The 71300-nt window shown below is 42.2% G+C and overlaps 5 protein-coding genes across 8 annotated transcripts; 1 reads left to right on the top strand and 4 right to left on the bottom strand.

Moving 5' to 3' along the window:
- Positions 1 to 1711: 1711 nt before the first annotated feature.
- LOC128600985 (uncharacterized) lies at positions 1712 to 10627 on the bottom strand. The gene is made up of 8 exons (XM_053613815.1): positions 10607 to 10627; positions 9240 to 9286; positions 7032 to 7090; positions 6877 to 6926; positions 6384 to 6775; positions 5537 to 5674; positions 2192 to 2503; positions 1712 to 2063 (listed from the first exon to the last, which is right to left on the bottom strand). The coding sequence occupies exons 3-8, from the start codon at positions 7034 to 7036 to the stop codon at positions 1956 to 1958; spliced, it is 1005 nt and encodes a 334-aa protein (XP_053469790.1). The 5' UTR covers positions 7037 to 7090; positions 9240 to 9286; positions 10607 to 10627; the 3' UTR covers positions 1712 to 1955.
- A 5152-nt stretch (positions 10628 to 15779) lies between these two features.
- LOC128600984 (GTPase IMAP family member 7-like) lies at positions 15780 to 23583 on the bottom strand. Of its 2 annotated transcripts, XM_053613812.1 has the most exons (8): positions 23381 to 23583; positions 21553 to 22098; positions 20149 to 20195; positions 17946 to 18004; positions 17791 to 17840; positions 17298 to 17689; positions 16451 to 16588; positions 15780 to 15859 (listed from the first exon to the last, which is right to left on the bottom strand). In XM_053613812.1, the coding sequence occupies exons 1-8, from the start codon at positions 23388 to 23390 to the stop codon at positions 15818 to 15820; spliced, it is 1284 nt and encodes a 427-aa protein (XP_053469787.1). In that variant the 5' UTR covers positions 23391 to 23583; the 3' UTR covers positions 15780 to 15817. The 2 variants fall into 2 exon arrangements, with proteins under 2 accessions (XP_053469787.1, XP_053469789.1); XM_053613814.1 differs by lacking the exons at positions 21553 to 22098; positions 23381 to 23583 and adding an exon at positions 20411 to 21353.
- A 10142-nt stretch (positions 23584 to 33725) lies between these two features.
- LOC128600983 (GTPase IMAP family member 7-like) lies at positions 33726 to 41740 on the bottom strand. The gene is made up of 8 exons (XM_053613811.1): positions 41527 to 41740; positions 39540 to 40142; positions 38092 to 38138; positions 35889 to 35947; positions 35734 to 35783; positions 35241 to 35632; positions 34394 to 34531; positions 33726 to 33805 (listed from the first exon to the last, which is right to left on the bottom strand). Exons 1-8 carry the CDS (start codon positions 41534 to 41536, stop codon positions 33764 to 33766), a joined length of 1341 nt encoding a protein of 446 aa, XP_053469786.1. The 5' UTR covers positions 41537 to 41740; the 3' UTR covers positions 33726 to 33763.
- A 2363-nt stretch (positions 41741 to 44103) lies between these two features.
- Positions 44104 to 45040, top strand: LOC128601569 (uncharacterized). The gene is made up of 2 exons (XM_053614867.1): positions 44104 to 44222; positions 44285 to 45040. The coding sequence occupies exons 1-2, from the start codon at positions 44104 to 44106 to the stop codon at positions 44874 to 44876; spliced, it is 711 nt and encodes a 236-aa protein (XP_053470842.1). The 3' UTR covers positions 44877 to 45040.
- A 6680-nt stretch (positions 45041 to 51720) lies between these two features.
- On the bottom strand, positions 51721 to 60570 carry LOC128601310 (GTPase IMAP family member 7-like). 3 transcript variants are annotated; one of them, XM_053614401.1, is made up of 8 exons: positions 60475 to 60570; positions 57597 to 58142; positions 56205 to 56251; positions 54008 to 54066; positions 53853 to 53902; positions 53360 to 53751; positions 52513 to 52650; positions 51721 to 51814 (listed from the first exon to the last, which is right to left on the bottom strand). In XM_053614401.1, exons 1-8 carry the CDS (start codon positions 60488 to 60490, stop codon positions 51773 to 51775), a joined length of 1290 nt encoding a protein of 429 aa, XP_053470376.1. In that variant the 5' UTR covers positions 60491 to 60570; the 3' UTR covers positions 51721 to 51772. The 3 variants fall into 3 exon arrangements, with proteins under 3 accessions (XP_053470376.1, XP_053470375.1, XP_053470377.1); XM_053614400.1 differs by having other exon boundaries at positions 51731 to 51927; XM_053614402.1 differs by lacking the exon at positions 60475 to 60570 and adding an exon at positions 59889 to 60089 and having other exon boundaries at positions 51731 to 51927.
- Between the last annotated feature and the right edge of the window lie 10730 nt (positions 60571 to 71300).

Genomic DNA, 71300 nt, shown 5'->3' with positions numbered 1-71300 from the left:
GCACTGCGGGCACTGTTGGCAAAAGGCCCGGACCTCCGCATCCATCCCGGGCCACACGAAGCGGTCCCGCAGCTTCTCCAGGGTATTTCGGGCCCCCAGGTGGCCGCCGAGTGGATGGGTGTGGGCTAGGTGCAATAAGACGGCCGTCTTGGGTCGGGGCACCACCAGTAGGTCCACCTGCTCCCCGCGGCGGCAGGCCCGTTGGTAGAGGAGCCCCCCTCGGACGAGGAAGTACGATGTGGGGAGCCTCAGGTCTGGACTCTGGTCGATCCCCTCTATCACCCGTACCTGAGCCCAGCAGTGCTTCAGCCGGTCGTCCTCCTTCTGCTCCCGGCCGAACTTCCCCTCTCGGTTCACCTGGGGAAAGACAGACGACAGAGGGTTAGTAGCTTGGGGGGTCTTACCTTCCGTGGTGGCCTCTCCGTCGTCCTGGGCCAGGTAGGCCGGCCGGGCCGGGGTCCCCTTCGTACGTCGCCGCAATCTCCGGGGCTCGGCTCTCGGTACCACCAGGAGTCCTGGCCAGTCTCGTCCCAGGAGGAGGGGCACGGGGAGTTCGGGGACGATTCCGACCTGGAGGGGCCAGGTGCCGGCTTCGCCCCGGATCTGGACCTCGGCTGAGGGGACTTCCCGGGTGTCCCCATGGACGCAGGTCACGGTGAGCGTCCCCCTTGTGCGGCGCTCCTCAGGCAGGATGGAGGGCCGGGCGAGGGTCACCGTGCTCCCGGTGTCCAGCAGGGCGGTTACCGGTCTCCCTTCGACCCACACCGTCAAGGAGGGCGCCTCCGGCGGTTGCTGCTGATGGAGGGCGCAGCCTGCCAGCCATGGTTTTGTAAGCAGCCGGGCGGCTTCCCTCTCCGGCTCTGTAGGCATGGGCTCGTCTCGGGGGTGTTCACAAGTGGGCGCCCTCTGGGGGTTCCTCCAGGTGCGGGGCCGGGTCTGGCGGTCGGACCGGGGGCCCGGGGCACCGGGGGGCCGATCGAGGTGCTGCTGCTCCCCGGGGTCGAGCTCCAGGGTGGCCAAGGTTCGCTCCAGGACAGTTAGGAGTTCCTGGGGCGTAGTTGGGGCGTGTGCCCCCACGGCCTGTCTCTCTGCCCGGGGTAGCGCCCTCAGGAAACGGTCGACCGCCACTTTCTCCGCCACCTCCGAGGCGGTATGCCGATCCGGCCGGAGCCATCGTTTGGTGGTCCGGATGAGGGCGTTCATCTGGCAACGTGGTTGGGCCCCTGGTCGATAAACCCAGCGATGGAATTCAGTAGCAGCCTGGCCAGGGGTTCGGCCACACCATGCCAGGACTCCCTCCTTCATCGCCGGGTAGTCCGTGGCCTCCTCCGGCTCGAGGGCATAGTAGGCTGTTCGGGCCTCTCCCGTGAGCAGTGGACCAAGGGCGCGTGGCCAGTCGTCACGGTCCCACCCCTCCCGGCGGGCGATACTCTCGAAGGCTTCGAAGTACGCCTCGAGGTCCTCTTCGGGGCCGAGGGGGGGTAGTAGGCGGCGGGTCTCGCTACTTGCGTCGGGGAGAGGCACGGAGGCGGCGGGGGTCTCAGTCCTCATGGCGATCAGTGTCTGTGTGGCGACCTGAAGGCTCTCGGCGAGCTGCTGCGTCACAGCGTGCTGCTGGAGGCTTGTCTCCAGCAGGTGTCGCAGGGCGTGGTCCATTTTGGGGGGGGGGGGGTTTTGTTTTTTTTTTTTTTTTTTTTTCCTCTCTCTCTCGTTTTTTTTTATTATTTATTTATTTATTTTTTTCTCTCGTTTTTTTTTTACGTTTATGGTAGGCGAGTCTGTACTATGCCTGCATCCTCCACCAGTGTGAGGAATTAGCCCGGGGAAGGGTGGCGTACAGACCCACAGGTGGCAGAAGAACGTTCACAAACGGTGGTTTATTGGTGCAAGGGTGAAGTGAGTGGGTTGTGAGGGGATGAGTGCGGGGCTTGTGGAAGTGTGACTGCCGGTGTAGCCTACTCGTGGCGGAGGCGGGATTCCCCAGACGGGGGCGAGGGTTTTCCCGGGCCGGCGTCCTCCGTAGGCGGGACTCTCACCACCCGGCGATCTCGTCGCGCTTGCACCTTTTGTGGGGAGAGAGAGAGAGAGAGAGAGAGAGAGAGAGAGAGAGAGAGAGAGAGATTAGCGTGGGGCGTGAGGTTACCGTCGTGCTCGGTGATTGCGAGTTGCTATGTCGCTGGAAACCACGCACGGAGTCTGTCTTGTCGCTACGGTCTTCTCTTCTCCCGTACAGCCGGAAGCGCGCCCTTTTATCCTCCTCCGCCGTCGCCTGAGTGGTGGAATTTCTCCATTGGGTCCGCCAATCGCTGGCCGGCGTCGCGTCAGTCCCGCCCCACCACAGCGGTCCTTCCGGCTGGCGGAATGTTCGGCACGAAGCTGCCCATGTCGTGCCGGTGCGGCAGTTGGAGAAGGAGTGATTTCCTTCTTGTGTGCGCCGGCTCTCTGCCCGTCGCGACAATGGCGAGTTCATCAAACAGTGCATGTTGCAGGCTGCAAGTATAGTTTGTCCGGAAAAGAAAGGTCAGTTTAGCAACATCAGCCTTTCAGCCAACACAGTGGCAGAGCACATTTCTGACCTGTCGGGTAACATTTACGATCAACTGTGTGAGAAAGCTAAACATTTCCATTCATACTCAGTCGCTCTTGATGAGAGCACAGACGTCACTGACACATTCACTGACTGAATGTACTGAACAAGAAGTTACAAGGCCAGGGCCAGCTTGTCAGTGCTGCATATGACAATGTCAGAGCATTCTCCACAAAACTTGTGTTATGGAAAGCCCAGCTTTCTCAGACAAACCTCTGCCATTTCCCAGCATGCAAGGCGCTCATGGATTCAAGCACACCATTCAGTGGTGAGAAGTATGCTGATACCACTGTAAAGCTACAGGAAGAATTTGATCACAGGTTTGCAGACTTCAAGACGCATAGAACCACGTTTCAAATTTTTGCTGACCCCTTCTCCTTCGATGTGGAAGATGCCCCCCCAGTGCTTCAGATGGAGCTAATTGACCTGCGGTGCAGTTCTGAACTCAAAGCCAAGTTCAGGGAGGTGAGTGGAAAAACAGACAAGCTTGGACAATTTATGAGAGAATTGCCCCCCACGTTCCCTGAGCTTTCCAAGATGTTCAAGCGAATCATGTGCCTTTTTGGGAGCACCTATCTGTGTGAAAAGCTCTTCTCCACTATGAACTTTAATAAATCAAAGTTCACGTCCAGGCTTACAGATGAGCATCGAGCCATACTGAGGGTTTCAGTTGCTTCCTCCCTCAAGCAAATGTGGCTCAGCTGTGTAAGAGGAAGCGCTGCCAAGTCTCTGGCAGCAAGGAGTTGGAGGAAGTAAGAGAAGCATGTTCTGAAGAACCATTCATGTTCTGCATGTTCTGAATTGTTATTACTAAAGATTAAGAAGATTGGATCGATTGTACTGTTTTTGGAATACTTGATGCGGCCCAGCCTCACCCAGACTCTACCTCCAGCGGCCCCCAGGTAAGTTGAGTTTGAGATCCCTGGACTAGAGAGTCCTCTTTTTCGATGATAGACTAAGACTACAGTTTATTACTTTCATTATTTTATTTGGACCAAAGAGTAAGTCTGAGGCGTAAGGCTGCTCCTGTCCCGGAGGCTCGGACCTCGACCGAGTAAGTCACAAAGCTTCTCATTATGATGTAGACTTGAACAGGGTTTATATTGTATAGCAGGGAGCTAGTATGTTCTTTTCCAGATAGAAAGCTCACATTGAGGAAGTATTTTTGGGGAATTTGTGTGTGTGCTTCATTAATGACAGAATCTTAGGGCACCCGATACTCATTTCACTCCACCTTACACACATTAACCCCTTGCCTTATCTTGCACTGTGTGGCCTCACCCTAGACTGGGTCATAACACCTTGTACACCAAGAAATGTACAAATTAAACTAGTAACTTGGTGTAAATCTTTCATGACTGATAAATTATTATTTTACTGGATTTAGTTGTGTATTGTGTTATAATTAATTTATACATTTCTTTAAAAATCATGGGTCATGACTTATTACATACTTGCAGTGATTCTAATGTATATATATATATATATATATATATATATATATATATATATATATATATATATATATATATATATATATATATACACACACACACACACATACATATACACACACAGTGAGGGAAAAAAGTATTTGATCCCCTGCTGATTTTGTACATTTGCCCACTGACAAAAATCCAGAAAAACGCATGTCAAAAATGTTATAAATTGATTTGCATTTTAATGAGGGAAATAAGTATTTGACCCCCTCTCAATCAGAAAGATTTCTGGCTCCCAGGTGTCTTTTATATAGGTAATGAGCTGAGATTAGGAGCATACTCTGGAATGGGCTACAAGACCATTGCCAACAGCTTGGTGAGAAGGTGACAACAGTTGGTGCGAACGTACAAAATCAGCAGGGGATCAAATACTTTTTTCCTTAACTAATATATATACATATATATATATATATATATATATATATATATATATATATATATATATATATATATATGGATTGCAATGTGTGTGTGTGTGTGTGTATTTTATGGTCTTTGCATCAATAAATCTGTTCTGATGCCTAAACTCTTTATAATGCACTCAGTGAAGTATTAATATGAGCAATTATGTCCAATTAGGACTTCAAATAGATGTCATAATGGACCCCATCACCGTATTTAACTTAACACACACACACACACACACACACACCTGCTTTTAAACTGCAACTGAAACACATCAAATAACAAACACAAGATTCTCTGATTAATTTCCTTGAACCATGTGGGACATCAGTGAGATTTTACAGTGAGGTTCAGGGCTTAGCTAAACTCTACAGAGACACAGGAAATAAATCACACACATGTGATCCAAACCCATCTTACTGCATGTTTCAAACAGAAACCAATGGCTTTCCCTCAGGAACAGGGATTGGCTGTAGAGAAACACAGACAAATATAAGTAATTACAGTGCTCATCATCATCATCATCATCATTACAGACAGTTAAACTGCATCAATAAAAGTAATTGTCCATTTTTTCTTCCGATTTGTTTCTTGTATTTATGGTAAATGTATATAATTTATAGGTCATGTGAAGCATTACTTTGTTATCTTAAATATAAAAAGGCTCACACACCTTATATGTGCATCAGTGACGATTGATTTAGTTTTTACATTTTTATTTATTTACTTTTCTGCCTATTAGTCACTTTTAAAAGTTTAAAGTGGTCCTGACACTTTAAAAGACAAAAACATTTATATTGTACAACTTAGAGTGCTCACCGATGTACAGCAATAAAATAAGAAATAAAATATTTATAAAAATGTATACATTTGCAAGAAATAATTGAAATGGTTATTTCCATGGTCGGTCGTTAAGCACTTTGTGTTGTGAAATATACATGAAACACGCTGAATAAAGATTTATTAGGCGTACTCTGGCCTATAATTATTTATATCTCCGATAGCGATAGCGACAGCTCAGTAAACACCACTCTGTATTTCTCACCACGACTCGCTTTCTCCCCATGATGATGTTCAGGTTGTTGAGAAAGGAGTCCTTCATACTCTCCAGCAGTTCCTGGTGTTCCTTCCTCTTCTCCTTCAATCCGTCTGATTCCCTCACCCTGTCCCAATCTTCTTCGGTCTACAGACAGACACGAAAAAGCAGCATTTATCAGCAAAGTTTCACACGCTTAAACCTTGTACATTTACATTAAACATAACGGTAATCTTCCACTAATCCCAATATTTAACCCCCATTTCAGAATGTACAGAATAACCTGCTCCTGAGAAGTTACATTAACCTTTTCATGCACTTTATTTGACTTGTTTTAATTGCAGAAATGATATTTTCCTGTAAAGTTAGTCTAAGAAAAAACATGAAGTGATATTGTTGATGTTAAAAATATATATGTCCTGAGACTGTTGCATGACGCATCTGATTAAGGAGGTAAAAACAAACTAAACTCTTATCTTTAATAAAACAAAGATAAAATGCATTAATTAAAGAGTCTGCACCGAGATGTTTTTTAAATAAATAATATTTAATTATATCATTTTTATATTAGGTTATTATTTACAATTCACTGTAATTGCTAAACATAAAACTGTTAAATTAAATAAAATAGTAAACAAAGATGCTCACTGGAGAATTTGATCTGTGATATTGTGTAAAAGGTTTGTAAAGATCTATCAGAGGTGTTCAGAAAGACAAACAGCCTCTGGTTTATGTTAAATTACACTTGGCATCTTTTCTTAAAAACAGCCTCGAATTGATTCTCCATAAGTGTAGACACTTTACATGAAAGAGTTCATTTAGTGTGAATTTAAATGAGAAACAGTGATGAACTCACCATGTCCTCAAAGGTTTGCCCACGGTAATACTGCTCGGTTCCTGGAAACTGGAGGCCGTTCTTAAACAGCTCTTCGAGGTTGTTTGAGACGAGATGCAGCGTCTCATCTTCAAAAGCAAACACCTTCTCGTCCTCACACACCATCAGCACCAGATCACCATTGGGGGAGCAACAGGGGAACTCCTCAAAAACACCAATCACCTCCATGAACATGTGTTCTGGGAGGTAGAACTGCTCCCACTCATCGACCATGTCGGGCTCATCTTTGTACGATGTTTCTTCCAAAGTTCCGACCTTGAAACTGTACTCTTCTACCTTTTTCAGTTTAATCTCTGACCCCCTGTTATCTGAAGCAACTTTTCTGATCTTCTGGAGATAAAGCTTCACCCCATCTAAACAAGCATAGAATTAATCACAACCACACATCACACCGACGCTTATTTATATTATTTAACATCAGAGTTTAGTCGTAGACATGTTTATAAACATTTACCTTTTTTGAGATCCGGAAGAAGGAAGTCCTTCTGAATTTTATCTTGTTTACTAAATAGTCAGAGAGAAGATTCCACACAGTCATTGAATTTTATTATTATTACTATTATTATTATTGTTAAAGAGTCACAGATAGGAGTAAGAAAACCTACTCGCCTCATTGTTGATGATGATCTGGTTTCCACATGAAGATACTGAGAGAAGAGCCGGACTCCCTAAGTGTGTGACATCAGATTGAGAAATACGCAGTCAACAGAGAATAACAACAACGCGCATGCGCACATCAGCCAGAGGGCGGACTTTCAGCTTCGGTCATTTAAAAAGAGCAAATCACCAGAAAAGCCTTCAGTCTGTCCGTAAATATTATTTATGTTATTTGATTAGTCATTATATCTAACAATGTGTGTGTGTGTGTGTGGGTGTAACAGTGTAAACTTGTGTAACAGTGTAAATTTGCTGTCCCCTCAAAATAACTCCACACACAGCCATTAATGCAGGGGTCGGGAACCTATGGCTCGCGAGCCAGATGTGGCTCTTTTAATGGCTGCATCTGGCTCGCAGACAAATATTTAATAATAAAAAAATAATAACGTTAAAAATATAAAACATTCTCATGTATTTCAATCCATTCATTTCCTACCGCTCATGTTCATGGTTGCGGGTGGCTGGAGCCAATCACAGCTGTCCTCCGGGACAACACCAAATTTTTATTGGATAATGCATAACGTACACGGGTCGTTGTGAGGTCAGGAAGTAAACTTTGATTAAAACCCTCCTTTTAATCAAGTAGTCAGCTAGCTAATTGCAGAAACCCTTTTATCGAAGAAGATGGCTAAAAGAAAAAAAGATGAGTATCGTACTTTTCAGCAGGAATGGACAGAGGAATTCGCCTTTGTGGAGAGAGCAGGTTCTGCAGTGTGTCTAATATGCAATGATAAAATTGCATCGATGAAACGGTCAAATATAAAGTGGCACTTCGACACACGCCGTACTACATCGCGGGCTTCACATCTAATCTCCTGCAGTCATTCAAAGCGCGCTTTGGAGAATTTCGTGAGCACACTCGTCTTTTTAAGTTCATCACCCATCCACACGAGTGTGCAGTGGACAGCGCCGACCTGAGTTACATCTCCGGTGTCTCCGTCAGAGATTTTGAGCTGCAAGCTGCTGACCTGAAGCCCTCAGACACGTGGGTGAATAAGTTCAAGTCACTGAATGAAGATTTGGAAAGACCTGCACGACAGCAAGTAGAGTTGGCGAGCAAACACAAGTGGGGAGAAATGAAAAAACTTCAACCCGAGGACCAGCTGATTGTCAAAACTTGGAACGCGCTTCCCGTCACATAGCACACACTGCAGCGTGTGAGTATTGCTGTACTGACAATGTTTGGCTCTATGTATGCATGTGGGCAGCCTTTCTCACATCTAAAGAACATTAAGACCAACCCACGATCACGTTTAACGGATGGAAGTCTCAACGCCTGCATGAAGCTTAACCTCACCACGTATCAACCAGACTACAAAGCCAACAGCAAAACCATGCAGCACCAGAAGTCGCATTAATGGTAAGAAGTACTTTATTCATCATTGGTTAGCAACAGCATAACAACGTTATTAAAAATAATTCAGAGACTTATTGTACTTTAAAAGTGTTGGTCTTATATAAAATGCACACATTTACTTGTATTTAGTTTTAAACATATTGTATGGCTCTCACGGAATTAAATTTTAAAATATGTGGCGTTCATGGCTCTCTCAGTCAAAAAGGTTCCCGACCCCTGCATTAATGTCTAAACATCTGGAAACTAAAGTGAGTACACCCCTAAGTGAAAATGTCCAAATTGGGCCCAAAGTGTCAATATTTTGTGTGGCCACCATTATTTTCCAGCACTGCCTTAACCCTCTTGGGCATGGGGTTCACCAGAGCTTCACAGGTTGCTACTGGAGTCCTCTTCCACTCCTCCATGATGACATCACGGAGCTGGTGGATGTTCGAGACCTTGTGCTCCTCCATTTTCCATTTGAGAATGCCCCACAGATGCTCAATAGGGTTTAGTCCATCACCTTCACCCTCAGCTTCTTTAGCAAGGCAGTGGTCGTCTTGGAGGTGTGTTTGGGGTCATTATCATGCTGGAATACTGCATACTAATCATGCTCTGCTTCAGAATGTTACAGTGTGTGTGTTGTACATAAGTATACCAACTGCTTGTTAATAGAATCTGAAATTTCCATGAGGGCAAAAGCCTAAGTCCTAGTTTTTTTTCTGGAACATGCCATGTCAGTCAGTACACGGGTATGGAAATTTTAGTACAGCTCAACCCTAGAAAGTTGATATCTGACCAGGACTGAATAAGAATCTGCTTACCTGTCCTTGTACTGCTTGCTCATCTTGTTTCTGGTGAGCGGTCAAGTCTGTGAATAAAATGTAAAAACAGCAGTTAGGAGACAATACATGTTATGATTTTTTTTTAGACAGAGGTTCACAGAAATTCCACTGAAGTACTGAATGTAACCTTTTGGAGGGTCTGTTACTGACTAGTAGCTTATTTATAATATCTAAAATTCTGCTAAGTGTACGTGCAGGTCTTTTGCAATCACTCGATGGTTTCTCACACCCTGCCTTCTCAGAAATCTAGTTGCAGCCATTGACAGCTTCCTTTTTCTGTCCTGTTCCAGGTATTTCATACATTTTCTACCCCTAGCCAGTTCAGGTATTTCACGTGTTCCAGCTCAAGCACACCTGGTGCAGTTAATGAAGCCCTTGATCAAGTGTGCTTGGGACAACACCTGCTCTGCATACTTGTGCTGTTGTGAGGGATTCTATTCAGCTGGTGAATAATTTTGAGACTGGAGAAGTCATTATAAGTTCCATTTCAGTTGAATTTGGCAAAAAAACACTTGAAGCATTCATTGTGTTGAACTGTTACAATTACATTTGTTTATCGCAAACAGCTGAAAGTCTGTACATTCTGTCAATAAACTTGATTTGCAATGGGGGGTGAATAATTTTGATTTAAGTGTATATAAAGTGCTCACAGTAGAAGATTTTAATATATATTTTTAAAGATTATTAATTAAGATCTGTGTGTTAAGATTTGCGTCAAATTAAGATTTGTCGTTTGTTGTGTCAGAAGCATGGTTAAACGCTAGTTTGTGAATGGAGGGCGGAGTCAGGGAGAATGAGAGCATGTTTTCTTGTTTTTGACTGATGTCCGAATTGATCTGAAAGTACAGAGATACAAGCCAAACAAATACAGCACTGCTCCTCCTCACTCCTACCTCCTGTCTAATCAATTCCTCATAAAACCAGGGTGTCACACCATAATTCTATGATTATAAAATAATAAAGTCATTATGTACTGTGGATCAATGGAAATTCATCCTAATTAAAGTATGGAAATTAGTGGCTGTATATTTTCTGTTTCAATGCTGCCACCATTCACTGCTCGGAGAGCCTTTGAAGCAGGATTCCGTATAATTTCAGGTGTGCCACAGGTCACACGCATGCTTTTTCATTATCTAGATAAAAGAAGTTTAACAGAATTTGTGTAGGTGATATGAAAATACATTGGAGTAAATGGTTAATATTCAGGTGCAGTGCATTAAGGGTAATGTAGGTTGGTGTGAGATTTGGAGATTTGAGTGTGTGCGCATCGCAGAGTGTCTTGCTATTCCTTTGAACACTTCCTGTTACATTTAACTGGTTTGTCTTGATTGTGTCTTGAGGAAAACCTGTAGTTCTGCAGCAGGCTCACCATCAGGTTTAAACGACTTCTCTAACTTCTCAAACAGCTGACAAACTGAGCTCCTGCTCGATTCGTGTAACTGTGAAAAACTGTGATGCCTCCCATGACATTCCTCTGTTAACTCCTGAATGGCAGTGAATCTTAATTCATCTTCTGATGTATTAAACCCACTGTCTGTGTTTATCACAATGGAGTAGTTTATGGCTTGATCGCCGAAGGAGTTCAGGATGTATCTCAGTAGGTTTCTGTCTTTCTGTGTAAAGTCATGAGGCTGTACCACAAGTAAAAATGCATGAGGTCCAGGTCTAGAACATGAAACACACTCTTTTATTTTCCGATTCAGCTCCTCATTAGAGAGTTTAGGGTCGTACAGATGAGGTGTGTTGATGATGGTGATGTCTTCCCTCCACATGTCCTCCGACACTCTCACAGTGACGCTCTACTGAATGTGGACGATCTTCAGTCTCAAACGCTGATCTGCCCAGGATGAAGTTTCCCACAGTGGAGGTCTGTGGAAAACTTTTCCCCAAAATAATAATCCTCAGCTCTGACACTGTGAAAATAGAATAGGAAATAGAATAATTAATCTACCAGCAAATAGCTGATCACAGTCATATCATCATAGGGAATTTTCCTTAATGAGCAGGATGTATAACACTGATCACAGGTATTACTGTAAACAACGGTAACTAACAGTAAACATGAACCACCAGTGGGCATTAACTAACAGTAAACATTAACTACCAGTGGGCATTAACTAACAGTAAACATGAACCACCAGTGGGCATTAACTACCAGTGGGCATTAACTAACAGTAAACATTAACCACCAGTGGGCATTAACTACCAGTGGGCATTAACTAACAGTAAACATTAACTACCAGTGGGCATTAACCCAATTTTTGCTCAAAAATGCAAAAGACTTCAAATATACCTCATTTATACTTTCTTCTTGTCTTATTCTTTGAGTTGGAGATATTAGCTATGTATGGCATACTTGCATAATGTTTGCAAATGTTGGCTTAGGGACCGTCTGGTAATTCCACCCACTGAGTTAAAACGTCGATGTTGTCCATAGACTAATTAAAATGACATAACTATTAACATACAAAAGTCATTTAAAAACACATTCCGGTTGGGCGGAGTCATGACATGAGAGCAATGACAGTGGTTTTACTAGAGGGGCGAACACTCTGGATCATGTTTACTCCAACATTAAGCATGCATATAGAGCCATACCTTTCCCCCACCTCGGCCAATCAGGCCATCCTCCTCTCCCTCCTGCTCTCCCCTGCCCACACCCCCCTCAGACGCAGTGTCACGACCACTATAAAGACCGTTACCACCTGGCCTGACGATGCATTCTCCAATCTACAGGACTGCTTCGAACAGACAGACTGGGATTATTTGAACATCAAGAGCTAGAAACATTAACTGGAACGGTACTGGACTATACCACGTTCTGTATCGGAAATGTGACTGTGGACAAAAACATTCGGGTTTTCCCAAACCAGAAACCTTGGATGACCAAACAGGTCCGAACACTCCTCAGAGCCCACGACGCTGCCTTCAGATCTGGTAATAGAGTTCTGTATAGAGCCGCTCATGCCAACCTGAAAGGAGGTATTAAGGAAGCTAAGGCGGACCATAAGAGGAGCATAGAGTCCCACCTGTCCAGTAAAAATAACGAGAGGTGTGGCAGGGCATACAAGACATCACAAACTACAGAGGCCGTGATGCGACAACAGGAGACCTGAGTGCGATGCTGGCAGAAGAGCTAAATTGCTTCTGTGCTCACTTTGAAACATCACAACAACAGCACTCATCTGCTCCAGCCTTACCTCCACCCTCATCTGGCTCCCGCACCAGTCCAGCCCTGCCTCCATCCACTCCTGGTTCCTGCACCACTCTACTTACTGTGAGGGAACACGATGTTAGACGGATGTTTCTGGCAGTGAACCCCAGGAAGGCTGCTGGCCCAGACGGAGTACCTGGTAAGGTGCTCAGATCGTGCGCCCACCAGCTTGCCCACATCTTTACCAGAATCTTCAATCGCTCCCTGGCACAAGCAGTCATCCCGTCCTGCCTAAAATCAGCCACAATCATTCCAGTGCCAAAGAAGTCTCCCACCACTAGCCTAAATGATTATCCTCCTGTGGCCCTCACTCCAGTTATCATGAAGTGCTTTGAGAGATTGGTTCTTCAGCACATCAAGGACTACCTCCCCCCAGACTTCGATCCTTATCAGTTTGCTTATCGCGCAAACAGATCCACAGAGGATGCTATCGCCGTAGCTGTCCACTCCGTGTTGAGACATCTAGAGCAGCAACAGAGCTACGTCCGGATGCTTTTTGTGGATTACAGTTCGGCTTTTAATACAATCATTCCGGATATGCTCATCACCAAATTGGTCACTCTTGCCCCTCCCCCCCCTCGCATGTGCCTGGATAAAGGACTTTCTCACCAACCGGTCGCAGACAGTGAGACTCGGACCCCACCTCTCCTCCACTCGCACGTTGAGCACAGGTTCTCCACAGGGCTGTGTGCTGAGCCCCCTCCTGTACTGTCTCTACACATACGGCAGTAGTCCGTTCCACAATAATAATCTTATCGTCGAGTTTGCTGACGACACCACAGTGGTCAAACTCATCTCAAAGGGAGATGAGGTAGCCTACAGAGAGGAGGTCCTGAACTTGGCAGCCTGGTGTTCAAAGAACAATCTGGCTCTAAACACCAAGAAAACCAAGGAACTCATTGTAGACTTCAGGAAGCACAACACTGAGCTGGCCCCACTTTACATTAATGTTGAGTGTGTGGAGAGGGTCCACACCTTCCGGTTTCTTGCGTCCTTATCTCTGCAGACATCTCCTGGACGGACATCATCACAGCGGTTATCAAGAAGGCTCAAACGCGGCTACACTTCCTGAGGGTTCTCAGGAAGTACATCTGGACCCCAATCTGCTGCTGACCTTCTACCGCTCGTCCGTCGAGAGCCTGCTGACATACTGTATTACGGTGTGGTACGGTAGCTGCACCGCGGCAGACAGGGAGAGGCTTCAGAGAGTAATAAGAGCAGCACAGAAGATCACTGGCTGCCCTCTCCCCTCCCTGATGGATATTTACACCTCCCGTTGCCTCAGCAGAGGAAAAACTATCATTAAGGACAGCTCTCACCCTGGCTCTGATCTGTTTAATCTGTTGCCCTCAGGGAGACGTTACAGGTGCATCAGAACAAGGACTAATAGATTTAAGAATATTTTTTCCCAAAAGCTATAACCATTCTAAACACAACATGTACTAATTTCACAGTATATGTATATAGTGTCTCAGAACTGTGCATTTCATAGTACCCCACCCCCGCCCCAATATCTTGTTTATTTATCTTGTTTATTTTTTTTTTGTTTATTTTATTTACATGTTGGCACGGAACAAAAAGGAGTGGCTCTTAATTTCATTGTACATGTGTATAGTGACAATAAAAGGCATTCATTCATTCATTCATCATTCTTAGAGCCGACCGTGTAGGGCACCAATACTTTCGAGAGCCGGACAGATTGGCTGACAGTACTGATAGAGCCGGCCATGTAGTGCAGCAATGCGTTTTAGAGCCAGCCGTGTAGGGCGCACATACTTTGGAGAGCCAGCCAGGTGGGGTGCCAATACTTCCGAGAGCTGAACTGATCGGGCACCAATACATTTTAGAGCCGAATGTGTATGGAGGCAATTCTGTTACAGCTTTCTCTTGAAAGGGCCAATACTTTTGAAACTCAATGCAAATCCGAATTTGAGCTTCCGTACCAGGAATCGGCATTCCGACCGCTTCCCTAATACATAGCACACCTCTCCTCAATAAGCTGATCGATTTTACACCTCAACCGTCGATCTCCGACAAACGGTGCAGGACTAGTTACGCGCCGAAAAAAGTGGAAGAATAATAATTATTATAATTATAATAATAATAATAATGAGTATGCTGAATAACAATAGTAGTGCTTTTCAAGCATCACTAACTAGAATGGTACATTTCCTGAAGAAAATGTGAGTGGTGCTTGCATGGCAAAATTCGGATAGGGCAGCAAAACTTTCGAGAGCCGGACATGTAGGACATCAATACTTTCGAGTGCCGGACGCTAAGGGTGCCAATACTTTCGAGGGCCGGACACCTAGGGCGCCAATACTTTTGAGTGTCGGACGCTAAGGGCGCCAATACTTTTGAGAGCCGGACGTTAAGGGCGCCAATACTTTCGAGTGCCAGACGCATAGGGCACCAATATTTTCGAGAGCCGGACGTGTAGGGCACCAATACTTTTGAGAGCCGGATGCATAGGGCACCAATTCTTTTGAGAGCCCAACTCTAAGAACGCCAATACTTTTGAGAGCCTTACTACTTACTACTATTGTTATTCGGCATACTTATTATTATTATTAATTATTATCATTCCACGTTTTTTGGCACATAACTAGACGGGAGAGGTGTCAAATAATCGGCTTATTGAGGAGAGGTGTGCTACGACTTTTGGAAGCGATCAGAATGTCGGCATTCCCGGTACGGAAGCTCAATGTTGGAAAATTTCCCATAGACTTGCATTGAGTTTCAAAAGTATTGGCCCTCTAAAGATAAAGCTATATATATATATATACATATATATACACATATATATATATATATATATATATATACACACATTATTTATATATACATATACATATATATATATATATATATATATATATATATATATACATACATACATATACACACACACACACACACACATATACATACATGGATTGCAATGTGCGTGTGTGTATTTTATGGTCTTTGCATCAATAAATCTGTTCTGATGCCTAATAAACTCTTTATAATGCACTCAGTGAAGTATTAATATGAGCAATTATGTCCAATTAGGACTTCAAATAGATGTCATGGACCCCATCACCGTATTTAACTTAACACACACACACACACACACACACACACACACACACACACCTGCTTTTAAACTGCAACTGAAACACATCAAATAACAAACAAGATTCTCTGATTAATAAAGATTTTATTATTTACTTGAACCGTGTGGGACATCAGTGAGATTTTACAGTGAGGTTCAGGGCTTCAGCTAAACTCTACAGAGACACAGGAAATAAATGACACACATGTGATCCAAACCCAGATGATTTTAATCTTACTGCATGTTTCAAACAGACACTAATGGCTTTTCCTCAGGATCAGGGATTGGCTGTAGAGAAACACAGACAAATATAAAGTAGTTACAGTGCTCATCATAATCATCATCATCATCATCATCATCATTACAGGCAGTTAAACTGCATCAATAAAGGTAATTGTCCATTTTTTCTTCCAATTTGTTTCTTGTATTTATGTTAAATGTATATAATTTATAGGTCATGTGAAGCATTACTTTGTTATCTTAAATATAAAAAGGCTCACACACCTTATATGTGCATCAGTGACAATTGATTTAGTTTTTACATTTTTATTTATTTACTTATTTTCTGCCTATTAGTCACTTTTAAAAGTTTAAAGTGGTCCTGACACTTTAAAAGACAAAAACATTTATATTGTACAACTTAGAGTGCTCACCGATGTACAGCAATAAAATAAGTAATAAAATATTTATAAAAATGTATAAATTTGCAAGAAATAATTGAAATGGTTATTTCCATGGTCGGTCGTTAAGCACTCTGTGTTGTGAAATATACATGAAACACGCTGAATAAAGATTTATTAGGCGTACTCTGGCCTATAATTATTTATATCTCAGATAGCGATAGCGACAGCTCAGTAAACACCACTCTGTATTTCTCACCACGACTCGCTTTCTCCCCATGATGATGTTCAGGTTGTTGAGAAAGGAGTCCTTCATACTCTCCAGCAGTTCCTGGTGTTCCTTCCTCTTCTCCTTCAATCCGTCTGATTCCCTCACCCTGTCCCAATCTTCTTCGGTCTACAGACAGACACGAAAAAGCAGCATTTATCAGCAAAGTTTCACACGCTTAAACCTTGTTCATTTGCATTAAACATAACGGTAATCTTCAACTAATCCCAATATTTAACCCCCATTTCAGAATGTACAGGATAACCTGCTCCTGAGAAGTTACATTAACCTTTTCATGCACTTTATTTGACTTGTGTTAATTACAGAAATGATATTTTCCTGTAAAGTTAGTCTAAGAAAAAACATGAAGTGATATTGTTGATGTTAAAAATATATATGTCCTGAGACTGTTGCATGACGCAGCTGATTAAGGAGGTAAAAACAAACTAAACTCTTATCTTTAATAAAACAAAGATAAAATGCATTAATTAAAGAGTCTGCACCGAGATGTTTTTTAAATAAATAATATTTAATTATATCATTTTTATATTAGGTTATTATTTACAATTCACTGTAATTGCTAAACATAAAACTGTTAAATTAAATAAAATAGTAAACAAAGATGCTCACTGGAGAATTTGATCTGTGATATTGTGTAAAAGGTTTGTAAAGATCTATCAGAGGTGTTCAGAAAGACAAACAGCCTCTGGTTTATGTTAAATTACACTTGGCATCTTTTCTTAAAAACAGCCTCGAATTGATTCTCCATAAGTGTAGACACTTTACATGAAAGAGTTCATTTAGTGTGAATTTAAATGAGAAACAGTGATGAACTCACCATGTCCTCAAAGGTTTGCCCACGGTAATACTGCTCGGTTCCTGGAAACTGGAGGCCGTTCTTAAACAGCTCTTCGAGGTTGTTTGAGACGAGATGCAGCGTCTCATCTTCAAAAGCAAACACCTTCTCGTCCTCACACACCATCAGCACCAGATCACCATTGGGGGAGCAACAGGGGAACTCCTCAAAAACACCAATCACCTCCATGAACATGTGTTCTGGGAGGTAGAACTGCTCCCACTCATCGACCATGTCGGGCTCATCTTTGTACGATGTTTCTTCCAAAGTTCCGACCTTGAAACTGTACTCTTCTACCTTTTTCAGTTTAATCTCTGACCCCCTGTTATCCGAAGCAACTTTTCTGATCTTCTGGAGATAAAGCTTCACCCCATCTAAACAAGCATAGAATTAATCACAACCACACATCACACCGACGCTTATTTATATTATTTAACATCAGAGTTTAGTCGTAGACATGTTTATAAACATTTACCTTTTTTGAGATCCGGAAGAAGGAAGTCCTTCTGAATTTTATCTTGTTTACTAAATAGTCAGAGAGAAGATTCCACACAGTCATTGAATTTTATTATTATTACTATTATTATTATTGTTAAAGAGTCACAGATAGGAGTAAGAAAACCTACTCGCCTCATTGTTGATGATGATCTGGTTTCCACATGAAGATACTGAGAGAAGAGCCGGACTCCCTAAGTGTGTGACATCAGATTGAGAAATACGCAGTCAACAGAGAATAACAACGACGCGCATGCGCACATCAGCCAGAGGGCGGACTTTCAGCTTCGGTCATTTAAAAAGAGCAAATCACCAGAAAAGCCTTCAGTCTGTCCGTAAATATTATTTATGTTATTTGATTAGTCATTATATCTAACAATGTGTGTGTGTGTGTGGGTGTAACAGTGTAAACTTGTGTAACAGTGTAAATTTGCTGTCCCCTCAAAATAACTCCACACACAGCCATTAATGCAGGGGTCGGGAACCTATGGCTCGCGAGCCAGATGTGGCTCTTTTAATGGCTGCATCTGGCTCGCAGACAAATCTTTAATAATAAAAAAATAATAATGTTAAAAATATAAAACATTCTCATGTATTTCAATCCATTCATTTCCTACCGCTCATGTTCATGGTTGCGGGTGGCTGGAGCCAATCACAGCTGTCCTCCGGGACAACACCAAATTTTTATTGGATAATGCGTAACGTACACGGGTCGTTGTGAGGTCAGGAAGTAAACTTCCCTCCTTTTAATCAAGTAGTCAGCTAGCTAATTGCAGAAACCCTTTTATCGAAGAAGATGGCTAAAAGAAAAAAAGATGAGTATCGTACTTTTCAGCAGGAATGGACAGAGGAATTCGCCTTTGTGGAGAGAGCAGGTTCTGCAGTGTGTCTAATATGCAATGATAAAATTGCATCGATGAAACGGTCAAATATAAAGTGGCACTTCGACACACGCCGTACTACATCGCGGGCTTCACATCTAATCTCCTGCAGTCATTCAAAGCGCGCTTTGGAGAATTTCGTGAGCACACTCGTCTTTTTAAGTTCATCACTCATCCACACGAGTGTGCAGTGGACAGCGCCGACCTGAGTTACATCTCCGGTGTCTCCGTCAGAGATTTTGAGCTGCAAGCTGCTGACCTGAAGCCCTCAGACACGTGGGTGAATAAGTTCAAGTCACTGAATGAAGATTTGGAAAGACCTGCACGACAGCAAGTAGAGTTGGCGAGCAAACACAAGTGGGGAGAAATGAAAAAACTTCAACCCGAGGACCAGCTGACTGTCAAAACTTGGAACGCGCTTCCCGTCACATACCACACACTGCAGCGTGTGAGTATTGCTGTACTGACAATGTTTGGCTCTACGTATGCATGTGGGCAGCCTTTCTCACATCTAAAGAACATTAAGACCAACCCACGATCACGTTTAACGGATGGAAGTCTCAACGCCTGCATGAAGCTTAACCTCACCACGTATCAACCAGACTACAAAGCCATCAGCAAAACCATGCAGCACCAGAAGTCGCATTAATGGTAAGAAGTACTTTATTCATCATTGGTTAGCAACAGCATAACAACGTTATTAAAAATAATTCAGAGACTTATTGTACTTTAAAAGTGTTGGTCTTATATAAAATGCACACATTTACTTGTATTTAGTTTTAAACATATTGTATGGCTCTCACGGAATTAAATTTTAAAATATGTGGCGTTCATGGCTCTCTCAGCCAAAAAGGTTCCCGACCCCTGCATTAATGTCTAAACATCTGGAAACTAAAGTGAGTACACCCCTAAGTGAAAATGTCCAAATTGGGCCCAAAGTGTCAATATTTTGTGTGGCCACCATTATTTTCCAGCACTGCCTTAACCCTCTTGGGCATGGGGTTCACCAGAGCTTCACAGGTTGCTACTGGAGTCCTCTTCCACTCCTCCATGATGACATCACGGAGCTGGTGGATGTTCGAGACCTTGTGCTCCTCCATTTTCCATTTGAGGATGCCCCACAGATGCTCAATAGGGTTTAGTCCATCACCTTCACCCTCAGCTTCTTTAGCAAGGCAGTGGTCGTCTTGGAGGTGTGTTTGGGGTCATTATCATGCTGGAATACTGCATACTGATCATGCTCTGCTTCAGAATGTTACAGTGTGTGTGTGTGTGTTGTACATAAGTATACCAACTGCTTGTTAATAGAATCTGAAATTTCCATGAGGGCAAAAGCCTAAGTCCTAGTTTTTTTTCTGGAACATGCCATGTCAGTCAGTACACGGGTATGGAAATTTTAGTACAGCTCAACCCTAGAAAGTTGATATCTGACCAGGACTGAATAAGAATCTGCTTACCTGTCCTTGTACTGCTTGCTCATCTTGTTTCTGGTGAGCGGTCAAGTCTGTGAATAAAATGTAAAAACAGCAGTTAGGAGACAATACATGTTATGATTTTTTTTTAGACAGAGGTTCACAGAAATTCCACTGAAGTACTGAATGTAACCTTTTGGAGGGTCTGTTACTGACTAGTAGCTTATTTATAATATCTAAAATTCTAAAATTAAATTCTAAAAGTGTACGTGCAGGTCTTTTGCAATCACTCGATGGTTTCTCACACCCTGCCTTCTCAGAAATCTAGTTGCAGCCATTGACAGCTTCCTTTTTCTGTCCTGTTCCAGGTATTTCATACATTTTCTACCCCTAGCCAGTTCAGGTATTTCACGTGTTCCAGCTCAAGCACACCTGGTGCAGTTAATGAAGCCCTTGATCAAGTGTGCTTGGGACAACACCTGCTCTGCATACTTGTGCTGTTGTGAGGGATTCTATTCAGCTGGTGAATAATTTTGAGACTGGAGAAGTCATTATAAGTTCCATTTCAGTTGAATTTGGCAAAAAAACACTTGAAGCATTCATTGTGTTGAACTGTTACAATTACATTTGTTTATCGCAAACAGCTGAAAGTCTGTACATTCTGTCAATAAACTTGATTTGCAATGGGGGGTGAATAATTTTGATTTAAGTGTATATAAAGTGCTCACAGTAGAAGATTTTAATATATATTTTTAAAGATTATTAATTAAGATCTGTGTGTTAAGATTTGCGTCAAATTAAGATTTGTCGTTTGTTGTGTCAGAAGCATGGTTAAACGCTAGTTTGTGAATGGAGGGCGGAGTCAGGGAGAATGAGAGCATGTTTTCTTGTTTTTGACTGATGTCCGAATTGATCTGAAAGTACAGAGATACAAGCCAAACAAATACAGCACCGCTCCTCCTCACTCCTACCTCCTGTCTAATCAATTCCTCATAAAACCAGGGTGTCACACCATAATTCTATGATTATAAAATAATAAAGTCATTATGTACTGTGGATCAATGGAAATTCATCCTAATTAAAGTATGGAAATTAGTGGCTGTATATTTTCTGTTTCAATGCTGCCACCATTCACTGCTCGGAGAGCCTTTGAAGCAGGATTCCGTATAATTTCAGGTGTGCCACAGGTCACACGCATGCTTTTTCATTATCTAGATAAAAGAAGTTTAACAGAATTTGTGTAGGTGATATGAAAATACATTGGAGTAAATGGTTAATATTCAGGTGCAGTGCATTAAGGGTAATGTAGGTTGGTGTGAGATTTGGAGATTTGAGTGTGTGTGCATCGCAGAGAGTGTCTTGCTATTCCTTTGAACACTTCCTGTTACATTTAACTGGTTTGTCTTGATTGTGTCTTGAGGAAAACCTGTAGTTCTGCAGCAGGCTCACCATCAGGTTTAAACGACTTCTCTAACTTCTCAAACAGCTGACAAACTGAGCTCCTGCTCGATTCGTGTAACTGTGAAAAACTGTGATGCCTCCCATGACATTCCTCTGTTAACTCCTGAATGGCAGTGAATCTTAATTCATCTTCTGATGTATTAAACCCACTGTCTGTGTTTATCACAATGGAGTAGTTTATGGCTTGATCGCCGAAGGAGTTCAGGATGTATCTCAGTAGGTTTCTGTCTTTCTGTGTAAAGTCATGAGGCTGTACCACAAGTAAAAATGCATGAGGTCCAGGTCTAGAACGTGAAACGCACTCTTTTATTTTCCGATTCAGCTCCTCATTAGAGAGTTTAGGGTCGTACAGATGAGGTGTGTTGATGATGGTGATGTATCTTCCCTCCACATGTCCTCTGACACTCTCACAGTGACGCTCTACTGAATGTGGACGATCTTCAGTCTCAAACGCTGATCTGCCCAGGATGAAGTTTCCCACAGTGGAGGTCTGTGAAAAACTTTTCCCCAAAATAATAATCCTCACCTTTGGCACTGTGAAAATAGAATAGGAAATAGAATAATTAATCTACCAGCAAATAGCTGATCACAGTCATATCATCATAGGGAATTTTCCTTAATGAGCAGGATGTATAACACTGATCACAGGTATTACTGTAAACAACGGTACCTAACAGTAAACATGAACCACCAGTGGGCATTAACTACCAGTGGGCATTAACTAACAGTAACTAACGGTTGGGCGGAGTCATGACATGAGAGCAATGACAGTGGTAAATCTCGTGCACATCGGACCAACTTCATCCCGACCATTGCCTGCATTCGGGGGTGCTATGGACCTCCTTGACCACGCCCTACGTAACTTAAATTTTCCCCGGTTCTGATGCGTCTGCCAAGTTTCCTGACGTTTCAGGTATGTTTATGCTCTTAAAATCACACGAATGCATGAAAAATAAATAAACATGCTGAAAACAATAGGGCCCTGCACCTCGTGTTTGCACCGGAGGCGCGGCACCTTCGGTGCTCGGGCCCTAATATCTGCAGCTCAAAAAATAAGAATGCAAGAAACTATAAAAGAGGCACATTTTAAATCATTTGCATTTTTGAGCAAAAATGGGGTTTTAAACATAGTTGATTAGTAATATAATCTTCAATATTAAAACAATAAATTAATGAACGCGTCTTCATTTGTATTTTGTTTTATAATTTTAAACCAAAAGCGAATGAGCGCAACGTACACGGACTCAGTCGAGTAAATAAGTCAAGCCATTGACTGAAGTCATCATATTAGACTGAACGCGTGTAAAGATATGAAACTATAATATAACCTAGGGATGCACCGAAATGAAAATTCTTGGCCGAAGGCCGAACACGTTTTTCCCATTTATTTTACCATTTTTTCACCATTGCATGAATTAAATAGTCTAAATGTGCTTTTTACTATTTTGTCAAAAACTAAAATTTCAAAATATTTATTTAACAATGAACTTTTTTTTTTCATTCCAGCAGGCATAGGCTACCAACAAGGCACAATATAACTTTAAATAAATAAATGAATAAAATAAAAATATTTTGACGTGGTCATCTTTGAGCCCCTTGAATAGCCTATGTTAGGTCTATAACTGACTGCTGAAAGAATGGAACACTCTGTAGACTACAACTAAAAGTGCATTCAAATGTGCATTGACGAGTGCAGAAAATGGTTCTATACGGCAGATTCTATTGGGGATATATACCGCTCGCGTCCCTGTACACCTCACCGAGTATTATAGTAGATACAGGATTTGTCTGCCTGCCCTTAAATAAATGTCTTTACCTGCTTCCATACTCTACTCCCTTACGTCTCGCGACGTGACGGAATACTACGTGACGGATTACGTGTCCACAGTAAACAATGTAAACAAAGTTATAGCAGAACAGTTGTCAACATCCGAAGAGCATGCGGTCGTTCACGTAGCACGTGCATGCGCGCGCCCCCTCATCGCACCGAGCGCGCTGCCGGAAATGGAGGTCATGAAATTCGCGCGTCTCACTCTGGTTGCTAGGCTATTTGGCGCGTCATCACACACGTCAGTGTTCGGTCAAATTTATTCGGCCGAACACCCAAAGTATTTTTATTTTTTATTTATTTATTTATTTATTGCTATTTTCGGCGAATAATTTCGGTTGCCGAACATTTGGTGTATCCCTAATATAAATAGATGAACAGGAAAACACTTCCTGGATTAAGACGTTTACGCTGTGACTTGTGCCTTCGAGTCGCATTTTTAATATTACACACACATTAACACATTGAAGTGCAAATATCATTGAATTGAACCCGGAATGTTGTTTATGAATATTGTTTAACCCGGGCGTAGTCATTTACATCAGTTTAAACTGAATTATTTTTATTTAATCCCTACCTTTAACCAACGACATTTCGTGTCTCTGCTAAGGGTCTTCTGGTTTTAACGTCGGTTGACAAACCAATTTATGGCGCATTAGCGCCACCTACTGGACTGGAGTGTGGGCAGCAGATTGGCAGGGGTAAAAAATAGTAATAAATAAATGATAAACAAATAACTATATACTAGATATTCCTACTAGAGTACTAAAGTCTCTCACTTATCCCAGTATTTTTCAGATAGTATATTAGGGGGCCATGCATTTTCCCAGATGTTTTCCCCAGCAAGTTCTCTAGTGTCATGTTTTGTTTTCCAATCTGCATCTCTAGCTCAGTCCTTTCCTCCTCATACCTTTTTTTGCAGTCTAACAGAATGTCTTTTACAGTCTCTTGTGTACTGCAGTGTGTGCAGAGTCCAGTGGGGTGTTTTCCTATTCTGTTGAATGGTAGATTTATGACAGCATGACCTATTCTAAGAAGCGTAATTATCATCTCTTCCTTTGGGTTTCTGCCCTGCCTCACACTCATGCCTACTTATTTTTGTATGGTATATATGTGTTGTCCGGTGTCAGCGGTGTCCCAGTGTTCCTGCCATATTTTATGTGTGTGTGTCCCTTTATAATGGTTTTGATCTCTGCTCTACTTAATGGTATTTGTATGTCAACTGTTTCATGCTTTATCGATCTTTTTGCCAGTACATCCACAGTTTCATTTCCTTCTACCCCTACATGTGCAGGAACCCAGAAGAAGGAAACACTCAGCCCCTTAGCATGAAGTATGAGAAGCAGATAAAGTATTTGGTAAACAATGTCTTGTCTGCATGATGTTTTCTCAGACTGTATGCTTGATAGTGCTGATAGACTGTCAGAAGCTATAGCAACATCTTGGCTCTGATGGGTTTTTTCCCAGCCACTGCAGTACCAATAGGACTCCTAATAATTCTACAGTGTACACTGATAGATGATCGGTCGCCCTTTTTTTGACTACTACTTCATACCGGGGAATGAAAAAAGCCGCACCAGTGTGGCCTGTCTCAGGCTGTTTTGACCCATCTGTATATATGAGTCATTTATCCTGATATTGGTCCATATAGTTTTGAGTTATTATCCCTTGTGGTGCTATTTTAGGATTCTCTTTTAATATTTGTTGTAATAGTGTATCTACAGATGGTTTTATGAATCTCCAGTGTGGTACAGTTGGTATTGCCACAATGGGGTTTACTTGTAGCTGACTGAGACCTGCATTTTGTGCCTTTGCATTTCCTAACCATCCAAAGCTATTAAAGTTAGTCCTATAAAACTCTGAGCATTCTTGTAAGATGGCTTTCGTGGGGTGCACCCTGCTATGCCCTTGTAGATTTACCCAATATGCCAGCATGATCTGTTCAAGATCTATCCCATATAATTTAAGTGGTACTGTTTTATGACGTTTAGAGAAACATATACCTTATGATTTTGAAAATTGATAGTTTAAATCCCCATTCATTTGCCCACTGTTCTACTTTCCCTATTGCATGTTGCATTTTCTTTCTTAAATATTCTATATTCCGACCCCTAACCCAGAGTTCCCCATCATCCGCATAAAGCGACTTTCCTATATTTTCTCCAACCTGATCAAATATGTCTTTAATCATAATATTAAACAGTATTGGGCTACATACACTGCCTTGTACACTGCCTCTCCATGGTTTTCCCTAACTGCGACGTTAATGCTGTGGGTCTAATGTTGGTTTGTGTCTAATAGTCTAATGTGGGTCTAATGATGTTATTGCTTGTTGAAAGTAAGTTTGTCATTGAGGATTTGGCAACCGAGGAAGCAGGAAGTGTCGCAGGAAGCAGTGTCCCTCGAGCTGACGCTATTCTTTTAATCTCTATACTTTAAAATTATATATATATATTATATATATATATATATATATATATATATATATATATATATATATATATATATATATTTTACCTTACGTCTGTTGTTTCTCCACTTTTGAGTGCAGATGAGGATTTGCTCGAGCTGCACATGGTGCTGCTGGAACTGGAGGATGTGGAGAAACAGATCCGTGATGTACTCCACAAGCAGGCCCAGCTGCTGGAGCGAAGAACCGCGCTGGAAACATCTTGTGCCTCTGCGTACACAAGGTAAGCACGCAGCTTGGAATTACCACTCCCAGGCCCTCTACGCCATGTGTTTCTCTGTGCAGGGACCATGCACCCAAGACTTTTCCAGCCGAGGTCTCCGTCATCACGGACCTTGGGTGCACCAGCAGCAAAAGGCGAGAGCCTCTGGTGTTCGAGATCCCAACCAGGAACCACTTCGCCCCTCTCCATCAGACCAGAGCAAATGCTGTGATCGTCGGGGACTCCATTGTGCGAAACGTCCGCATCGCTTCAACAAAGGGTAAGGTGCACACACATTGTTTTTCTGGTGCTCGTGTCCTTGATGTCGCTGCGCAGGTGTCCGGGATCCTGAAGAAGGACGAGCGCATTGGAGCGGTCGTGCTGCACGCGGGGGTGAATGACATCAGGCTGCGGCAGACGGAGGTTCTGAAGAGGGACTTCGCCAGCCTGATCGAGACGGTACCAGGCAGATCACCCACCACGAAGATCATTGTCTCTGGACCTCTTCCCACATACAGACGTGGAGCTGAAAAGTTCAGTAGACTTCTTGCTTTAAATGACTGGTTAGTTTCTTGGTGTAATGAACAGAATCTGGTGTTTGTTAATAACTGGAATCTGTTCTGGGAGCGTCCTGGGTTGTTTCGTCCTGATGGCCTGCACCCCAGCAGCCTCTGAGCGGAACTGCTGTCAGACAACATCTCCAAGATGCTACACACCAAGTGACTACCTACCGTAAGTACATCTTCCTACAATAACATTAACGTACAATAACGTTCATTATAATCGATGTTCAATTAATAGTCCAACACCTGTAGTACATACTATAGAGTCTGTGTCTGTTCCCCGAGCTATACAAATACATAGAAAAGTTCGGAAAGGTTGTTTTAGTAACCTACATAATTAACATAAAATTAGATCATACTGAATACACATCCAGCACCTTTAATCTGAAGTTAGGACTATTAAACATTAGATCTCTTGCATCTAAGCCTCTTATGGGTAACGAAATCATTACTGATCAGGAATGTAATTTAATGTGTTTAACGCGTTTTACGGTCTCATCCGTAGTCAAAATCTAGGCGTCACACATAAACCTAGTTATAAATTTAATTCTTTTGAAATTCTTTATACCAGTATAACTTATGTAGCCGCAAAAAAAAGTCAATTCCTCTAATTATTATTTACAGACCCCCAGGGCCATATACTGAATTTCTTAGTGAATTTGCAGACTTTATCTCAAACCTGGTTGTTTCTGTAGATAAAGCATTAATCTTCAGTGATTTTAATATTCATTTTGATAACCCAGAAGCCCCTCTGAGAACAGCGGTTGTGTCCATCTTAGATTCAGTAGGGGTTAATCAGAGCGTAATCGGGCCGACTCATAATGGTGGTCACACTCTTGACCTCATCTAACATACGGATTAAATATAGAACATATTGTAATTCTTCCACAGTCTGAAGTTGTCTCAGACCATTACCTTATCTCGTTCATAATATGGATTGATCATAATATTTCCACCTCGCCTCTCTACTGCGTAAAACGTACTTTCAGATCAGCTACTGCACCGAGCTTCATCAATAACCTTCCAGAGAGATCAATTAGATTTGGATCACCGTCTGATCCAATAGAAATCGATCAGGCGACTGAATGCTTAGAGTCAACTCTCCGCTACATGCTAGATAGAGTGTCTCTACGCAAAAGAAAATGAATTAGAGAGAAAAAATTAGCACCCTGGTATAACGATAAAACGCGTACCTTAAAACAGACCACTCGACAGTTAGAACATAAATGGCGTCAAACCAAATTGGTAATATTTCAAACAGCATGGAAGGAGAGCCTACTGAACTATAGAAAATCTCTTAGCGATGCTAGGAAAGTCTATCTCTCCACCTTAATAGGAGATAACAGAAACAACTAGACTGGTACATTTCCTGAAGAAAATGTGAGTGGTGCTTGACACGGCAAAACCGGGACGGGGCGCCAATACTTTTCGAGAGCCGATGGCGAAGGGCGCCAATACTTTTGAGTGCCGGACACGTAGGGCGCCAATACTTTCGAGAGCCAGACAGATAGGGCGTCAGCACTGTTAGAGCTGGCCGTGTAGTGCTCCAACACTTTTGAGAGCTGGACGCTAAGGGCGCCAATACTTTTGAGAGGCGGACGCGTAGGGCGCCAATACTTTTGAGCGGCGGACGCGTAGGGTGCCAATACTTTCGAGAGCCATACGCATATGCCGCCAATACTTTCGAGAGCCAGAGGCGTTGGGTGCCAATACTTTCGAGAGCTGGACACTAAGGGCACCAATACTTTTGAATGCCGGACGCATAGGGCACCAATACTTTCGAGAGCCGAAGGCGTAGGGCGACAATACTTTTGAGAGGCGGAGGAGAAGGGCGCCAATACTTTTGAGAGCTGATGGCGAAGGGCGCCAATACTTCTGAGAGCAAGACGCATAGGGCGCCAATACTTTTGAGAGCCAGACAGAAAGGGTGCCAATACTTTTGAAAGTCGATGGCGAAGGACGCCAATGCTTTTGAGTGCTGGACACGAAGGGTGCCAATACTTCCGAGAGCCGGCTGCGTAGGGCGCCAATTCTTTCGAGAGCCAGACGCGTAGGGCGCCGATGCTTTCGAGTGCCGGACGTGTAGGACGCCAATACTTTCGAGAGCAGGACGCGTAGGGCGCCAATACTTTTGGGTGCCAGACGCATAGGGTGTCAATACTTCTGAGAGCCGGCCGCGTGGGGCGCCAATACTTTTGAGAGCCGGACTCGTAGGGCGCCAATACTTTTGCCAGCCGGACACTAAGGGCGCCAATACTTTCGAGTGCCGGACGCATAGGGCGCCAATACTGTTTAGAGCCGTCTGAAATGGGCGGAAATAGTTTTAGAGCATGTAGTGTCCGGCGCCAATACGCTCTCCTTTTCAGTGCTCTTTTTTTCTTCATTACTTGTTTGTGTATTATCGGTTCTGCGAACATTCGCTATACAAGCCAGAACCTTATGGATATTGGGGACCAACACCGAATACCTATTTCGAGAGTCTTTCATCACACACACAACATCCCAGACGACATAACGAGATTGCCGGGCTCTCCGTGGATTGTTGTCGGGTTCAGAAGGCGGCGCAGACGGAGGAGGGAGAGGAAGCAAAGCAAAAGCGGGGATGCAGGTCTGGTGTTATGTTAAGGTTAAGAAAACAACCACACAAGCCACCTTTACCGAGCCTGGTTCTCTCCAATGCCAGATCCCTAGTGCATAAAATGGACAATTTGGAATTACAACTAGCTGGAAATCGCTACGTTCGTGTTTGTTGTGTTTTGATTATTACTGAAACCTGGCTTCATCCGAGGATACCCAATGCTAGCATGCAGCTAGCAGGTCGTACTATGCTCCGCTGGGACAGGACTGAGGACGGGGGGGGGGGGGGGTTGCTCTGTATGTATGACCTCGAGTACATGTCTATAAGATGTCGGCCCTTTTTTCTACCGAGAGAGCTAACAGTAGTGATTATCACGGCTGTGTATATTCCACCCGACGCCAATGTGAACACTGTGCTCTCTCTCCTGTTGAACACCATAAACGAAAAGCAGTGGGCTTACCCCAACGGTGTTTACATAATTGCAGGAGATTTTAATAAGGCGAACTTGAAGTCTGTGCTCCCGAAATTTTATCAACATGTTAAGTGTTTTACTAGAGGGGCGAACACTCTGGATCATGTTTACTCCAACATTAAGCATGCATATAGAGCCATACCTTTCCCCCACCTCGGCCAATCAGGCCATCCTCCTCTCCCTCCTGCTCTCCCCTGCCCACACCCCCCTCAGACGCAGTGTCACGACCACTATAAAGACCGTTACCACCTGGCCTGACGATGCATTCTCCAATCTACAGGACTGCTTCGAACAGACAGACTGGGATTTATTTGAACATCAAGAGCTAGAAACATTAACTGGAACGGTACTGGACTATACCACGTTCTGTATCGGAAATGTGACTGTGGACAAAAACATTCGGGTTTTCCCAAACCAGAAACCTTGGATGACCAAACAGGTCCGCACACTCCTCAGAGCCCACGACGCTGCCTTCAGATCTGGTAATAGAGTTCTGTATAGAGCCGCTCATGCCAACCTGAAAGGAGGTATTAAGGAAGCTAAGGCGGACCATAAGAGGAGCATAGAGTCCCACCTGTCCAGTAAAAATAAACGAGAGGTGTGGCAGGGCATACAAGACATCACAAACTACAGAGGCCGTGATGCGACAACAGGAGACCTGAGTGCGATGCTGGCAGAAGAGCTAAATTGCTTCTGTGCTCACTTTGAAACATCACAACAACAGCACTCATCTGCTCCAGCCTTACCTCCACCCTCATCTGGCTCCCGCACCAGTCCAGCCCTGCCTCCATCCACTCCTGGTTCCTGCACCACTCTACTTACTGTGAGGGAACACGATGTTAGACGGATGTTTCTGGCAGTGAACCCCAGGAAGGCTGCTGGCCCAGACGGAGTACCTGGTAAGGTGCTCAGATCGTGCGCCCACCAGCTTGCCCACATCTTTACCAGAATCTTCAATCGCTCCCTGGCACAAGCAGTCATCCCGTCCTGCCTAAAATCAGCCACAATCATTCCAGTGCCAAAGCAGTCTCCCACCACTAGCCTAAATGATTATCCTCCTGTGGCCCTCACTCCAGTTATCATGAAGTGCTTTGAGAGATTGGTTCTTCAGCACATCAAGGACTACCTCCCCCCAGACTTCGATCCTTATCAGTTTGCTTATCGCGCAAACAGATCCACAGAGGATGCTATCGCCGTAGCTGTCCACTCCGTGTTGAGACATCTAGAGCAGCAACAGAGCTACGTCCGGATGCTTTTTGTGGATTACAGTTCGGCTTTTAATACAATCATTCCGGATATGTTCATCACCAAATTGGTCACTCTTGCCCCTCCCCCCCCTCGCATGTGCCTGGATAAAGGACTTTCTCACCAACCGGTCGCAGACAGTGAGACTCGGACCCCACCTCTCCTCCACTCGCACGTTGAGCACAGGTTCTCCACAGGGCTGTGTGCTGAGCCCCCTCCTGTACTGTCTCTACACATACGGCAGTAGTCCGTTCCACAATAATAATCTTATCGTCGAGTTTGCTGACGACACCACAGTGGTCAAACTCATCTCAAAGGGAGATGAGGTAGCCTACAGAGAGGAGGTCCTGAACTTGGCAGCCTGGTGTTCAAAGAACAATCTGGCTCTAAACACCAAGAAAACCAAGGAACTCATTGTAGACTTCAGGAAGCACAACACTGAGCTGGCCCCACTTTACATTAATGTTGAGTGTGTGGAGAGGGTCCACACCTTCCGGTTTCTTGCGTCCTTATCTCTGCAGACATCTCCTGGACGGACATCATCACAGCGGTTATCAAGAAGGCTCAAACGCGGCTACACTTCCTGAGGGTTCTCAGGAAGTACAATCTGGACCCCAATCTGCTGCTGACCTTCTACCGCTCGTCCGTCGAGAGCCTGCTGACATACTGTATCACGGTGTGGTACGGTAGCTGCACCGCGGCAGACAGGGAGAGGCTTCAGAGAGTAATAAGAGCAGCACAGAAGATCACTGGCTGCCCTCTCCCCTCCCTGATGGATATTTACACCTCCCGTTGCCTCAGCAGAGGAAAAACTATCATTAAGGACAGCTCTCACCCTGGCTCTGATCTGTTTAATCTGTTGCCCTCAGGGAGACGTTACAGGTGCATCAGAACAAGGACTAATAGATTTAAGAATATTTTTTTCCCAAAAGCTATAACCATTCTAAACACAAACATGTACTAATTTCACAGTATATGTATATAGTGTCTCAGAACTGTGCATTTCATAGTACCCCACCCCCGCCCCAATATCTTGTTTATTTATCTTGTTTATTTTTTTTTTGTTTATTTTATTTACATGTTGGCACGGAACAAAAAGGAGTGGCTCTTAATTTCATTGTACATGTGTATAGTGACAATAAAAGGCATTCATTCATTCATTCATCATTCTTAGAGCCGACCGTGTAGGGCGCCAATACTTTCGAGAGCCGGACAGATTGGCTGACAGTACTGATAGAGCCGGCCATGTAGTGCAGCAATGCGTTTTAGAGCCAGCCGTGTAGGGCGCACCTACTTTGGAGAGCCAGCCAGGTGGGGTGCCAATACTTCCGAGAGCTGAACTGATCGGGCACCAATACATTTTAGAGCCGAATGTGTATGGAGGCAATTCTGTTACAGCTTTCTCTTGAAAGGGCCAATACTTTTGAAACTCAATGCAAATCCGAATTTGAGCTTCCGTACCAGGAATCGGCATTCCGACCGCTTCCCTAATACATAGCACACCTCTCCTCAATAAGCTGATCGATTTTACACCTCAACCGTCGATCTCCGACAAACGGTGCAGGACTAGTTACGCGCCGAAAAAAGTGGAAGAATAATAATTATTATAATTATAATAATAATAATAATGAGTATGCTGAATAACAATAGTAGTGCTTTTCAAGCATCACTAACTAGAATGGTACATTTCCTGAAGAAAATGTGAGTGGTGCTTGCATGGCAAAATTCGGATAGGGCAGCAAAACTTTCGAGAGCCGGACATGTAGGACATCAATACTTTCAAGTGCCGGACGCTAAGGGTGCCAATACTTTCAACGGCCGGACACCTAGGGCGCCAATACTTTTGAGTGTCGGACGCTAAGGGCGCCAATACTTTTGAGAGCCGGACGTTAAGGGCGCCAATACTTTCAAGTGCCGGACGCATAGGGCACCAATATTTTCGAGAGCCGGACGTGTAGGGCACCAATACTTTTGAGAGCCGGATGCATAGGGCACCAATTCTTTTGAGAGCCCAACTCTAAGAACGCCAATACTTTTGAGAGCCTTACTACTTACTACTATTGTTATTCGGCATACTTATTATTATTATTAATTATTATCATTCCACGTTTTTTGGCACATAACTAGACGGGAGAGGTGTCAAATAATCGGCTTATTGAGGAGAGGTGTGCTACGACTTTTGGAAGCGATCAGAATGTCGGCATTCCCGGTACGGAAGCTCAATGTTGGAAAATTTCCCATAGACTTGCATTGAGTTTCAAAAGTATTGGCCCTCTAAAGATAAAGCTATATATATATATATACATATATATATATACACATATATATATATATATATATATACACACACATTATTTATATATATATATATATATATATATATATATATATATATATATATATATATACACATACATATACACACACACACACACACACACACATATACATACATGGATTGCAATGTGCGTGTGTGTATTTTATGGTCTTTGCATCAATAAATCTGTTCTGATGCCTAATAAACTCTTTATAATGCACTCAGTGAAGTATTAATATGAGCAATTATGTCCAATTAGGACTTCAAATAGATGTCATGGACCCCATCACCGTATTTAACTTAACACACACACACACACCTGCTTTTAAACTGCAACTGAAACACATCAAATAACAAACAAGATTCTCTGATTAATAAAGATTTTATTATTTACTTGAACCGTGTGGGACATCAGTGAGATTTTACAGTGAGGTTCAGGGCTTCAGCTAAACTCTACAGAGACACAGGAAATAAATGACACACATGTGATCCAAACCCAGATGATTTTAATCTTACTGCATGTTTCAAACAGACACTAATGGCTTTTCCTCAGGATCAGGGATTGGCTGTAGAGAAACACAGACAAATATAAAGTAGTTACAGTGCTCATCATCATCATCATCATCATCATCATCATTACAGGCAGTTAAACTGCATCAATAAAGGTAATTGTCCATTTTTTCTTCCAATTTGTTTCTTGTATTTATGTTAAATGTATATAATTTATAGGTCATGTGAAGCATTACTTTGTTATCTTAAATATAAAAAGGCTCACACACCTTATATGTGCATCAGTGACAATTGATTTAGTTTTTACATTTTTATTTATTTACTTATTTTCTGCCTATTAGTCACTTTTAAAAGTTTAAAGTGGTCCTGACACTTTAAAAGACAAAAACATTTATATTGTACAACTTAGAGTGCTCACCGATGTACAGCAATAAAATAAGTAATAAAATATTTATAAAAATGTATAAATTTGCAAGAAATAATTGAAATGGTTATTTCCATGGTCGGTCGTTAAGCACTCTGTGTTGTGAAATATACATGAAACACGCTGAATAAAGATTTATTAGGCGTACTCTGGCCTATAATTATTTATATCTCAGATAGCGATAGCGACAGCTCAGTAAACACCACTCTGTATTTCTCACCACGACTCGCTTTCTCCCCATGATGATGTTCAGGTTGTTGAGAAAGGAGTCCTTCATACTCTCCAGCAGTTCCTGGTGTTCCTTCCTCTTCTCCTTCAATCCGTCTGATTCCCTCACCCTGTCCCAATCTTCTTCGGTCTACAGACAGACACGAAAAAGCAGCATTTATCAGCAAAGTTTCACTCGCTTAAACCTTGTACATTTACATTAAACATAACGGTAATCTTCCACTAATCCCAATATTTAACCCCCATTTCAGAATGTACAGGATAACCTGCTCCTGAGAAGTTACATTAACCTTTTCATGCACTTTATTTGACTTGTGTTAATTGCAGAAATGATATTTTCCTGTAAAGTTAGTCTAAGAAAAAACATGAAGTGATATTGTTGATGTTAAAAATATATATGTCCTGAGACTGTTGCATGACGCAGCTGATTAAGGAGGTAAAAACAAACTAAACTCTTATCTTTAATAAAACAAAGATAAAATGCATTAATTAAAGAGTCTGCACCGAGATGTTTTTTAAATAAATAATATTTAATTATATCATTTTTATATTAGGTTATTATTTACAATTCACTGTAATTGCTAAACATAAAACTGTTAAATTAAATAAAATAGTAAACAAAGATGCTCACTGGAGAATTTGATCTGTGATATTGTGTAAAAGGTTTGTAAAGATCTATCAGAGGTGTTCAGAAAGACAAACAGCCTCTGGTTTATGTTAAATTACACTTGGCATCTTTTCTTAAAAACAGCCTCGAATTGATTCTCCATAAGTGTAGACACTTTACATGAAAGAGTTCATTTAGTGTGAATTTAAATGAGAAACAGTGATGAACTCACCATGTCCTCAAAGGTTTGCCCACGGTAATACTGCTCGGTTCCTGGAAACTGGAGGCCGTTCTTAAACAGCTCTTCGAGGTTGTTTGAGACGAGATGCAGCGTCTCATCTTCAAAAGCAAACACCTTCTCGTCCTCACACACCATCAGCACCAGATCACCATTGGGGGAGCAACAGGGGAACTCCTCAAAAACACCAATCACCTCCATGAACATGTGTTCTGGGAGGTAGAACTGCTCCCACTCATCGACCATGTCGGGCTCATCTTTGTACGATGTTTCTTCCAAAGTTCCGACCTTGAAACTGTACTCTTCTACCTTTTTCAGTTTAATCTCTGACCCCCTGTTATCCGAAGCAACTTTTCTGATCTTCTGGAGATAAAGCTTCACCCCATCTAAACAAGCATAGAATTAATCACAACCACACATCACACCGACGCTTATTTATATTATTTAACATCAGAGTTTAGTCGTAGACATGTTTATAAACATTTACCTTTTTTGAGATCCGGAAGAAGGAAGTCCTTCTGAATTTTATCTTGTTTACTAAATAGTCAGAGAGAAGATTCCACACAGTCATTGAATTTTATTATTATTACTATTATTATTATTGTTAAAGAGTCACAGATAGGAGTAAGAAAACCTACTCGCCTCATTGTTGATGATGATCTGGTTTCCACATGAAGATACTGAGAGAAGAGCCGGACTCCCTAAGTGTGTGACATCAGATTGAGAAATACGCAGTCAACAGAGAATAACAACGACGCGCATGCGCACATCAGCCAGAGGGCGGACTTTCAGCTTCGGTCATTTAAAAAGAGCAAATCACCAGAAAAGCCTTCAGTCTGTCCGTAAATATTATTTATGTTATTTGATTAGTCATTATATCTAACAATGTGTGTGTGTGTGTGGGTGTAACAGTGTAAACTTGTGTAACAGTGTAAATTTGCTGTCCCCTCAAAATAACTCCACACACAGCCATTAATGCAGGGGTCGGGAACCTATGGCTCGCGAGCCAGATGTGGCTCTTTTAATGGCTGCATCTGGCTCGCAGACAAATCTTTAATAATAAAAAAATAATAATGTTAAAAATATAAAACATTCTCATGTATTTCAATCCATTCATTTCCTACCGCTCATGTTCATGGTTGCGGGTGGCTGGAGCCAATCACAGCTGTCCTCCGGGACAACACCAAATTTTTATTGGATAATGCGTAACGTACACGGGTCGTTGTGAGGTCAGGAAGTAAACTTCCCTCCTTTTAATCAAGTAGTCAGCTAGCTAATTGCAGAAACCCTTTTATCGAAGAAGATGGCTAAAAGAAAAAAAGATGAGTATCGTACTTTTCAGCAGGAATGGACAGAGGAATTCGCCTTTGTGGAGAGAGCAGGTTCTGCAGTGTGTCTAATATGCAATGATAAAATTGCATCGATGAAACGGTCAAATATAAAGTGGCACTTCGACACACGCCGTACTACATCGCGGGCTTCACATCTAATCTCCTGCAGTCATTCAAAGCGCGCTTTGGAGAATTTCGTGAGCACACTCGTCTTTTTAAGTTCATCACTCATCCACACGAGTGTGCAGTGGACAGCGCCGACCTGAGTTACATCTCCGGTGTCTCCGTCAGAGATTTTGAGCTGCAAGCTGCTGACCTGAAGCCCTCAGACACGTGGGTGAATAAGTTCAAGTCACTGAATGAAGATTTGGAAAGACCTGCACGACAGCAAGTAGAGTTGGCGAGCAAACACAAGTGGGGAGAAATGAAAAAACTTCAACCCGAGGACCAGCTGACTGTCAAAACTTGGAACGCGCTTCCCGTCACATAGCACACACTGCAGCGTGTGAGTATTGCTGTACTGACAATGTTTGGCTCTATGTATGCATGTGGGCAGCCTTTCTCACATCTAAAGAACATTAAGACCAACCCACGATCACGTTTAACGGATGGAAGTCTCAACGCCTGCATGAAGCTTAACCTCACCACGTATCAACCAGACTACAAAGCCAACAGCAAAACCATGCAGCACCAGAAGTCGCATTAATGGTAAGAAGTACTTTATTCATCATTGGTTAGCAACAGCATAACAACGTTATTAAAAATAATTCAGAGACTTATTGTACTTTAAAAGTGTTGGTCTTATATAAAATGCACACATTTACTTGTATTTAGTTTTAAACATATTGTATGGCTCTCACGGAATTAAATTTTAAAATATGTGGCGTTCATGGCTCTCTCAGTCAAAAAGGTTCCCGACCCCTGCATTAATGTCTAAACATCTGGAAACTAAAGTGAGTACACCCCTAAGTGAAAATGTCCAAATTGGGCCCAAAGTGTCAATATTTTGTGTGGCCACCATTATTTTCCAGCACTGCCTTAACCCTCTTGGGCATGGGGTTCACCAGAGCTTCACAGGTTGCTACTGGAGTCCTCTTCCACTCCTCCATGATGACATCACGGAGCTGGTGGATGTTCGAGACCTTGTGCTCCTCCATTTTCCATTTGAGGATGCCCCACAGATGCTCAATAGGGTTTAGTCCATCACCTTCACCCTCAGCTTCTTTAGCAAGGCAGTGGTCGTCTTGGAGGTGTGTTTGGGGTCATTATCATGCTGGAATACTGCATACTGATCATGCTCTGCTTCAGAATGTTACAGTGTGTGTGTGTGTGTTGTACATAAGTATACCAACTGCTTGTTAATAGAATCTGAAATTTCCATGAGGGCAAAAGCCTAAGTCCTAGTTTTTTTTCTGGAACATGCCATGTCAGTCAGTACACGGGTATGGAAATTTTAGTACAGCTCAACCCTAGAAAGTTGATATCTGACCAGGACTGAATAAGAATCTGCTTACCTGTCCTTGTACTGCTTGCTCATCTTGTTTCTGGTGAGCGGTCAAGTCTGTGAATAAAATGTAAAAACAGCAGTTAGGAGACAATACATGTTATGATTTTTTTTTAGACAGAGGTTCACAGAAATTCCACTGAAGTACTGAATGTAACCTTTTGGAGGGTCTGTTACTGACTAGTAGCTTATTTATAATATCTAAAATTCTGCTAAGTGTACGTGCAGGTCTTTTGCAATCACTCGATGGTTTCTCACACCCTGCCTTCTCAGAAATCTAGTTGCAGCCATTGACAGCTTCCTTTTTCTGTCCTGTTCCAGGTATTTCATACATTTTCTACCCCTAGCCAGTTCAGGTATTTCACGTGTTCCAGCTCAAGCACACCTGGTGCAGTTAATGAAGCCCTTGATCAAGTGTGCTTGGGACAACACCTGCTCTGCATACTTGTGCTGTTGTGAGGGATTCTATTCAGCTGGTGAATAATTTTGAGACTGGAGAAGTCATTATAAGTTCCATTTCAGTTGAATTTGGCAAAAAAACACTTGAAGCATTCATTGTGTTGAACTGTTACAATTACATTTGTTTATCGCAAACAGCTGAAAGTCTGTACATTCTGTCAATAAACTTGATTTGCAATGGGGGGTGAATAATTTTGATTTAAGTGTATATAAAGTGCTCACAGTAGAAGATTTTAATATATATTTTTAAAGATTATTAATTAAGATCTGTGTGTTAAGATTTGCGTCAAATTAAGATTTGTCGTTTGTTGTGTCAGAAGCATGGTTAAACGCTAGTTTGTGAATGGAGGGCGGAGTCAGGGAGAATGAGAGCATGTTTTCTTGTTTTTGACTGATGTCCGAATTGATCTGAAAGTACAGAGATACAAGCCAAACAAATACAGCACCGCTCCTCCTCACTCCTACCTCCTGTCTAATCAATTCCTCATAAAACCAGGGTGTCACACCATAATTCTATGATTATAAAATAATAAAGTCATTATGTACTGTGGATCAATGGAAATTCATCCTAATTAAAGTATGGAAATTAGTGGCTGTATATTTTCTGTTTCAATGCTGCCACCATTCACTGCTCGGAGAGCCTTTGAAGCAGGATTCCGTATAATTTCAGGTGTGCCACAGGTCACACACATTCTTTTTCATTATCTAGATAAAAGAAGTTTAACAGAATTTGTGTAGGTGATATGAAAATACATTGGAGTAAATGGTTAATATTCAGGTGCAGTGCATTAAGGGTAATGTAGGTTGGTGTGAGAATTGGAGATGTGAGAGTGTGTGCATCGCAGAGTGTGTCTTCCTATACCCCCCCCAACTCCCCAATATGTGTGTGTGTGTGATTAACCAAGCTCTCTCCTGTTCCTTTTAACACTTCCTGTTACATTTAACTGGTTTGTCTTGATTGTGTCTTGAGGAAAACCTGTAGTTCTGTAGCAGGCTCACCATCAGGTTTAAACTGCTCTTCATCTTCAAAACTCTCACATGCGAGATGTTCTCCCCCATTATCCTTCACCATTTGGTCAATCTTCTCAAACAGCTGACAAACTGAGCTCCTGCTCGATTCGTGTAACTGTGAAAAACTGTGATGCCTCCCATGACATTCCTCTGTTAACTCCTGAATGGCAGTGAATCTTAATTCATCTTCTGATGTATTAAACCCACTGTCTGTGTTTATCACAATGGAGTAGTTTATGGCTTGATCGCCGAAGGAGTTCAGGATGTATCTCAGTAGGTTTCTGTCTTTCTGTGTAAAGTCATGAGGCTGTACCACAAGTAAAAATGCATGAGGTCCAGGTCTAGAACGTGAAACGCACTCTTTTATTTTCCGATTCAGCTCCTCATTAGAGAGTTTAGGGTCGTACAGATGAGGTGTGTTGATGATGGTGATGTATCTTCCCTCCACATGTCCTCTGACACTCTCACAGTGACGCTCTACTGAATGTGGACGATCTTCAGTCTCAAACGCTGATCTGCCCAGGATGAAGTTTCCCACAGTGGAGGTCTGTGAAAAACTTTTCCCCAAAATAATAATCCTCACCTTTGGCACTGTGAAAATAGAATAGGAAATAGAATAATTAATCTACCAGCAAATAGCTGATCACAGTCATATCATCATAGGGAATTTTCCTTAATGAGCAGGATGTATAACACTGATCACAGGTATTACTGTAAACAACGGTAACTAACAGTAAACATGAACCACCAGTGGGCATTAACTACCAGTGGGCATTAACTAACAGTAAACATGAACCACTAGTGGGTATTAACCACCAGTGGGCATTAACTAACAGTAAACATGAACCACCAGTGGGCATTAACTACCAGTGGGCATTAACTAACAGTAACTAACGGTTGGGCGGAGTCATGACATGAGAGCAATGACAGTGGTAAATCTCGTGCACATCGGAGCAACTTCATCCCGACCATTGCCTGCATTCGGGGGTACTATGGACCTCCTTGACCACGCCCTACGTAACTTAAATTTTCCCCGGTTCTGATGCGTCTGCCAAGTTTCCTGACGTTTCAGGTATGTTTATGCTCTTAAAATCACACGAATGCATGAAAAATAAATAAACATGCTGAAAACAATAGGGCCCTGCACCTCGTGTTTGCACCGGAGGCGCGGCACCTTCGGTGCTCGGGCCCTAATATCTCCAGCTCAAAAAATAAGAATGCAAGAAACTATAAAAGAGGCACATTTTAAATCATTTGCATTTTTGAGCAAAAATGGGGTTTTAAACATAGTTGATTAGTAATATAATCTTCAATATTAAAACAATAAATTAATGAACGCGTCTTCATTTGTATTTTGTTTTATAATTTTAAACCAAAAGCGAATGAGCGCAACGTACACGGACTCAGTCGAGTAAATAAGTCAAGCCATTGACTGAAGTCATCATATTAGACTGAACGCGTGTAAAGATATGAAACTATAATATAACCTAGGGATGCACCGAAATGAAAATTCTTGGCCGAAGGCCGAACACGTTTTTCCCATTTATTTTACCATTTTTTCACCATTGCATGAATTAAATAGTCTAAATGTGCTTTTTACTATTTTGTCAAAAACTAAAATTTCAAAATATTTATTTAACAATGAACATTTTTTTTTCATTCCAGCAGGCATAGGCTACCAACAAGGCACAATATAACTTTAAATAAATAAATGAGTAAGATAAAAATATTTTGACGTGGTCATCTTTGAGCCCCTTGAATAGCCTATGTTAGGTCTATAACTGACTGCTGAAAGAATGGAACACTCTGTAGACTACAACTAAAAGTGCATTCAAATGTGCATTGACGAGTGCAGAAAATGGTTCTATACGGTAGATTCTATTGGGGATATATACCGCTCGCGTCCCTGTACACCTCACCGAGTATTATAGTAGATACAGGATTTGTCTGCCTGCCCTTAAATAAATGTCTTTACCTGCTTCCATACTCTACTCCCTTACGTCTCGCGACGTGACGGAATACTACGTGACGGATTACGTGTCCACAGTAAACAATGTAAACAAAGTTATAGCAGAACAGTTGTCAACATCCGAAGAGCATGCGGTCGTTCACGTAGCACGTGCATGCGCGCGCCCCCTCATCGCACCGAGCGCGCTGCCGGAAATGGAGGTCATGAAATTCGCGCGTCTCACTCTGGTTGCTAGGCTATTTGGCGCGTCATCACACACGTCAGTGTTCGGTCAAATTTATTCGGCCGAACACCCAAAGTATTTTTATTTATTTATTTATTTATTTATTGATTGCTATTTTCGGCGAATAATTTCGGTTGCCGAACATTTGCTGTATCCCTAATATAAATAGATGAACAGGAAAACACTTCCTGGATTAAGACGTTTACGCTGTGACTTGTGCCTTCGAGTCGCATTTTTAATATTACACACACATTAACACATTGAAGTGCAAATATCATTGAATTGAACCCGGAATGTTGTTTATGAATATTGTTTAACCCGGGCGTAGTCATTTACATCAGTTTAAACTGAATTATTTTTATTTAATCCCTACCTTCAACCAACGACATTTCGTGTCTCTGCTAAGGGTCTTCTGGTTTTAACGTCGGTTGACAAAGCAATTTATGGCGCATTAGCGCCACCTACTGGACTGGAGTGTGGGCAGCAGATTGGCAGGGGTAAAAAATAGTAATAAATAAATGATAAACAAATAACTATATACTAGATATTCCTACTAGAGTACTAAAGTCTCTCACTTATCCCAGTATTTTTCAGATAGTATATTAGGGGGCCATGCATTTTCCCAGATGTTTTCCCCAGCAAGTTCTCTAGTGTCATGTTTTGTTTTCCAATCTGCATCTCTAGCTCAGTCCTTTCCTCCTCATACCTTTTTTTGCAGTCTAACAGAATGTCTTTTACAGTCTCTTGTGTACTGCAGTGTGTGCAGAGTCCAGTGGGGTGTTTTCCTATTCTGTTGAATGCTAGATTTATGACAGCATGACCTATTCTAAGAAGCGTAATTATCATCTCTTCCTTTGGGTTTCTGCCCTGCCTCACACTCATGCCTACTTATTTTTGTATGGTATATATGTGTCGTCCGGTGTCAGCGGTGTCCCAGTGTTCCTGCCATATTTTATGTGTGTGTGTCCCTTTATAATGGTTTTGATCTCTGCTCTACTTAATGGTATTTGTATGTCAACTGTTTCATGCTTTATCGATCTTTTTGCCAGTACATCCACAGTTTCATTTCCTTCTACCCCTACATGTGCAGGAACCCAGAAGAAGGAAACACTCAGCCCCTTAGCATGAAGTATGAGAAGCAGATAAAGTATTTGGTAAACAATGTCTTGTCTGCATGATGTTTTCTCAGACTGTATGCTTGATAGTGCTGATAGACTGTCAGAAGCTATAGCAACATCTTGGCTCTGATGGGTTTTTTCCCAGCCACTGCAGTACCAATAGGACTCCTAATAATTCTACAGTGTACACTGATAGATGATCGGTCGCCCTTTTTTTGACTACTACTTCATACCGGGGAATGAAAAAAGCCGCACCAGTGTGGCCTGTCTCAGGCTGTTTTGACCCATCTGTATATATGAGTCATTTATCCTGATATTGGTCCATATAGTTTTGAGTTATTATCCCTTGTGGTGCTATTTTAGGATTCTCTTTTAATATTTGTTGTAATAGTGTATCTACAGATGGTTTTATGAATCTCCAGTGTGGTACAGTTGGTATTGCCACAATGGGGTTTACTTGTAGCTGACTGAGACCTGCATTTTGTGCCTTTGCATTTCCTAACCATCCAAAGCTATTAAAGTTAGTCCTATAAAACTCTGAGCATTCTTGTAAGATGGCTTTCGTGGGGTGCACCCTGCTATGCCCTTGTAGATTTACCCAATATGCCAGCATGATCTGTTCAAGATCTATCCCATATAATTTAAGTGGTACTGTTTTATGACGTTTAGAGAAACATATACCTTATGATTTTGAAAATTGATAGTTTAAATCCCCATTCATTTGCCCACTGTTCTACTTTCCCTATTGCATGTTGCATTTTCTTTCTTAAATATTCTATATTCCGACCCCTAACCCAGAGTTCCCCATCATCCGCATAAAGCGACTTTCCTATATTTTCTCCAACCTGATCAAATATGTCTTTAATCATAATATTAAACAGTATTGGGCTACATACACTGCCTTGTACACTGCCTCTCCATGGTTTTCCCTAACTGCGACGTTAATGCTGTGGGTCTATTGTTGGTTTGTGTCTAATAGTCTAATGTGGGTCTAATGATGTTTTTGCTTGTTGAAAGAAAGTTTGTCATTGAGGATTTGGCAACCGAGGAAGCAGGAAGTGTCGCAGGAAGCAGTGTCCCTCGAGCTGACGCTATTCTTTTAATCTCTATACTTTAAAATTATATATATATATTATATATATATATATATATATATATATATATATATATATATATATATTTTACCTTACGTCTGTTGTTTCTCCACTTTTGAGTGCAGATGAGGATTTGCTCGAGCTGCACATGGTGCTGCTGGAACTGGAGGATGTGGAGAAACAGATCCGTGATGTACTCCACAAGCAGGCCCAGCTGCTGGAGCGAAGAACCGCGCTGGAAACATCTTGTGCCTCTGCCTACACAAGGTAAGCACGCAGCTTGGAATTACCACTCCCAGGCCCTCTACGCCGTGTGTTTCTCTGTGCAGGGACCGTGCACCCAAGACTTTTCCAGCCGAGGTCTCCGTCATCACGGACCTTGGGTGCACCAGCAGCAAAAGGCGAGAGCCTCTGGTGTTCGAGATCCCAACCAGGAACCACTTCGCCCCTCTCCATCAGACCAGAGCAAATGCTGTGATCGTCGGGGACTCCATTGTGCGAAACGTCCGCATCGCTTCAACAAAGGGTAAGGTGCACACACATTGTTTTTCTGGTGCTCGTGTCCTTGATGTCGCTGTGCAGGTGTCCGGGATCCTGAAGAAGGACGAGCGCATTGGAGCGGTCGTGCTGCACGCGGGGGTGAATGACATCAGGCTGCGGCAGACGGAGGTTCTGAAGAGGGACTTCGCCAGCCTGATCGAGACGGTACCAGGCAGATCACCCACCACGAAGATCATCGTCTCTGGACCTCTTCCCACATACAGACGTGGAGCTGAAAAGTTCAGTAGACTTCTTGCTTTAAATGACTGGTTAGTTTCTTGGTGTAATGAACAGAATCTGGTGTTTGTTAATAACTGGAATCTGTTCTGGGAGCATCCTGGGTTGTTTCGTCCTGATGGCCTGCACCCCAGCAGCCTCTGAGCGGAACTGCTGTCAGACAACATCTCCAAGATGCTACACACCAAGTGACTACCTACCGTAAGTACATCTTCCTACAATAACATTAACGTACAATAACGTTCATTATAATCGATGTTCAATTAATAGTCCAACACCTGTAGTACATACTATAGAGTCTGTGTCTGTTCCCCGAGCTATACAAATACATAGAAAAGTTCGGAAAGGTTGTTTTAGTAACCTACATAATTAACATAAAATTAGATCATACTGAATACACATCCAGCACCTTTAATCTGAAGTTAGGACTATTAAACATTAGATCTCTTGCATCTAAGCCTCTTATGGGTAACGAAATCATTACTGATCAGGGATGTAATTTAATGTGTTTAACGGAAACTTAGATTAAACCAAATGAGTACATAGCGTTAAATGAAGCCAGTCCTCCTGGATACAGTTATCTACATCAGCCTCGTTCAACTGGTAGAGGAGGAGGTGTTGGTCTCATCCGTAGTCAAAATCTAGGCGTCACACATAAACCTAGTTATAAATTTAATTCTTTTGAAATTCTTTATACCAGTATAACTTATGTAGCCGCAAAAAAAAGTCAATTCCTCTAATTATTATTTACAGACCCCCAGGGCCATATACTGAATTTCTTAGTGAATTTGCAGACTTTATCTCAAACCTGGTTGTTTCTGTAGATAAAGCATTAATCTTCAGTGATTTTAATATTCATTTTGATAACCCAGAAGCCCCTCTGAGAACAGCGGTTGTGTCCATCGTAGATTCAGTAGGGGTTAATCAGAGCGTAATCGGGCCGACTCATAATGGTGGTCACACTCTTGACCTCATCTAACATACGGATTAAATATAGAACATATTGTAATTCTTCCACAGTCTGAAGTTGTCTCAGACCATTACCTTATCTCGTTCATAATATGGATTGATCATAATATTTCCACCTCGCCTCTCTACTGCGTAAAACGTACTTTCAGATCAGCTACTGCACCGAGCTTCATCAATAACCTTCCAGAGAGATCAATTAGATTTGGATCACCGTCTGATCCAATAGAAATCGATCAGGCGACTGAATGCTTAGAGTCAACTCTCCGCTACATGCTAGATAGAGTGTCTCTACGCAAAAGAAAATGAATTAGAGAGAAAAAATTAGCACCCTGGTATAACGATAAAACGCGTACCTTAAAACAGACCACTCGACAGTTAGAACATAAATGGCGTCAAACCAAATTGGTAATATTTCAAACAGCATGGAAGGAGAGCCTACTGAACTATAGAAAATCTCTTAGCGATGCTAGGAAAGTCTATCTCTCCACCTTAATAGGAGATAACAGAAACAACTAGACTGGTACATTTCCTGAAGAAAATGTGAGTGGTGCTTGACATGGCAAAACCGGGACGGGGCGCCAATACTTTTCGAGAGCCAATGGCGAAGGGCGCCAATACTTTTGAGTGCCGGACACGTAGGGCGCCAATACTTTCGAGAGCCAGACAGATAGGGCGTCAGCACTGTTAGAGCTGGCCGTGTAGTGCTCCAACACTTTTGAGAGCTGGACGCTAAGGGCGCCAATACTTTTGAGCGGCGGACGCGTAGGGTGCCAATACTTTCGAGAGCCATACGCATATGCCGCCAATACTTTCGAGAGCCAGAGGCGTTGGGTGCCAATACTTTCGAGAGCTGGACACTAAGGGCACCAATACTTTTGAATGCCGGACGCATAGGGCACCAATACTTTCGAGAGCCGAAGGCGTAGGGCGACAATACTTTTGAGAGGCGGAGGAGAAGGGCGCCAATACTTTTGAGAGCTGATGGCGAAGGGCGCCAATACTTCTGAGAGCAAGACGCATAGGGCGCCAATACTTTTGAGAGCCAGACAGAAAGGGTGCCAATACTTTTGAAAGTCGATGGCGAAGGACGCCAATGCTTTTGAGTGCTGGACACGAAGGGTGCCAATACTTCCGAGAGCCGGCTGCGTAGGGCGCCAATTCTTTCGAGAGCCAGACGCGTAGGGCGCCGATGCTTTCGAGTGCCGGACGTGTAGGACGCCAATACTTTCGAGAGCAGGACGCGTAGGGCGCCAATACTTTTGGGTGCCAGACGCATAGGGTGTCAATACTTCTGAGAGCCGGCCGCGTGGGGCGCCAATACTTTTGAGAGCCGGACTCGTAGGGCGCCAATACTTTTGCCAGCCGGACACTAAGGGCGCCAATACTTTCGAGTGCCGGACGCATAGGGCGCCAATACTGTTTAGAGCCGTCTGAAATGGGCGGAAATAGTTTTAGAGCACGTAGTGTCCGGCGCCAATACGCTCTCCTTTTCAGTGCTCTTTTTTTCTTCATTACTTGTTTGTGTATTATCGGTTCTGCGAACATTCGCTATACAAGCCAGAACCTTATGGATATTGGGGACCAACACCGAATACCTATTTCGAGAGTCTTTCATCACACACACAACATCCCAGACGACATAATGAGATTGCCGGGCTCTCCGTGGATTGTTGTCGGGTTCAGAAGGCGGCGCAGACGGAGGAGGGAGAGGAAGCAAAGCAAAAGCGGGGATGCAGGTCTGGTGTTATGTTAAGGCTAAGAAAACAACCACACAAGCCACCTTTACCGAGCCTGGTTCTCTCCAATGCCAGATCCCTAGTGCATAAAATGGACAATTTGGAATTACAACTAGCTGGAAATCGCTACGTTCGTGTTTGTTGTGTTTTGATTATTACTGAAACCTGGCTTCATCCGAGGATACCCAATGCTAGCATGCAGCTAGCAGGTCGTACTATGCTCCGCTGGGACAGGACTGAGGACGGGGGGGGGGGGTTGCTCTGTATGTATGACCTCGAGTACATGTCTATAAGATGTCGGCCCTTTTTTCTACCGAGAGAGCTAACAGTAGTGATTATCACGGCTGTGTATATTCCACCCGACGCCAATGTGAACACTGTGCTCTCTCTCCTGTTGAACACCATAAACGAACAGCAGTGGGCTTACCCCGACGGTGTTCACATAATTGCAGGAGATTTTAATAAGGCGAACTTGAAGTCTGTGCTCCCGAAATTTTATCAACATGTTAAGTGTTTTACTAGAGGGGCGAACACTCTGGATCATGTTTACTCCAACATTAAGCATGCATATAGAGCCATACCTTTCCCCCACCTCGGCCAATCAGGCCATCCTCCTCTCCCTCCTGCTCTCCCCTGCCCACACCCCCCTCAGACGCAGTGTCACGACCACTATAAAGACCGTTACCACCTGGCCTGACGATGCATTCTCCAATCTACAGGACTGCTTCGAACAGACAGACTGGGATTTATTTGAACATCAAGAGCTAGAAACATTAACTGGAACGGTACTGGACTATACCACGTTCTGTATCGGAAATGTGACTGTGGACAAAAACATTCGGGTTTTCCCAAACCAGAAACCTTGGATGACCAAACAGGTCCGCACACTCCTCAGAGCCCACGACGCTGCCTTCAGATCTGGTAATAGAGCTCTGTATAGAGCCGCTCATGCCAACCTGAAAGGAGGTATTAAGGAAGCTAAGGCGGACCATAAGAGGAGCATAGAGTCCCACCTGTCCAGTAAAAATAAACGAGAGGTGTGGCAGGGCATACAAGACATCACAAACTACAGAGGCCGTGATGCGACAACAGGAGACCTGAGTGCGATGCTGGCAGAAGAGCTAAATTGCTTCTGTGCTCACTTTGAAACATCACAACAACAGCACTCATCTGCTCCAGCCTTACCTCCACCCTCATCTGGCTCCCGCACCAGTCCAGCCCTGCCTCCATCCACTCCTGGTTCCTGCACCACTCTACTTACTGTGAGGGAACACGATGTTAGACGGATGTTTCTGGCAGTGAACCCCAGGAAGGCTGCTGGCCCAGACGGAGTACCTGGTAAGGTGCTCAGATCGTGCGCCCACCAGCTTGCCCACATCTTTACCAGAATCTTCAATCGCTCCCTGGCACAAGCAGTCATCCCGTCCTGCCTAAAATCAGCCACAATCATTCCAGTGCCAAAGAAGTCTCCCACCACTAGCCTAAATGATTATCCTCCTGTGGCCCTCACTCCAGTTATCATGAAGTGCTTTGAGAGATTGGTTCTTCAGCACATCAAGGACTACCTCCCCCCAGACTTCGATCCTTATCAGTTTGCTTATCGCGCAAACAGATCCACAGAGGATGCTATCGCCGTAGCTGTCCACTCCGTGTTGAGACATCTAGAGCAGCAACAGAGCTACGTCCGGATGCTTTTTGTGGATTACAGTTCGGCTTTTAATACAATCATTCCGGATATGCTCATCACCAAATTGGTCACTCTTGCCCCTCCCCCCCTCGCATGTGCCTGGATAAAGGACTTTCTCACCAACCGGTCGCAGACAGTGAGACTCGGACCCCACCTCTCCTCCACTCGCACGTTGAGCACAGGTTCTCCACAGGGCTGTGTGCTGAGCCCCCTCCTGTACTGTCTCTACACATACGGCAGTAGTCCGTTCCACAATAATAATCTTATCGTCGAGTTTGCTGACGACACCACAGTGGTCAAACTCATCTCAAAGGGAGATGAGGTAGCCTACAGAGAGGAGGTCCTGAACTTGGCAGCCTGGTGTTCAAAGAACAATCTGGCTCTAAACACCAAGAAAACCAAGGAACTCATTGTAGACTTCAGGAAGCACAACACTGAGCTGGCCCCACTTTACATTAATGTTGAGTGTGTGGAGAGGGTCCACACCTTCCGGTTTCTTGCGTCCTTATCTCTGCAGACATCTCCTGGACGGACATCATCACAGCGGTTATCAAGAAGGCTCAAACGCGGCTACACTTCCTGAGGGTTCTCAGGAAGTACAATCTGGACCCCAATCTGCTGCTGACCTTCTACCGCTCGTCCGTCGAGAGCCTGCTGACATACTGTATCACGGTGTGGTACGGTAGCTGCACCGCGGCAGACAGGGAGAGGCTTCAGAGAGTAATAAGAGCAGCACAGAAGATCACTGGCTGCCCTCTCCCCTCCCTGATGGATATTTACACCTCCCGTTGCCTCAGCAGAGGAAAAACTATCATTAAGGACAGCTCTCACCCTGGCTCTGATCTGTTTAATCTGTTGCCCTCAGGGAGACGTTACAGGTGCATCAGAACAAGGACTAATAGATTTAAGAATATTTTTTTCCCAAAAGCTATAACCATTCTAAACACAAACATGTACTAATTTCACAGTATATGTATATAGTGTCTCAGAACTGTGCATTTCATAGTACCCCACCCCCGCCCCAATATCTTGTTTATTTATCTTGTTTATTTTTTTTTTGTTTATTTTATTTACATGTTGGCACGGAACAAAAAGGAGTGGCTCTTAATTTCATTGTACATGTGTATAGTGACAATAAAAGGCATTCATTCATCATTCTTAGAGCCGACCGTGTAGGGCGCCAATACTTTCGAGAGCCGGACAGATTGGCTGACAGTACTGATAGAGCCGGCCATGTAGTGCAGCAATGCGTTTTAGAGCCAGCCGTGTAGGGCGCACATACTTTGGAGAGCCAGCCAGGTGGGGTGCCAATACTTCCGAGAGCTGAACTGATCGGGCACCAATACATTTTAGAGCCGAATGTGTATGGAGGCAATTCTGTTACAGCTTTCTCTTGAAAGGGCCAATACTTTTGAAACTCAATGCAAATCCGAATTTGAGCTTCCGTACCAGGAATCGGCATTCCGACCGCTTCCCTAATACATAGCACACCTCTCCTCAATAAGCTGATCGATTTTACACCTCAACCGTCGATCTCCGACAAACGGTGCAGGACTAGTTACGCGCCGAAAAAAGTGGAAGAATAATAATTATTATAATTATAATAATAATAATAATGAGTATGCTGAATAACAATAGTAGTGCTTTTCAAGCATCACTAACTAGAATGGTACATTTCCTGAAGAAAATGTGAGTGGTGCTTGCATGGCAAAATTCGGATAGGGCAGCAAAACTTTCGAGAGCCGGACATGTAGGACATCAATACTTTCGAGTGCCGGACGCTAAGGGTGCCAATACTTTCAACGGCCGGACACCTAGGGCGCCAATACTTTTGAGTGTCGGACGCTAAGGGCGCCAATACTTTTGAGAGCCGGACGTTAAGGGCGCCAATACTTTCAAGTGCCGGACGCATAGGGCACCAATATTTTCGAGAGCCGGACGTGTAGGGCACCAATACTTTTGAGAGCCGGATGCATAGGGCACCAATTCTTTTGAGAGCCCAACTCTAAGAACGCCAATACTTTTGAGAGCCTTACTACTTACTACTATTGTTATTTGGCATACTTATCATTATTATTAATTATTATCATTCCACGTTTTTTGGCACATAACTAGACGGGAGAGGTGTCAAATAATCGGCTTATTGAGGAGAGGTGTGCTACGACTTTTGGAAGCGATCAGAATGTCGGCATTCCCGGTACGGAAGCTCAATGTCGGAAAATTTCCCATAGACTTGCATTGAGTTTCAAAAGTATTGGCCCTCTAAAGATAAAGCTATATATATATATATACATATATATACACACATATATATATATATACACACACACACACACACACATACATACATGGATTGCAATGTGCGTGTGTGTATTTTATGGTCTTTGCATCAATAAATCTGTTCTGATGCCTAATAAACTCTTTATAATGCACTCAGTGAAGTATTAATATGAGCAATTATGTCCAATTAGGACTTCAAATAGATGTCATGGACCCCATCACCGTATTTAACTTAACACACACACACACACACACACACACACACACACACACACACACCTGCTTTTAAACTGCAACTGAAACACATCAAATAACAAAGATTCTCTGATTAATAAAGATTTTATTATTTACTTGAACCGTGTGGGACATCAGTGAGATTTTACAGTGAGCTTCAGGGCTTCAGCTAAACTCTACAGAGACACAGGAAATAAATGACATACATGTGAACCAAACCCAGATGATTTTAATCTTACTGCATGTTTCAAACAGACACTAATGGCTTTTCCTCAGGATCAGGGATTGGCTGTAGAGAAACACAGACAAATATAAAGTAGTTACAGTGCTCATCATCATCATCATCATCATCATCATTACAGGCAGTTAAACTGCATCAATAAAGGTAATTGTCCATTTTTTCTTCCAATTTGTTTCTTGTATTTATGTTAAATGTATATAATTTATAGGTCATGTGAAGCATTACTTTGTTATCTTAAATATAAAAAGGCTCACACACCTTATATGTGCATCAGTGACAATTGATTTAGTTTTTACATTTTTATTTATTTACTTATTTTCTGCCTATTAGTCACTTTTAAAAGTTTAAAGTGGTCCTGACACTTTAAAAGACAAAAACATTTATATTGTACAACTTAGAGTGCTCACCGATGTACAGCAATAAAATAAGTAATAAAATATTTATAAAAATGTATAAATTTGCAAGAAATAATTGAAATGGTTATTTCCATGGTCGGTCGTTAAGCACTCTGTGTTGTGAAATATACATGAAACACGCTGAATAAAGATTTATTAGGCGTACTCTGGCCTATAATTATTTATATCTCAGATAGCGATAGCGACAGCTCAGTAAACACCACTCTGTATTTCTCACCACGACTCGCTTTCTCCCCATGATGATGTTCAGGTTGTTGAGAAAGGAGTCCTTCATACTCTCCAGCAGTTCCTGGTGTTCCTTCCTCTTCTCCTTCAATCCGTCTGATTCCCTCACCCTGTCCCAATCTTCTTCGGTCTACAGACAGACACGAAAAAGCAGCATTTATCAGCAAAGTTTCACACGCTTAAACCTTGTTCATTTGCATTAAACATAACGGTAATCTTCAACTAATCCCAATACTTAACCCCCATTTCAGAATGTACAGGATAACCTGCTCCTGAGAAGTTACATTAACCTTTTCATGCACTTTATTTGACTTGTGTTAATTGCAGAAATGATATTTTCCTGTAAAGTTAGTCTAAGAAAAAACATGAAGTGATATTGTTGATGTTAAAAATATATATGTCCTGAGACTGTTGCATGACGCAGCTGATTAAGGAGGTAAAAACAAACTAAACTCTTATCTTTAATAAAACAAAGATAAAATGCATTAATTAAAGAGTCTGCACCGAGATGTTTTTTAAATAAATAATATTTAATTATATCATTTTTATATTAGGTTATTATTTACAATTCACTGTAATTGCTAAACATAAAACTGTTAAATTAAATAAAATAGTAAACAAAGATGCTCACTGGAGAATTTGATCTGTGATATTGTGTAAAAGGTTTGTAAAGATCTATCAGAGGTGTTCAGAAAGACAAACAGCCTCTGGTTTATGTTAAATTACACTTGGCATCTTTTCTTAAAAACAGCCTCGAATTGATTCTCCATAAGTGTAGACACTTTACATGAAAGAGTTCATTTAGTGTGAATTTAAATGAGAAACAGTGATGAACTCACCATGTCCTCAAAGGTTTGCCCACGGTAATACTGCTCGGTTCCTGGAAACTGGAGGCCGTTCTTAAACAGCTCTTCGAGGTTGTTTGAGACGAGATGCAGCGTCTCATCTTCAAAAGCAAACACCTTCTCGTCCTCACACACCATCAGCACCAGATCACCATTGGGGGAGCAACAGGGGAACTCCTCAAAAACACCAATCACCTCCATGAACATGTGTTCTGGGAGGTAGAACTGCTCCCACTCATCGACCATGTCGGGCTCATCTTTGTACGATGTTTCTTCCAAAGTTCCGACCTTGAAACTGTACTCTTCTACCTTTTTCAGTTTAATCTCTGACCCCCTGTTATCCGAAGCAACTTTTCTGATCTTCTGGAGATAAAGCTTCACCCCATCTAAACAAGCATAGAATTAATCACAACCACACATCACACCGACGCTTATTTATATTATTTAACATCAGAGTTTAGTCGTAGACATGTTTATAAACATTTACCTTTTTTGAGATCCGGAAGAAGGAAGTCCTTCTGAATTTTATCTTGTTTACTAAATAGTCAGAGAGAAGATTCCACACAGTCATTGAATTTTATTATTATTACTATTATTATTATTGTTAAAGAGTCACAGATAGGAGTAAGAAAACCTACTCGCCTCATTGTTGATGATGATCTGGTTTCCACATGAAGATACTGAGAGAAGAGCCGGACTCCCTAAGTGTGTGACATCAGATTGAGAAATACGCAGTCAACAGAGAATAACAACGACGCGCATGCGCACATCAGCCAGAGGGCGGACTTTCAGCTTCGGTCATTTAAAAAGAGCAAATCACCAGAAAAGCCTTCAGTCTGTCCGTAAATATTATTTATGTTATTTGATTAGTCATTATATCTAACAATGTGTGTGTGTGTGTGGGTGTAACAGTGTAAACTTGTGTAACAGTGTAAATTTGCTGTCCCCTCAAAATAACTCCACACACAGCCATTAATGCAGGGGTCGGGAACCTATGGCTCGCGAGCCAGATGTGGCTCTTTTAATGGCTGCATCTGGCTCGCAGACAAATCTTTAATAATAAAAAAATAATAATGTTAAAAATATAAAACATTCTCATGTATTTCAATCCATTCATTTCCTACCGCTCATGTTCATGGTTGCGGGTGGCTGGAGCCAATCACAGCTGTCCTCTGGGACAACACCAAATTTTTATTGGATAATGCGTAACGTACACGGGTCGTTGTGAGGTCAGGAAGTAAACTTCCCTCCTTTTAATCAAGTAGTCAGCTAGCTAATTGCAGAAACCCTTTTATCGAAGAAGATGGCTAAAAGAAAAAAAGATGAGTATCGTACTTTTCAGCAGGAATGGACAGAGGAATTCGCCTTTGTGGAGAGAGCAGGTTCTGCAGTGTGTCTAATATGCAATGATAAAATTGCATCGATGAAACGGTCAAATATAAAGTGGCACTTCGACACACGCCGTACTACATCGCGGGCTTCACATCTAATCTCCTGCAGTCATTCAAAGCGCGCTTTGGAGAATTTCGTGAGCACACTCGTCTTTTTAAGTTCATCACTCATCCACACGAGTGTGCAGTGGACAGCGCCGACCTGAGTTACATCTCCGGTGTCTCCGTCAGAGATTTTGAGCTGCAAGCTGCTGACCTGAAGCCCTCAGACACGTGGGTGAATAAGTTCAAGTCACTGAATGAAGATTTGGAAAGACCTGCACGACAGCAAGTAGAGTTGGCGAGCAAACACAAGTGGGGAGAAATGAAAAAACTTCAACCCGAGGACCAGCTGACTGTCAAAACTTGGAACGCGCTTCCCGTCACATACCACACACTGCAGCGTGTGAGTATTGCTGTACTGACAATGTTTGGCTCTACGTATGCATGTGGGCAGCCTTTCTCACATCTAAAGAACATTAAGACCAACCCACGATCACGTTTAACGGATGGAAGTCTCAACGCCTGCATGAAGCTTAACCTCACCACGTATCAACCAGACTACAAAGCCATCAGCAAAACCATGCAGCACCAGAAGTCGCATTAATGGTAAGAAGTACTTTATTCATCATTGGTTAGCAACAGCATAACAACGTTATTAAAAATAATTCAGAGACTTATTGTACTTTAAAAGTGTTGGTCTTATATAAAATGCACACATTTACTTGTATTTAGTTTTAAACATATTGTATGGCTCTCACGGAATTAAATTTTAAAATATGTGGCGTTCATGGCTCTCTCAGTCAAAAAGGTTCCCGACCCCTGCATTAATGTCTAAACATCTGGAAACTAAAGTGAGTACACCCCTAAGTGAAAATGTCCAAATTGGGCCCAAAGTGTCAATATTTTGTGTGGCCACCATTATTTTCCAGCACTGCCTTAACCCTCTTGGGCATGGGGTTCACCAGAGCTTCACAGGTTGCTACTGGAGTCCTCTTCCACTCCTCCATGATGACATCACGGAGCTGGTGGATGTTCGAGACCTTGTGCTCCTCCATTTTCCATTTGAGGATGCCCCACAGATGCTCAATAGGGTTTAGTCCATCACCTTCACCCTCAGCTTCTTTAGCAAGGCAGTGGTCGTCTTGGAGGTGTGTTTGGGGTCATTATCATGCTGGAATACTGCATACTGATCATGCTCTGCTTCAGAATGTTACAGTGTGTGTGTTGTACATAAGTATACCAACTGCTTGTTAATAGAATCTGAAATTTCCATGAGGGCAAAAGCCTAAGTCCTAGTTTTTTTTCTGGAACATGCCATGTCAGTCAGTACACGGGTATGGAAATTTTAGTACAGCTCAACCCTAGAAAGTTGATATCTGACCAGGACTGAATAAGAATCTGCTTACCTGTCCTTGTACTGCTTGCTCATCTTGTTTCTGGTGAGCGGTCAAGTCTGTGAATAAAATGTAAAAACAGCAGTTAGGAGACAATACATGTTATGATTTTTTTTTAGACAGAGGTTCACAGAAATTCCACTGAAGTACTGAATGTAACCTTTTGGAGGGTCTGTTACTGACTAGTAGCTTATTTATAATATCTAAAATTCTGCTAAGTGTACGTGCAGGTCTTTTGCAATCACTCGATGGTTTCTCACACCCTGCCTTCTCAGAAATCTAGTTGCAGCCATTGACAGCTTCCTTTTTCTGTCCTGTTCCAGGTATTTCATACATTTTCTACCCCTAGCCAGTTCAGGTATTTCACGTGTTCCAGCTCAAGCACACCTGGTGCAGTTAATGAAGCCCTTGATCAAGTGTGCTTGGGACAACACCTGCTCTGCATACTTGTGCTGTTGTGAGGGATTCTATTCAGCTGGTGAATAATTTTGAGACTGGAGAAGTCATTATAAGTTCCATTTCAGTTGAATTTGGCAAAAAAACACTTGAAGCATTCATTGTGTTGAACTGTTACAATTACATTTGTTTATCGCAAACAGCTGAAAGTCTGTACATTCTGTCAATAAACTTGATTTGCAATGGGGGGTGAATAATTTTGATTTAAGTGTATATAAAGTGCTCACAGTAGAAGATTTTAATATATATTTTTAAAGATTATTAATTAAGATCTGTGTGTTAAGATTTGCGTCAAATTAAGATTTGTCGTTTGTTGTGTCAGAAGCATGGTTAAACGCTAGTTTGTGAATGGAGGGCGGAGTCAGGGAGAATGAGAGCATGTTTTCTTGTTTTTGACTGATGTCCGAATTGATCTGAAAGTACAGAGATACAAGCCAAACAAATACAGCACCGCTCCTCCTCACTCCTACCTCCTGTCTAATCAATTCCTCATAAAACCAGGGTGTCACACCATAATTCTATGATTATAAAATAATAAAGTCATTATGTACTGTGGATCAATGGAAATTCATCCTAATTAAAGTATGGAAATTAGTGGCTGTATATTTTCTGTTTCAATGCTGCCACCATTCACTGCTCGGAGAGCCTTTGAAGCAGGATTCCGTATAATTTCAGGTGTGCCACAGGTCACACGCATGCTTTTTCATTATCTAGATAAAAGAAGTTTAACAGAATTTGTGTAGGTGATATGAAAATACATTGGAGTAAATGGTTAATATTCAGGTGCAGTGCATTAAGGGTAATGTAGGTTGGTGTGAGATTTGGAGATTTGAGTGTGTGCGCATCGCAGAGAGTGTCTTGCTATTCCTTTGAACACTTCCTGTTACATTTAACTGGTTTGTCTTGATTGTGTCTTGAGGAAAACCTGTAGTTCTGCAGCAGGCTCACCATCAGGTTTAAACGACTTCTCTAACTTCTCAAACAGCTGACAAACTGAGCTCCTGCTCGATTCGTGTAACTGTGAAAAACTGTGATGCCTCCCATGACATTCCTCTGTTAACTCCTGAATGGCAGTGAATCTTAATTCATCTTCTGATGTATTAAACCCACTGTCTGTGTTTATCACAATGGAGTAGTTTATGGCTTGATCGCCGAAGGAGTTCAGGATGTATCTCAGTAGGTTTCTGTCTTTCTGTGTAAAGTCATGAGGCTGTACCACAAGTAAAAATGCATGAGGTCCAGGTCTAGAACATGAAACACACTCTTTTATTTTCCGATTCAGCTCCTCATTAGAGAGTTTAGGGTCGTACAGATGAGGTGTGTTGATGATGGTGATGTATCTTCCCTCCACATGTCCTCCGACACTCTCACAGTGACGCTCTACTGAATGTGGACGATCTTCAGTCTCAAACGCTGATCTGCCCAGGATGAAGTTTCCCACAGTGGAGGTCTGTGGAAAACTTTTCCCCAAAATAATAATCCTCAGCTCTGACACTGTGAAAATAGAATAGGAAATAGAATAATTAATCTACCAGCAAATAGCTGATCACAGTCATATCATCATAGGGAATTTTCCTTAATGAGCAGGATGTATAACACTGATCACAGGTATTACTGTAAACAACGGTAACTAACAGTAAACATGAACCACCAGTGGGCATTAACTAACAGTAAACATTAACTACCAGTGGGCATTAACTAACAGTAAACATGAACCACCAGTGGGCATTAACTACCAGTGGGCATTAACTAACAGTAAACATTAACTACCAGTGGGCATTAACTAACAGTAAACATGAACCACCAGTGGGCATTAACTACCAGTGGGCATTAACTAACAGTAAACATTAACCACCAGTGGGCATTAACTACCAGTGGGCATTAACTAACAGTAAACATTAACTACCAGTGGGCATTAACCCAATTTTTGCTCAAAAATGCAAAAGACTTCAAATATACCTCATTTATACTTTCTTCTTGTCTTATTCTTTGAGTTGGAGATATTAGCTATGTATGGCATACTTGCATAATGTTTGCAAATGTTGGCTTAGGGACCGTCTGGTAATTCCACCCACTGAGTTAAAACGTCGATGTTGTCCATAGACTAATTAAAATGACATAACTATTAACATACAAAAGTCATTTAAAAACACATTCCGGTTGGGCGGAGTCATGACATGAGAGCAATGACAGTGGTAAATCTCGTGCACATCGGACCAACTTCATCCCGACCATTGCCTGCATTCGGGGGTGCTATGGACCTCCTCGACCACGCCCTACGTAACTTAAATTTTCCCCGGTTCTGATGCATCTGCCAAGTTTCCTGACGTTTCAGGTATGTTTATGCTCTTAAAATCACACGAATGCATGAAAAATAAACAAACATGCTGAAAACAATAGGGCCCTGCACCTCGGGTTTGCACCGGAGGCGCGGCACCTTCGGTGCTCGGGCCCTAATATCTCCAGCTCAAAAAATAAGAATGCAAGAAACTATAAAAGAGGCACATTTTAAATCATTTGCATTTTTGAGCAAAAATGGGGTTTTAAACATAGTTGATTAGTAATATAATCTTCAATATTAAAACAATAAATTAATGAACGCGTCTTCATTTGTATTTTGTTTTATAATTTTAAACCAAAAGCGAATGAGCGCAACGTACACGGACTCAGTCGAGTAAATAAGTCAAGCCATTGACTGAAGTCATCATATTAGACTGAACACGTGTAAAGATATGAAACTATAATATAACCTAGGGATGCACCGAAATGAAAATTCTTGGCCGAAGGCCGAACACGTTTTTCCCATTTATTTTACCATTTTTTCACCATTGCATGAATTAAATAGTCTAAATGTGCTTTTTACTATTTTGTCAAAAACTAAAATTTCAAAATATTTATTTAACAATGAACATTTTTTTTTCATTCCAGCAGGCATAGGCTACCAACAAGGCACAATATAACTTTAAATAAATAAATGAGTAAGATAAAAATATTTTGATGTGGTCATCTTTGAGCCCCTTGAATAGCCTATGTTAGGTCTATAACTGACTGCTGAAAGAATGGAACACTCTGTAGACTACAACTAAAAGTGCATTAAAATGTGCATTGACAAGAGTGCAGAAAATGGTTCTATACGGCAGATTCTATTGGGGATATATACCGCTCGCGTCCCTGTACACCTCACCGAGTATTATAGTAGATACAGGATTTGTCTGCCTGCCCTTAAATAAATGTCTTTACCTGCTTCCATACTCTACTCCCTTACGTCTCGCGACGTGACGGAATACTACGTGACGGATAACATGTCCACAGTAAACAATGTAAACAAAGTTATAGCAGAACAGTTGTCAACATCCGAAGAGCATGCGGTCGTTCACGTAGCACGTGCATGCGCGCGCCCCCTCATCGCACCGAGCGCGCTGCCGGAAATGGAGATCATGAAATTCGCGCGTCTCACTCTGGTTGCTAGGCTATTTGGCGCGTCATCACACACGTCAGTGTTCGGTCAAATTTATTCGGCCGAACACCCAAAGTATTTTTATTTATTTATTTATTTATTTATTGCTATTTTCGGCGAATAATTTCGGTTGCCGAACATTTGGTGTATCCCTAATATAAACAGATGAACAGGAAAACACCTCCTGGATTAAGACGTTTACGCTGTGACTTGTGCCTTCGAGTCGCATTTTTAATATTACACACACATTAACACATTGAAGTGCAAATATCATTGAATTGAACCCGGAATGTTGTTTATGAATATTGTTTAACCCGGGCTTAGTCATTTACATCAGTTTAAACTGAATTATTTTTATTTAATCCCTACCTTCAACCGACGCCATTTCGTGTCTCTGCTAAGGGTCTTCTGGTTTTAACGTCGGTTGGCAAACCAATTTATGGCGCATTAGCGCCACCTACTGGACTGGAGTGTGGGCAGCAGATTGGCAGGGGTAAAAAATAGTAATAAATAAATGATAAACAAATAACTATATACTAGATATTCCTACTAGAGTACTAAAGTCTCTCACTTATCCCAGTATTTTTCAGATAGTATATTAGGGGGCCATGCATTTTCCCAGATGTTTTCCCCAGCAAGTTCTCTAGTGTCATGTTTTGTTTTCCAATCTGCATCTCTAGCTCAGTCCTTTCCTCCTCATACCTTTTTTTGCAGTCTAACAGAATGTCTTTTACAGTCTCTTGTGTACTGCAGTGTGTGCAGAGTCCAGTGGGGTGTTTTCCTATTCTGTTGAATGCTAGATTTAAGCCAGCATGACCTATTCTAAGAAGCGTAATTATCATCTCTTCCTTTGGGTTTCTGCCCTGCCTCACACTCATGCCTACTTATTTTTGTATGGTATATATGTGTCGTCCGGTGTCAGCGGTGTCCCAGTGTTCCTGCCATATTTTATGTGTGTGTGTCCCTTTATAATGGTTTTGAATTACCACTCCCAGGCCCTCTACGCCGTGTGTTTCTCTGTGCAGGGACCGTGCACCCAAGACTTTTCCAGCCAAGGTCTCCGTCATCACGGACCTTGGGTGCACCAGCAGCAAAAGGCGAGAGCCTCTGGTGTTCGAGATCCCAACCAGGAACCACTTCTCCCCTCTCCATCAGACCAGAACAAACGCTGTGATCGTCAGGGACTCCGTTGTGCGAAATGTCCGCATCGCTTCAACAAAGGGTAAGGTGCACACACATTGTTTTTCTGGTGCTCGGGTCCTTGATGTCGCTGCGCAGGTGTCCGGGATCCTGAAGAAGGACGAGCGTATTGGAGCGGTCGTGCTGCACGCGGGGGCGAACGACATCAGGCTGCGGCAGACGGAGGTTCTGAAGAAGGACTTCGCCAGCCTGATCGAGACGGTACGAGGCAGATCACCCACCACGAAGATCATCGTCTCTGGACCTCTTCCCACATACAGACGTGGAGCTGAAAAGTTCAGTAGACTTCTTGCTTTAAATGACTGGTTAGTTTCTTGGTGTAATGAACAGAATCTGGTGTTTGTTAATAACTGGAATCAGTTCTTGGAGCGTCCTGGGTTGTTTCGTCCTGATGGCCTGCACCTCAGCAGCCTCGGAGCGGAACTGCTGTCAGACAACATCTCCAAGATGCTACACACCAAGTGACTACCTACCGTAAGTACATCTTCCTACAATAACATTAACGTACAATAACGTTCATTATAATCGATGTTCAATTAATAGTCCAACACCTGTAGTACATACTATAGAGACTGTGTCTGTTCCCCGAGCTATACAAATACATAGAAAAGTTCGGAAAGGTTGTTTTAGTAACCTACATAATTAACATAAAATTAGATCATACTGAATACACATCCAGCACCTTTAATCTGAAGTTAGGACTATTAAACATTAGATCTCTTGCATCTAAGCCTCTTATTGGTAACGAAATCATTACTGATCAGGAATGTAATTTAATGTGTTTAACGGAAACTTAGATTAAACCAAATGAGTACATAGCGTTAAATGAAGCCAGTCCTCCTGGATACAGTTATCTACATCAGCCTCGTTCAACTGGTAGAGGAGGAGGTGTTGGTCTCATCCGTAGTCAAAATCTAGGCGTCACACATAAACCTAGTTATAAATTTAATTCTTTTGAAATTCTTTATACCAGTATAACTTATGTAGCCGCAAGAAAAAGTCAATTCCTCTAATTATTATTTACAGACCCCCAGGGCCATATACTGAATTTCTTAGTGAATTTGCAGACTTTATCTCAAACCTGGTTGTTTCTGTAGATAAAGCATTAATCTTCAGTGATTTTAATATTCATTTTGATAACCCAGAAGCCCCTCTGAGAACAGCGGTTGTGTCCATCTTAGATTCAGTAGGGGTTAATCAGAGCGTAATCGGGCAGACTCATAATGGTGGTCACACTCTTGACCTCATCTAACATACGGATTAAATATAGAACATATTGTAATTTTTCCCCAGTCTGAAGTTGTCTCAGACCATTACCTTATCTCGTTCATAATATGGATTGATCATAATATTTCCACCTCGCCTCTCTACTGCGTAAAACGTACTTTCAGATCAGCTACTGCACCGAGCTTCATCAATAACCTTCCAGAGAGATCAATTAGATTTGGATCACCGTCTGATCCAATAGAAATCGATCAGGCGACTGAATGCTTAGAGTCAACTCTCCGCTACATGCTAGATAGAGTGTCTCTATGCAAAAGAAAATGAATTAGAGAGAAAAAATTAGCACCCTGGTATAACGATAAAACGCGTACCTTAAAACAGACCACTCGACAGTTAGAACATAAATGGCGTCAAACCAAATTGGTAATATTTCAAACAGCATGGAAGGAGAGCCTACTGAACTATAGAAAATCTCTTAGCGATGCTAGAAAAGTCTATCTCTCCACCTTAATAGGAGAAACGGTGCGGGACTAGTTAGGTGCCAAAAAAAAAGTGGAAGAAGAAGAATAAAAACTAGACCGGTACATTTCCTGAAGAAAATGTGAGTGGTGCTTGACGCGGCGAAACCCGGACGGGGCGCCAATACTTACGAGAGCCGATGGGGAAAGGCGTCAATACTTTTGAGTGCCGGACGCGTAGGGCGCCAATACTTTTGAGAGCCGGACGCTAAGGGCGCCAATACTTTCAAGAGCCAGACGCGTAGGGCGCCAATACTTTCGAGAGCTGGACAGATAGGGCGCCAGCACAGTTAGAGCTGGCCGTGTAGTGCTCCAGTACTTTTGAGAGCTGGACGCTAAGGGTGCCAATACTTTCGAGTGCCGGACGCATAGGGCGCCAATACTTTTGAGTGCCGGACGCATAGGGCGCCAATACTCTTAGAGCCGACCGAGTAGGGCGTCAATACTTTCGAGAGCCGGACGCATAGGGCGATAATACTTTCGAGAGCCGGACGCTAAGGGCGCCAATACTTTTGAGAGCTGGACTTTTGAGTGCCGGACGCATAGGGCGCCAATACTCTTAGAGCCGACCGAGTAGGGCGTCAATACTTTCGAGAGCCGGACGCATAGGGCGATAATACTTTCGAGAGCCGGACGCTAAGGGCGCCAATACTTTTGAGAGCTGGACTTTTGAGAGCCGGACGCGAGGGGCGCCAATACTTTTGAGAGCTGTGTAAGAGGAAGCGCTGCCAAGTCTCTGGTAGCAAGGAGTAGGAGGAAGTAAGAGAAGCCTATGTTCTGAAGAACCGTTCATGTTCTGCATGTTCTGAATTGTCATTACTAAAGATTAAGAAGATTGGATTGGTTGTACTGTTTTTGGAATACTTGAGACCCTTTTTTTGTGGAATACTTGATGCAGCCCAGCCTCACCCAGATTCTACCTCCAGCGGCCCCCAGGTAAGTTGAGTTTGAGATCCCTGCTTTAAAGGGAGTGAAGATCTTAGAATGTAGCAGCAAATATGTCTCCATTGATATACTGCAGTCTTAACACCGTGGCAAAGTGAAATCCCTTTTGGGCTTGTCCTGTCCCTTTTCCCCTTGGCATATTCACTCACTGACCACTTTAATAGGAACACCTGTACACTTTCTCATCATGTGCTGTGCAGCAAGAAAATACATAACATCCTGCTGAGAGAAGTCAAGAGCTGTTACTGTTCATACATCAGAATGGGGAAAAGTGTGATCTCAGTGTCTTTGACTCTGGCGTGGTTGCTGACATCCTGGGATTGTCATGCAAAACAGTCATGAGAGTTTGCACATAATGGTTCCTGAAAAACATGTTTCACTTGTAGCGCCTGTTCTGCAGGTGGAGTTGGCAAGAAAGCTATGGTAGCTCAAATAACCATTCTTTTAAACAACAGTGCATATGTATATATTTTCTATTGATATCAGCCAAGAACAGCCCTCTGAGGATACAGTGGGCACAGGCTCACCTAAACTGGACAGTCACATGGTCTTCAACTGTCTAGTTGTAAATGTCTGTTTCTCAGGTAACATCAAAGATCCCTGCAAATGTGTTCATTTTTTGCAATATATGAATCAATAAATGCAAAAATGAAGCTTAATTGAAACTCTTAAATGTTGAATCTAAAAGGTTTGGTGAAACATATTATAAATGTAAAATGCTCATTGCTGTGTATCTAGTCTATCTGAAAAAAGACACAACAGACTCGGGCTCCCTTGACGATCCAGACAGGTATGTGTCACGAGTTCCCCTTTAAGCACTGCGCTGTGGAGCATGTGAGCGCGCGTGCACGCTTTTCCCTTGTTGACAATCGTGACATTTCGACACGTGCATTTGTTTAAGTTTCTGTTATGTCTCCTCCCCCTTCTGTCATTGGTTGTTGTTTCATGTGTGTCTGAATTGCCCTCAGCCGTCAGCCATTACAACGCTGATTATGTCCGCATATATACCGCGTGGCTCCCAGCACACAAGGTGGAATATTGAGTTATATAGTAGATTAGTTTAGAGTCCTTACAATAGATAACCACAGTCACAGTCCATAGTTTCTTGTTTCATGTTTAAAGTCATAGTCATAGTCATAGTCATAGTCATAGTCATAGTTCATAGTTCATAGTTCATGTCATGTTTAGGTTCGTTTGCTAAGTTCACGCTGGTTTCTCCGCTACCAGTCCCTCGCTGTTGTTTATGTTTCATGTTTGGTATATCGACCCTGTATCCCATGACCACGACCTTGATTCCTGCCTAGCCCTGTGTATGCCTGTTTGCCGATCGCCTGACCTTTTGCCTGTTTTTGGATTACGTTTTGGATCACGTTTTGGATTTGTCTGCCTGTCTCTCTCCTAAATAAAACCTGTTCATACTGCGCTTGCATCCGTCCTAATCTCCGTTACCTCACGATACGTGACAGTATGTTAGTATAATTCATTTTAAACTGTTCTGTCAGAAAAGAGGAAGTACTCAGGGCTCCTGGGTGGAGAAAGGCTAAAATACAGAGACAGCATTTGCACAGAGCTCAGAAAGGACTTGGGGAAACTAGATCCTGGCTAGTTGGCCTAGGAAAGTCAATAGCAATGTCAGTTAGACAATTTGTGGTGTGGACGCTTGTATTAAGAAAAGTGTAGATGGTACTGGGAAAGTGCATTTTACATATTAACATTAAAGAAAATAATTATGGAGGTTATAGTCTGACATCACTTTACTCATGAATTAAGTTAATACAGATGCTAACCTGTTTACATGCTGACTAGGCTAGATATTCCTCTCCATGGCTTGTAGGAGAGTAGCCCAAATACCAGCACATGGAAAAGGAATATTGTTTCATTTAAGTTTTCTTGTTAAAACACATTTTGAAGTACAAAGTCCAACACGGTTCTGACAAGTCTATATACATTCACTGAGCATTTTATTAGGAACACTATACTAATACTGGGAAGAGCATCATTTGCTCTCAAAGCAGACTCAATTCTTCATGGCATCAATTCCACAAGATGTTGGAAACATTCTTTTGAGACTCTGGTCCATGTTGACATGATTGCATCACGCAATTCCTACAAGTTTTTCAGTTGCACTTTCATGCTTAAAATCTCCTATTCTACCACATCCCAAAGGTGTTCTACTGGATTCAGACCCGGTGACTAGGGAAACCTCGGCCACCGACCCACTGATAGTCTTACAATTTTTTGGTAGAGCGGGTTGTCCATTAATCGTAGGGCTGGCGGTTCGGTTCCCGGCCCACATGCCTCCACATGCCAAAGTGTTCTTGGGGAAGGCACTGAACCCCAAGTTGCTCCCGATGGCAGGCTAGCACCTTGCATGGCATTGGTGTGTGTGTGTGTGTATGTATGTATGTATATATATATATATATAGAGAGAGAGAGAGAGAGAGAGAGAGAGAGAGAGAGAGAGAGAATGTGTGAATGAGAAACAGTGTAAAGTGCTTGGAAGAACATGAACGCACTATGTATGTGCAGACCGTTTACCATAAAGATTCTATACAATCAATAACCTCCTATACCCTCAGACATACAGTACATACTGTACTTCCTGTAGAGAATTTCATACTTCTAAGCCTACATTAAATGATCAGTGCATATCCAAAAGAGTCATCACTGTAGAAATAGCTTATGTTGTGTGTGTGTGTGTGTAGGCATTGTGCATTGGCATGATTTATTTATACAAATATGCTGTGTGAAATGTCAATAAAAACAGAATGCAATGATTCGCAAATCTCATAAACCCATATGCTATTCACAATAGAACACAGAAAACATATCAACTGTTTAAACTGAGGAAATGTAAGATTCTAAAGAAAAAAATAATCATTTTTAACTTGATGGCCGCAACACTCTGAGGGAAATTATTCATTTTTACTTTGTAATAGTTTTGTTCTTGTTTTGTTCTTGTTTTGTTCATGTTCATCAGAGATAACGCCTACGAAGGTCATGTCATGTCAGTTAGATTAGTACAGAATGTTTATCTGCTTACAGAGACACAAACATGTTCTACAAGTTCAGCACAAGCACTTCAGAGTGCTCTCATTCATCTATCCTGTATTCATCCTTCTGTAATAAACTTCTTCACCTGAGAGGACAAGTCTGCAAGTGCTGTCTAATTTCCATGTCAACACGTCTCAAAAAATTTGGGACGGGGGCAACAAAAGGCTGAAAAAGTCTTACTTTGAAAAAGTGTAAAAGTGAGTGTGTTAGGATAGGGAACATGCTAAACTATACAAGACAGGGTGCTCCAGGACCAGGACTAAGAAACACTGTCTAACGCCAGAATTAGGCATGCTTCACATGTTTGCACAAGTAACAATACCTGAGAACAAGTGTAGACTGAATCAAATGGGAAGGGAATGTGCCTTGCATTCAGATAATGAATATGTCTTCTCATCACAGAAACACAAGGCTGAAAAACAGTTGCTGTCTCACCAATTTTTTTTTTTTTTTTTGGAGCTATTAGTGTAAGACACAAAAGCCAATTAAATTACCACAATTTATATTTTACTAGTATATGTAAATATTGAAGTGTAATATATTTTGGCAATTGCCAAAAACATGTCTTTATGTGTAAAGGCTCCAAAAGGCCATGCATACTTGATTTCCATGAAGTATAACATTTGAGACCTCCCTTACAGAAAGTATTTGATATTAAGACACATTTCTAACACAGAAATCAATGCATTTCATACACATAAAGATGGCTTGCAATAAAATACATGGCTTAATATCACTGAACATAATATACACACAATTTTGTAGTGATGTGTGTGCAGTAGTGTATTATTTCTTCACTTTATCTTCTTCTTACACTATTCTTGGAAGTGTTACTGCCATCTACTGTGCACATTTGTATTTTGCATGGATGATGAATCCTAATGCTAAGCACATAGTATTTGATGGGCAGCTACAGGTTCACTACCCATAAATATAAGGGTTCCCCCAGTCGGACAAGTAAACAAACCCTTAATGGTTCTAGTTTGTTCTTATATTAATTCTTCTCTTTTTCTGTCTTCTATTTTATTTGTGTAATGTATCATCAACATAATAGAGGCTATACAACAAAAAGGATGCAGACTTAACACTAATGTATAATGCAGTTAAACAGAAGCAAGGAAATAAATGAAGAAAAATATGGAAGACAAAAACTAGGAGCAGAAGCATTTTCACCTTTTCTAAACTCACTTGACATTAATTAAACTAATGCAGCAGCACGCCTCGTCTTCAACCAGCCCAAGAGAACCCATGTCACATCCCTCTTCATCTCCCTCCACTGGCTTCCTGTATCCGCCCGCATCAAATTCAAGGCCTTGATGCTCACGTACAAGACCTTGTCTGGAACAGCACCTTCCTACCTCAACTCTCTCCTGAAGGCTTACGTTCCCTCACGCAATCTGCGATCGATCAACGACCGACAATTAGTAGTACCTACTCAGCGTGGCTCAAGGTCTTTTTCCAGAACCTTCGCACTATCTGTCCCTCAGTGGTGGAATGAACTTCCAACCTCAATCCAGACCGCAGAATCTCTCACCATCTTCACAAAACAGCTAAAGACCCACCTCTTCCGTGGACACCTAACTAAGCCCTAAAAAAAAAACCTTACTCTGGCTCTTACACATCTACTCTGTGCACTTTGCTGGTTCTAGAACTCGATTAAAGATCTTGTACAGTAGCACTGCTTGTATTGTTCTCCGCTTGATATAACTCTTTGCTTGTATTTCCTCATTTGTAAGTCACTTTGGATAAAAGCCTCTGCTAAATGAATAAATGTAAATGTAAACTAAATAACCAATACAATTTCTAAAATCCTCAAGGTGTTGACTATATTACATACATGTAAAGGTAAAATGCTTATATCATACTCTAAAGAAACCCATTTTTAATGTTTGGCAGACATGTATGACATGGGTTCTTGAGACCTTTTTGTCCCCCATGCATACCAACTTTCAGACATTTTGGCCTGACAGTTGAAATGCCATCATTTTGAATGTGTCAACTTTGAGGCATGGCCTGTAGCGCCCCCTATACTCTGTTCTGAGAAGTGTAAGTCTAGTCTGGAGTTTCAGTGTGCCACAGTAGGACAAAATTGACCACATTTGACAAAATAGACCAAACTTCATGGTTCTGGAGAAGAAGACTCACTGTTTCTGTTAGCAGTAGCATTAGCTGTGGCCTAATCAGCCACAGAATGTCTGCCTAATAGACAGTCAGCCCACCCTTGCCAGAAAGCCATGGATGCGTATGCGTGGCCCCAATTGCACGTGGGTGTGTAAAAGGCCTGGGGAGTCAGTGAGAATTTTAGAGTCGTGTGGACTTTGGAGGCAGGCAGACATCCACTGCCGGAGTGCACTAACATTTAGCCAAGCATGCATATTTCAGATATTCACAATAAATCTATTTTTCATCTTACATTCACTCATTTCTCAGATTTGTTACTCAACATTGTCAAGCGTCTTCATCTGGTGATTGAATTGGACTATCCATTCTTTGACTAGCAGATGTGTAAAGTATTATTTTAGCGTTAGCAATAAATTATTATTCCTTTTAATGTTATTATTTTTGGAGAGGTTGCCATCGCACATGGTAGCATACTGTAGTGTCCTCTTTGTGTCTGACAGAGATCAAGTCCATAGGTTAATGTTCCATTGATTTGTGGACACAAGAAATATGTGCAATAGTTGTCAATTCACCAATATGTAAATAGTTCGGCCAATTTTTATTTGATTCCTTATTGCTTATCACCCTATAGAAAGACATCTGTCCCACACAGTTCAAGTCAATCGGACCTACGGTTCATGAGGAGATTTTTATAGTTTTGGACAAATTTTCAATCTACTGGAAAATCTATCATGGCGGACATTATGGGTCCCAACGGCTTTTCTGTTCCATATGAGAAATAATTTTGTACTTATTGAGCAGAGGGAAAATCACACAGACTTCGGACGTGGCCTGTAGCGCTTTCTATGGGCTCATCTGGGCCATTTGTGGTGTGGGAGTTTCCTCCTGACAAACGGATCTTAATAAAAAGCTGTCTTTTGGCTTGCTAATTTCCTGACCAATTATATGTTGTTAAGACTATTAAAAGTTTATATTTTGCTATTTTGGACTTGGCTCTTTTTTTTGCCCAGCAAGTTCCATATCACTTGTATGTGTGAATTAGTGATGTGTCGTTCATTTTGAACGAATCTTTAATATGACTCGGGAACAACGAGATGTCTCAGAGAGTGATTCGTTCATTTTTGACCGTGCATGCATTGAAACATCCCCATAGGTTCTGTACAGGAAACAGAAATGATTAGCACATCTCTTGAGTCTTTGGGTTTGAGTCGTTCATTCATCCAATGACCGCTGCATAGACGATGCATCATGCAGTACCGGAAACAGGATGAACGAACGACTCGAACCCGAACACTCGAGAGGTGAACTAATCCTTTCTGTTTCCTGGGAACAGACGTGACAAAAGAACGAATCGGATCGGTAGGTGCGGTGAACTAACACAGGGGTTCCCAAACTTTTTCAGGGCAAGACCAACCAAATGGCATTAACATTTGACCAAGGCCCCCCTTTTGCAAGATGTCTTTAAAACACATTTAAAATACAGACTTCTGAATATATCACCCCCTTTTTTTTATTAATAATTAAGAATCGATTGTGTGTGTGTTGTCTGAGCGTGAGAATCATGTATTTATTTATTTTTCCACACCAAATTGTTGAGGCCCCCCGGGCGCCCCCTGGCGGCCCCGACTTTGAAACCCACTGAACTAACAGACTGCACAGCCTGAAGACTTAATGCTAAGCTATTAATGAATCATTTATTTTTCTAATAATTCAGCCTTGGCTGCATTAACCTATAGTTTATTTTATAGTTTATGAAGTACTAGATGTGTTGGGGGAATTGAACGTGTAACATTTTAATTATATTCTGCTGAAATGAACAAAATGACTCAGATTCGTTGAAATTTCTGATTCGTTCATTTTGCTGAACGAGATTCAAAGATCCGAGTCACCAAAATGATCCGAACTTCCCATCGCTAGTATGAATATACTTCTCGATGCAATATACATTTTTATACACTCGGTTGTGCACATCTGTCCAAAATTAATTAATTACTTACTAATTTCACCCTGCAAATATGTGTAACTGATTGATTTATCGGATAATGGAAAACGCGAGGATCTATCTAGCAGTCTCTGTTTTCTTTTTAATTTTCGTCCACTTCCTCTTCCTCCTCCAGCCGCCACGTGACTGCT

This window comes from Ictalurus furcatus, chromosome 25 (assembly GCF_023375685.1).
Source record: "Ictalurus furcatus strain D&B chromosome 25, Billie_1.0, whole genome shotgun sequence".
NCBI lineage: Eukaryota > Metazoa > Chordata > Actinopteri > Siluriformes > Ictaluridae > Ictalurus > Ictalurus furcatus.
This window is presented reverse-complemented; position numbering and strand designations above follow the sequence as displayed.

Excerpts from the sequence above, each read along its gene's own strand:
- LOC128601310 (XM_053614401.1), bottom strand. Across the intron at positions 53,752-53,852 it reads TCTTCCGGATCTCAAAAAAG|ATGGGGTGAAGCTTTATCTC; the intron begins GTAAATGTTTAT and ends ATGCTTGTTTAG. Across the intron at positions 51,815-52,512 it reads TGGGGAGAAAGCGAGTCGTG|AGTTTAGCTGAAGCCCTGAA; the intron begins GTGAGAAATACA and ends GTGTCTCTGTAG.
- LOC128600985 (XM_053613815.1), bottom strand. Across the intron at positions 5,675-6,383 it reads GGCAAACCTTTGAGGACATG|ACCGAAGAAGATTGGGACAG; the intron begins GTGAGTTCATCA and ends GTCTGTCTGTAG. Across the intron at positions 2,064-2,191 it reads GTAGCGACAAGACAGACTCC|GTGCAAGCGCGACGAGATCG; the intron begins GTGCGTGGTTTC and ends TCCCCACAAAAG.
- LOC128600984 (XM_053613812.1), bottom strand. Across the intron at positions 20,196-21,552 it reads GAAGTCGTTTAAACCTGATG|ACTTGACCGCTCACCAGAAA; the intron begins GTGAGCCTGCTG and ends TTTTATTCACAG. Across the intron at positions 17,841-17,945 it reads AGATCATCATCAACAATGAG|TAAACAAGATAAAATTCAGA; the intron begins GCGAGTAGGTTT and ends CTGACTATTTAG.
- LOC128600983 (XM_053613811.1), bottom strand. Across the intron at positions 35,633-35,733 it reads TCTTCCGGATCTCAAAAAAG|ATGGGGTGAAGCTTTATCTC; the intron begins GTAAATGTTTAT and ends ATGCTTGTTTAG. Across the intron at positions 33,806-34,393 it reads TGGGGAGAAAGCGAGTCGTG|CCAATCCCTGATCCTGAGGA; the intron begins GTGAGAAATACA and ends GTTTCTCTACAG.
- LOC128601569 (XM_053614867.1), top strand. The coding sequence starts at position 44,104 with ATGGTGCTGCTGGAACTGGAGGATGTGGAGAAACAGATCCGTGATGTA. Across the intron at positions 44,223-44,284 it reads TGTGCCTCTGCCTACACAAG|GGACCGTGCACCCAAGACTT; the intron begins GTAAGCACGCAG and ends TTCTCTGTGCAG.